Genomic DNA, 72089 nt, shown 5'->3' with positions numbered 1-72089 from the left:
TTTGGAGACAATCTGATGTATCGGGCAAACTTACTTGGGTTTCAATAGCCATCAGGTAGTTGCTAGCCCGGGGGAAACTGTTAAGAGCATTTGATTATACAGTTCTCAGATACTGAAGTCTCTGAAGCTTCTTACTCACAGGTTTTACACTTAGATTTATTAAGTAGTATTCTACTCTTTCACTTATTCATCTTCCCTCTTTCTTCAATATATGGGAAGAGGTGTCTTTCTCTCCCCATATTTTTGCCGACTGAGTTTTATTTCTATTTGCAGCAAGTTTTGGGTTTTTTCTTATATCTTGATTTATGATGTACATTGATATGTTCAGGTTACATTTTTCTTGTGTGTTGCTAATTTATTTGTATGACAATTTTTACTAGTAATGCAGTTTTATTTATTCATAATGCAGTTTATTTATGCAGTCTGTATTTATTCCAGTGGGTCCACTTTATGCTGATTTTTATTTCCATTGTTACATAATTATAAATTTCTTAGTTTTAACACTATCTATAATAATGGTCATGCACAAATGTCTTATGGTATTTTTCTTTTTCTTTATATTTTAACTATTAGTGTGTTTAGAGCTCTGCATTTTCACCATATCTATTCATTTTAATGGATGGGTACACTTCAATGTATTTTTCTGATTTGACTTAATTTGCTTCTTACATGTATTCTTGGCATGTTAGTATTGATGGATATAACTAAACAAATATGCATTATCACACAATTTTATACACAAAGAGGAGCGGAGAGCAGAGCAGGATAGAGCTGAGGAGGAGACAGATAGCAAAGAAGAGCTGAGCAGGGCAGAGCTGAGGAGACAGATAGCAAAGAAGAGCCGAGAGCGGAGCGGAGGAGACAGAGAGAGATAGCAGACCGAGCACAGTCGAGGGGAAGAGGAGAGATAACTCCGCCTACCCCCCCCATCACCAGCCGAACTCCCTCATATAAGGGGAGGAGCCAATGGCGTGCAGCCATGTGGCACACGGCAAAGGCACTCACCTTAGCGAGAGTGCCTTTACGAAGGGCCTCAAGGAAGGCCGAATCTTTATCTTTAAGGACTCTAGAAAACCGCCAAGGTAAGGACACGATAAACAAGGCGGAGTAGAACCACCAGGCACATACAAATAACTAATTAACTTTCAAGCTATCTTTTAAACTTTCCATCTATCTTTCAAAACTTTCAAACAGGCAGATCTTTCTACCTCACTAATCTTTCAAACTATCTAACAGGCAGACTTTTCTAACAAGCAGGCAGACCTAAACAACAAGCAGGCTGACTAACTAACAGGCAGTCCTCTCCAACTAACTGACAGGCAGACCTTACCAGACACTCTAGTAGGAGGAAGAAAAAAAAAAATTGAAAATGGCAGGGAAAACTAGAAGCACCAAGACTACAATCAAGATCGGCATTCCAGTCACCGAAGGGATCCAGGGGATGGCCACGGCCTATGTACAGGCGGAGGATGACCCAGGACGGTGTAGAGAGGTCTCTGTGCAGACCAAGGCCATCCCCCAGCAGTACACTACAGTATCCACACAGACAGAAGAGGTGGGCCAGCTAGACGGAGACATCTTACAGGAACTGAGGAGCCTAAGGGAGGAGGTGAAGCGCTTGTGAAGCATCTGGAAGACGAGGCCTTCCATCGATGGAGTCATCCAGGAGCTGTCCCAAATCGCCGAGAAGGCGCAAGACGCCCAAACCGACCAAACCTACAGCTTTGAAACCTACGATTGGGGTACAGGAAGAGGCTGGAGACGCTGACTCCTGGCAGAGCTGGTAACCTCCTCCACAGGCAAGCACAGAAGACCTTCCCCTTTTTCAGTTTCTTTTTCTTGCAAAGTTTTAGATCAACCCCACAAATCACCTTGAGGAACAGATTCCAGCTTCTACAGGAAGGAACTGCCGATGAGGTACAGGAAGATGTCCAACAGATGGCTCCGGTTCCAGGGACAACAGATCAGTTCCCCCCGAAGAAGCGCAGAGTGGTAGTAATTGGGGACTCCATGCTGAGGGGCACTGAGGGACCAATTTGCAGACTAGATATGCAATAGAGAATGACACGGGGAGCGATCCCCGCAGGGAGCTGCGGCGTGGCTGCGGTTTGGCTGCGGGTTATGGAGACTCCAAAGCCAAATCGCCGCAGACACGGGGACAAAAGTTTTCACCGCCCGCAAAAACGGTGAAAAGATTTGTCCCCGCAGGCCAATGTACCCCCTTCTAGGAACTGCTATTTACCTGTGTTTCACCGTGCTCCTCATTTGTCAGATCAACCCTTCCTGCCAATAGAACCCCCCCCCCCCGACGATCGCCGGCAGGAAGGTGCTCAGCCCTTCATGCCGACAGAACCAGCCCTCCCCAACGATCGCGGCAGGAGGGTACCCATCCCCTCCTGCCTACCCCAACAGCCCCCCCGACGATCGCAGCAGGAGGATATCCAACCCCTCCTGCCAGCTCCCCAACAGCCCCCCTATGATCACTGGTAGAAGGGTGCCCAACCCCTCCTGCCGGCCCCCCCAACGGCCCCCTATATCGCCAATAGGAGGGTGCCCAACCCCTCCTGCCGGACCCTCCCCCAACAAACCCCGCCATCCCGAAACACCACCCTTAGTCTTACTTTCCAAGTTGGACCGGACAGCTCCTCGCTCGTCTGGCCAGCAGGCCTGCCTCCGTCCAAATGAGGCGGGCCCGCCCCTCCCCTCCCCTGCCTAACCCACAGGATCCTAGGGCCTGATTGGCCCAAGCACCTAAGGCCCCTCCTATAGCGGGAGTGGCTTTAGGTGCCTAGACCAATCAGGCCCTAGGATCCTGTGGGTTGGGCAGGGTAGGGGCGGGCCCGCCTCATTTGGACGGAGGCAAGCCTGCTGGCCATACGTGTGAGGAGCCGTCCGGTCCAACTTGGAAAGTAAGACTAAGGGGGTTCCGGGGTGGGAGGGAGATCTTTGCCGCGATTAGGTACAGCGGCCGCGTCTACTTACCATGTAGGCTAACATTGTAAGCATTAAAAGTACATGTCGTGTTTGTTTTTGTATAGTTATTAACTAATATTTAACTAAGTTTTAAAGTTTTAAAGAATGTTTCCTTTATACGTAAATAAAGAAAAGTATATAAAATCGTACCCGTTTGAGGCTTTTATGTATGCAGCGGTGACGGGGCGGTGAATGGGGTTGCAGTGGCGGTGATGGGGTGGTGAATGGGGTGGCAGTGGCGGTGACGGGGCGGTGAAGGGAATGGCGGTGACGGGGCGGTGCAGAGGATGGTGAGACGGGGACGGGGCGGTGACGGGGACCAATTTTTTCACCGTGTCATTCTCTAATATGCAAATAAGAGAGGTTTGCTGTCTACCAGGAGCCGGGATCTGAGATGTCACCGCCTGCCTTGATAGACTTATGCCCCAAGACCACTTCCCCATGCTTCTCATCCATGTCGGAACGAACGACACTGCCAGGAACACCCCGGAGAATATACCTAAAGACTTTGGAGCCCTGGGTGAGAAGCTGAGGCGGATGGGAGTGCAGGTGGTCTTCTCTTTGATCCTCCCGGTAAGAGGTAAGGGAAGAGCCAGGGAAGAACATATCCAGAGGACAAACGAGTGGCTACAAGGATGGTGCAAGGAGATGAATTTCGGATTCCTAAACCATGGAGAGGCACTGCAGGGACCAGACGGACTCCACCAGACGGTAAGAGCATCTTTGGACACTGACTAGCCTGTCTACTTCGTAGGGCTTTAAACTAGGTAAGTTGGGGGAGGGTAAGGAACCATCCTGGTGAGGTAAGTTGCAACTCCATTTCTGAGTCTGAGGTAAGTACACACATTGAAAACAAAACTATAGGAATCACACTTAGGTGGGAAATTCTCCACAGGGACTTAGCAAACATAAGGTATGGAGGGCTATGTACGTTAATGCACACAGTTTAGGCAATAAACTTCTGGAATTGGAGATGGAAATAAGGAATGCCGACCTAGATGTGGTGGCGATATCCGAGACTTGGTTCACGGATTCACATTGGTGGGATATGGCTATACCGGGGTTACAACTTACTTCGTTGAGACAGAGAGGGCAAATTAGGAGGAGAGGTAGCACTATACACTAAAGGACAAAGTTACCAGAATCACAGATGTCAAGTACACCGGGGAATCCCTCTGGGTGAACCTGGCCAGAGGAAATGACAAATGCCTATATCTTGGTGTAGTATACAGACCTCCAAGACAACAGGAAGACAAGGATATAGAATTAATCGAAGACAGATCACCACTTTGCGTGGAGACACAGTATTGTTAGGGGACTTCAATATGCCTGATGCAGATTGGAATACACTTTCTGCTATGACCAGCGGCAGCAGAAGGCTATTAACTCCATAAAGGGAGCACGACTCAAACAAATGGTACTGGAGCCTACTAGGGATCAGGCGATTCTGGACCTGGTACTCACCAACGGAGAAAGCATCTCAGAGGTTTCGGTAGGTGATATGCTGGCCTCTAGTGACTACAACATGGTATGGTTCAACCTCAGGAAAGGTTTCACTAGATCAAACACAGCAATAAAGGTTCTCAACTTTCGAGGCACTGACTTCAAAAGCATGGGAGATTTCGTCCATCAGGCGCTGCAAAACCAAGCTGAAACTGATAATGTAGAGGCTATGTGGTCAACTCTGAAATCTACCCTACACGAAGCAACTAACAGCTATGTAAGAACAGTAAGCAAACGGCGGAGAAACAATAAACCTCAGTGGTTCACTGCGGAGATCTTGGACCTCGTTAAAAAGAAAAAAGCATTCATCTCCTGCAAACAATCAGGAAAAAGGGAGACAAAAGAAGACTATCTGGCCAAGTCTAAAGCTGTCAAAACAGCAGTCAGAGACCAAACTCCAAATAGAAGAGAATCTAGCAAAGAACATTAAGTCAGCCTAACCTCTTTACAGTTTCTATGATTTTTCACTTATTTTTTCACTTGTTTAATTTGAGCACGTTTGTGGACTAGTAAACTTAGTTTGGAAACCCAGGGATGTTTCACAAGTAATACCCTTATTGGGTTTTGATTGTGGCAGCTGGTGCTTTAGGGACTCGTTCCCATAGCAGCTGTGAGACTGAGGGATTCCATTCACATCACTAATTAGTTTTGGGCTGTTTTGAGGTTCCGAGTCTATCTTTCTCCCTATTTTTTGGGTTAGGGGAGACTTTTTGTGTTCGGTTACTGTAGACAAGACCAGATTGCCGAAATTTTATTAAACATAAAATGCTGGATGGCTAGATTTAAACTTAAACTGAATTCAGACAAAACAAAATTTTCTCTTGCTAGCCCTAATGCTTCTATATCAGACAAATACATTTTAATCAATGATCAAACTTTTGAAATTGTTCCTTTAATCAGGATTTTGGGGGTTACACTAGACCGATAGCTGGCGTTCGAGGATCATACAGATCTTATGATAAAAAGATGTTGTGTGATCCTCTAGAAACTTAGAATCATCAAAAGATATTTCAACTTTGTTTCTTTTAGACTCTTGGTACAGTCTTTGATTTTATCTGTCTATGATTATTGCAATATTATCTATCTTGCATCTTATGAAAAATCTACGACGTATCCATTTAAAACAAAATACAGCAGTGCACCTAATTTTTGGTTGAAAGAAATATCATATCAGTCCATAACAGACCTGATGAGAGCTAGTCAACATGGCTTCAGGAAGGGGAAGTCATGTTTGACGAATTTACTTCAATTTTTTGAGAAGGTGAACAAACTAATCGACAGAGGAGACCCGATGGATATAATTTATTTGGACTTCCAGAAAGCGTTCGACAAGGTCCCGCACGCAAGGCTTATGAGGAAACTACAAAGTCACGGAATAGAGGGGGACGTGCTCAGATGGATAGACAAATAGCTAGAGAACAGATTGCAGAGGGTAAGCATAAATGGGAAATTCTCGGACTGGGAGAAGGTGACTAGCATCATGTCCCAGGGCTCGGTTCTTGGGTCCATCTTATTCAATATCTTCATAAATGACCTGGAGGATGAATCAAGCAGCAACATAATCAAGTTTGCAGATGACACAAAAATATGTCGGGCAGTTGGGTCACAAAAGGACATAGAAGATCTCCAGAAGGATCTAAACCAGCTGGAGGAATGGGCGGAAAAGTTGCAGATGAAGTTTAACAGACAAATGCAAGGTGATGCACCTGGGTAAGAAAAATAGGGAACATGAATATAAAATGTTAGGTGTAACATTGGGCACAAGCAAACAAGAAAGGGACCTGGGGGTGCTGATAGACAGGAACCTGAAGCAATTGGCTCAATGCGCAGCAGCGGCAAAGAAAGCCAACAGAATGTTGGGCATGATAAAGAAGGGGATCACGAGTAGATCGGCGGCCGTTTTAATGCCACTTTACAGAGCGATGGTCAGACCACACTTGGAATACTGTGTCCAATACTGGTCTCCATACCTAAAAAAAAGGATATAATCCTGCTGGAAAGGGTGCAGAGGTGAGCCACGAAGCTTGTTAAAGGTATGGAAAATTTGAGCTACAAATAACGCCTCGGAAAACTGGGATTGTTCACCCTCGAAAAGATGAGACTGCAAGAGGATATGATAGAGACTTTTAAAATACTAAAAGGATTTGACAGAGCAAGAAACATCGTTATTCACTTTGTCAAATGTGACACGAACAAGAGGTCATGGACTGAAACTGAGGGGCAGCAGGTTCAGGACAAATGTCAGGAAGTTCTGTTTCACACAGCAAATGGTGGACGTTTGGAATGCTCTCCTGGAGGAGGTTGTGGCAGAGACTACCATTCTGGGTTTCAAGCGCAAGTTGGATGCACACCTCCTTGCAAAACACATTGAGGGATACGGGTAATCAGGTTCTCCATCTGGGAGTACCTGACTTGGCCTCCGTGTGTGCGGGTCGCCGGACTAGATGGATCCGGTGAAGGCATTCTTATGTCTGTCTAATTGCATTGGTTGCCTTTTGATGCATGTATTCTTTAAGTTTGGCTGTGCTTTAAAGCTTTTTTTTGGTTTAGCCCCGTGTTATCTAACTTCCCAATTTAATTTATAGATCATCTAGAAATACCTGTAACAATTTCATGTTTATGTATCCTGTCATTATAAGATTTTTGAATAGGACACTTGCATTTCTGTTAGGGAAAAATAAACTCTTGGTCAAGCCCTCTGATCTTTCAAATGGATTCCTATTATGTTTTTAGAAAACTTAAACCTATTTGTTTTGATTAGTTTGTTAAATAATTCTGCATTTTTATATTATAATGTTCTACTTTTTCTATGTATGCGTCACTGATTGTACAGTTCCTCTTCTCTGTTAACTGCTTGAAACCTTACAGATGGGGGGGTATACAAGAATAAAATTATATTATCTACTTCTGGTTTTGTATCCGGATTGTATTGTATGCCATTCTAGCTTAAATTGGTTATCTTTTCCTAATATTAAGATACATACCCCCCAAAATTAATACAATCAAGGGGAATAGTTGATGCTACTGAATTTTGGAACCATTATGAATCAAGACATGACACATAAGCCCCTACTATCAAAAACTCCATTGGCTGCCCCTAGAGGCGCAAATCCTGTTTAAGTTATAAATCAATATTTTGTTTGGCCCCTCTTACCTGGTTTCCCACTTCAACCTGGCAAGTTGTCTTAGGCCCACACGAAGAATACATCTGTTCACCTACCCGACAATAAGCCTGCCACTACAAAAGATTCTTGGACAGAACTCTTGCCTTCCAGGCAGGCAAATGGAACGATTGGCTTAGTAACGTCTTCATGCTCTCATCATCCTACTCCAATTTTAGAAAACTGGTAAAAATGAATTTGTTCAATCGATTTGTAAACTAAGAATCAACTCAGCTCTGCCTATTCAACCAGTAACCCTAAGAACGATATAGCTCTCATATTCTTTCATTTATGTAAAATTGTATTGCTGACTTTGATTGTAATCTCTTCGCTGATTGTCTAGTGCTTCTTGCTGTAAACCGCCTCGAACTTCTATGGCTTTGGCGGTATATAAGAATAAAATTATTAACTTGACCAAAAATTATCTCAATCAATGGGATAATATAAAAGTTTATATATTTTGGATGAAATAGCTCCAATCCAGTCTATTACTAAAGAAAAAAAAATAAAAAAAATAAAAATACGAACCCTGGTAATATCTTGAATTAAATTATAAATGTTCGCTAAGACAACTAGAGGGTTTGTTGGCAAAAAACTAAATCAGTGGAGGACAAACTATCTTAGAGTAAGAGTTTAAAGGAGTGTAAAATGAAAATAAAGAGAAAAAAAACATAAGCAATTATATTCAAAGGTTAATCCAACTAATCTGGATACTAACAAACTTTTTCAAATTAGTTGCTTCCATCTTTGATGTTTCCAACTTGTCACAAGGACCTCAAGCTTCGGCTCCTTCAGCTATAGAGATTGCATTTCATTTCAAGCAGAAAATATCTAGAGATTCCTGCTCTATTACTCATGATCCTTTTGATCACCATTTCTGATGTTCCTGTATCAGCATGTTTTGCAGACTTACATTGGGGTTCTTTTAAAGTACTGGATTGGTTTCAGTTTAAATATTTATATGCAAAATACTCCAAATCTTGTTCATTTGATTCTTGCTCTTCTTTGGTTACGAGAGCCTCTAGCCTTACTTTTCAAAAATATATTTTCAATTGGTTAAACTATAGTCTGGCAACAGGTAGCTTCCCAAAAGTAAAGGGCATATTGTGATCACTCCACTTGTTAAAAATTCCCTTTTCAGAGAAGATACCAGGGCAGCCGGGAATAGCCGAGAGGCAGGAGAAGGAGGAGAATCAGCTGAGGAGGGAGACAGAACGGAGTGAGACGGAGCAGGGCAGGAGAAGGCAGGCGAGAGAGGCAGTGGCGAGAGGTAGATCCGCCCACCCCTTTGATGTCAGCAAAACTTGGATCTGGAGATCCCCTAAAAGGGGAGGGGCCAACGGCGCTCAGCCATTAGGCGCACGAAGCAAGCGTTAAAGGCGCTCGCCTTAGCGAGAGTGCCTTTGCGAAGGGCTGAGCTATCGCTGAAGGAGAGCAGAGAGGGACCACAGCAGACACATAACCAAGCAGACAGCAGTCAGAGGACAGCCACAGCAGACCAGCAAGCGAGCAACAATGGAAGCAGCAGACATAAGCAGGATGTTGAGCTACCCAGTTTTCTGCACCATCTGCCATATGTATGACTACCTCCCCTCTTAATGAGGGTTTTACTTATATACTCAATGCGGAGAACTGGAGAGCCTGAAGAAACTAAGACAAAAAAAAAGTTGAATATTTAACTGTTATGTTAAGTTCTCCTGTAACTTTTAGGTTTCCATGAAAAGAGATTTTTTTTTTTTACATATTAAGAGGACAACACCGAATAAGGTTAAGCGGTGTAGAAATTTTTAAAATAAAAATAAACTGCTGGTGTGAACATTTGTTTGTTGAGGGTTTCTTTTGGGCCAATGTAGTGTGGCAAGTTGTTTAGGCATGTCTGAGGTATTTCTCCACAATTTAAATATGCTGCAGTAATCTTACCATAGGGGTCGTTACTATATACACTTCTCCCTCTGTATTTGTTGTTGTTTCCATATCTGCGGTTTTGCTTATGTGCGATTTTTCAGCCGCTGACTCCGCCCCCCCAAATTATCACTAAGGTTTTCCTTTTACTGTACAAATTAGGTTGCAAATTAGTTAAAGTCCAATGGCAAGGTCATTTAGTCTTTACTATTGGGCAACAGAATACTCCGGAGTAATAGGGTTAGCTGGTTCCTAACACCACCCAGTTTATCCCTTACCATTACTGTAACTCTGAAAATCACTGCTTCCATGCTTTCTCCCACAAATTCACAGCTTCCATGTTTCCCGATGTGCACTGAGAAAAACGGTAGAGAAAGGCTTCTTCCCAGCATGCATGAAATCGCTGGTTGGCTGCTGTCACGATCCTGGCACCGCCTGCCCGAAGTGCTAGGCCCAGTGTTCACCCACTGCCTACCAAAGCGTAGGCCAAGTGTCCCTTGTCACGATCCTGGAAGGAGCAGTACTCTGGGCAGAGCGCTATCTGGAAGCTGAGGAGGGTTGGAGGGAAAAGGAGGAACCCTCTCTGAGCTTAAGAGCTCCAGTGAACTGACACACCCAGGAGCTCCTGTTTCCAGGAACTCTATGCTCCTTTCTGCTGGAAGTCCATTAATGACCCCCCCTCCCCCCCCCCGTTAAGGGCGAGGTCCCTCTTAACCCCTCAAATGTCAGCCCAAGGATTGAGGGGTCCAAGCCAGAGCTCCTCTCCCTACCAGGAGTTAAGTTTAAGGTTCTAGGAGTTTCTTTTCTTTACAAATCACCACTTTTCTCTGCCACTTGATTCTTTTGCAAATTAGGTTGCAAATTAGTTAAAGTCCAATGGCAAGGTCATTTAGTCTTTACTATTGGGCAACAGAATACTCCGGAGTAATAGGGGTAGCTGGTTCCTAACACCACCCACCTAGTCTACCACTATGACTAGAACCACCCCATTAGGAACTAGTTGAACCCAGCTATTACCTGTTTAACCCTGGGTACTCTGGGGAGAGGTCAACTCTGATGTAGCCTTCCCTCGGGGTGGCACTCACATGAGTGGACTGGTTTCCGTCATTGTCACTCTACAGAACTTTCTTTACTAGGACTTACTACCAAAATACTATATCATCTTGATCACCATCAATCTGTACTGCTTATTTCCCTAGATTTTTCCTCTGCTTTTGATACCATAGATCATAGCCTGCTTCTAACGCAACTTCACGAAATCGGCTTGTCCAACCAGGTCATGGACTGGTTTGTTTCCTATTATACAGATAGATCATCAAAAGTTATCTTTAATGGCACATCATCTCAATCCTTTTCCACAAAACATGGAATACCGCAGGGATCTATCCTATCACCATTACTCTTTAATATCTTATCGCCCCTTTTGACGGTTGGCCAATCCATTGGCTTTACCACATTCGTTTACGCGGATGATGTGCAACTAATTTATCCCATCGATTCTCATACGGAAGAGCCATCCTTAATCATAAATTAGGAAAAATCAAAGCTTGGTTAGGCTCAAATAAACTGTCTCTTAATATCAATAAATCAAAACTCAGGATTTTTCCCTTTAAAGATGGAGCAACACTTCAGGCTCCTCTGAAGCTTGAATCACTCCCCATCAAAGTTGTTCCCACATTAACTGTTCAGAGTCACATTTGATAGCAAATTCTCTTATCATTCTTACATTAGTACAGTCGTTCAAAAATGTTTATCGACTCAGGATACGTTCCCTAGCTAGGTTACTTGAACCATCCTCTCTAAACACACTAATTCACTCTTTAATAATCTCCTGCATAGACTATTGCAACGCCCTGTATAAGGGCATTACAAAAAAAGGAAATTAGACGGCTTCAAATCATTCAAAACAGCTGTCAAGATCATTTGTGGCGCAAAAAAATACGACCACGTCTCACCCCTTTTATTTAATGCACATTGGCTTCCAGTTGAACATAGAATCGGTTATAAAATCTTACTTCTAACATTCAATACAAAATCAAACAATCAGATTTCATCAACAGGCTTCTAATTCCTTATAACTCATTAAAATATCTCCAGTCAATATCTCAGAATCTCCTAATTATTCCTTCATTGAAACCAATACGTTGCGCTCCAATAATTTTGCTGTTACCGCCCCTACTTTATGGAATTCATTACCAACTAACCAAGTCCGATTTAAAACAATTTAAAGCGCAGTTAAAAACATTCCTGTTCCAAGACGCATTTGGATAACAACTGTCCTTTTAAGGACAGAACTAAGAAAATTACTACCATCCCATTCCTACTGTTTTCCCCTTTTATGTTACACCTTTTCTATAATAATTGTAGTTCTTCCCCACTACCCTATTGTTTGAAGTACATTTTATCAGAGTTTTTACTTAGAGTCTGATGTTATTTAGTATCCCATATTCCTATGTGTTTTTACGTAATTTTATATTGTAAACCGCTTAGAAACCTGAATAAGCAGTTTAAAAAATTTTAATAAACTTGAAACTTGACATATATCCCCATCACAGCTGCCCTGAAATCGCTGCTTGCTTGCACTTTGTTTGCCCTGGAAATATGACTGTACAGGTATTGTTGTATACAGTAACAAAGATTTTGAGAATTTCAATAGTAATAGTGGCAGATAAATTCAAACACCATGAACAGTTGAAGTTATTTGCGGTTTCAATAGTAAAAAAACGATGGCGCTTTCCCAAAACTGCGAACAAGAGTTCTTTGCGGTTTTTCAATATTTGCATCTATTGGCAGCCTGCATCCACCGCGAATACGGAGGAAGAAGTGTAGCTTCTTTTTTGGGTTACTCGATGTCTCCCTGTGCAAAATCTAGATGTACACTGAAAGGAAAGGATAGGTTTTCTGTCTCTGTCTATGAAAGGACACATTTTAATGGATAAGTTTTCTGTCTCTGTCCATGCTGGAAGTAATCAAATGTAGAATGTTTTTGTTTACTCTCTTAATGGTTTGGGAAGAGGTCATTTAATTTATGTTAACTAAGTTAGCTCTCAGACAATGAAGGCTCGACCCCCCCACTGCTATGTACCGGTTGAGATAGATAAAGGAAGCTTTTTACACCTTTTAGCTTTAAACAATGAAGTACATATCCTACTCCTTTTTGATTACTTCTTTGAAGCCTATGTATCCTGTCACTAGATATGGTCTGTACTTACATCATCTGCTAATACCACTGAAGATATATAATGAATGCAGACTAATAATAACAGGCTATCCCTTTAGAACTCTGTCTGGCATCTTTCTTTCTAAGGGGAATTGCCTCCTGACGTCTGTAATAGATGATAGAATGTTTGCAGGACGATTTTGGGACCAAGAAATGGATCCTGTTCGTTTCATACACCTTCTATAATCAAGTATAATTAAGTTTGGTAAGCCAATCTGAAATATTCTGCACCATCTATGTTTCTAGGCAGTTTACAAAACAGTCAGAGAGTCCAAAGGCAGTTCTTGAGAGAGTCCAAAGGAGGGCAACGAAACTGGTAAGAGGGCTGGAAAACTTCCCATATGCTGAGGCTGGATAAACTGGGGCTCTTCTCTCTGGAAAAGAGGAGGCTCAGGGGGGATATGATAGAGACCTTCAAAATACTTAGGGGCATAGAGAGGGTGGACAGGGACAGGTTCTTCAGACTAAAAGGGATGACAGGTACGAGGGGGCACTCAGAGAAACTGAAGGGAGATAGGTTCAAATCAAATGCAAGGAAGTTTTTCTTCATCCAAAGGGTCGTGGACAAATGGAATGCGCTCCCGGAGGAAGTGATCCGGCAGAGTACAGTACAGGGATTCAAACAGGGATTGGACAGATTCCTGAGGGAAAAGGGGATCGTGGGGTACTGAGGGAGGTGCTGGGGTGTTGCATAAGTATAGACAGCTCACCAGGTCGTGCAGGTGCAAGGCCGGAGGGTTAGGACATTGATGGGAAGATAGGACTTCCATGAGAAACCTAGGGGGCAAGGGGGCCCCTTCTGGTGATTAAGGCAGGTCATGACCTGTTGGGCCGCCGCGGGGGCGGACTGCTGGGCGGGATGGACCTCTGGTCTGACCCGGCAGAGGCACTGCTTATGTTCTTATTCACAAAATAGGGGAAAAAAACCCTCCAGACAGTTTACAATTCAAAAACCCATGAAAGAAATGGGTTCAAATTGTTAGCTAAAGGAGTATACAGATTATTTTCCAAATCAAACTCACAACTGGCAAGCCAAAGTAGAAAGGGGGATCTCTTAGAGAGAAAGAGATAATGGTTACTGCGGATGGGCAGACTAGATGGGCCATTTGGCCTTTATCTGCCATCATGTTTCTATGCTCCGGAGTAATTAACGAAATACTTTTTTTTACAGAAAGGGTGGCAGATGCATGGAACAGTCTCCCATAAGAGGTGTATACAGTGGAGACAGTGCGTCAATTCAAAAGGGCTTGGGATAGGCACGTGGGACCTCTCGGAGATAGAGATAATGATTACTATGGATGGACAGACTAGATGGGCCATTTGGCCTTTATCTGCCATCATGTTTCTATGTATATTTTAAATAATTATCAATCTTCATAAAGTTCACCCAAGTGATAAGCCAGAGTAGTTGAAATATGGGTGCGATACAAGAGACACAAGTTCATAACTGGCCTTGGGTCAATTTTACCTTCCCTACTCCTTAAATATCTCCAGATTGCATTTTTAAGATGCACTAGGCAGTCTAGTAGGGAGGTGCTTGTATGTATTGCCTGGAATTGAAAGTATGGTTTTATCATTTAAAGTATTTAAAATATTGTGGTGAACACACCATGCCACCTATTTTCCATAAGACAACCCACTCTTTGACACGGCTGGGCTACTATCAAGTTGCATTATATTGAACCAACAGGTTACCCTCCATATCCTAACACTCAAGGCTTTAGTTATCCTGGATACTTAACAAAACCTGTTGGGCAACAAAAACCCGATTAAGCGCAGAGCTTGGGGAGGATACAGCTAACCCACGTCGACATTGTTGAGGAATCCTCCATGGGAAGGTTATGTTCCCTGGCTCACTGATGTGATGGCTCCTAGGATAGGGTTACCAGATATCTGGGAAAGTCCAGACATGTCCTCTTTAGAGGACCGTCTGGGTACCTGGAGGGGGATTTTCAAAACCCAGCAGTTTGTCCCAAGTTGTGGAAGGGCCAGAGCACATACAGATGTCAATAGCCAAGACTGTAGATTTGATAATTGAGCCTAAAGCCGAGTAAAATTGAAATTCTTCTAAGGAATTCTACAGATGAATGATGGAAAGCTGTGGCCGAGTCAACGTAAAATCCAGATCATCCGCAAAGGCCAACACTTTAACCACCGGGTTGGAAAAAGCCACTCCCGCTATGTCTGGGTCGCTGGATATTGTGTGTAAAAATGGCTCCAAATAAAGCAGAAAAAAGTGGGTATAAGGGACACCCCTGTCGGGTTCCTCTGTCAATGGGAAAAGCATTGCCTGCATGCGTATAACTATGTCTATGCAATATGTGTAGGTCCTCCAGATGCAGCTTGGGGAAGGACATGAGGGTCATATACTGACTGTTCTTAAGAAACATGTTGTACTTTTACTATTTGTATTCTGTAATTAGCTGATTGTCCCGTTCTCTTCAGTGTAAACCGCCTAGAAGTCATAAGATTGTGGCGGTATAGAAGAATAAAGTTATGTTATGTATGGGGGCAGGTCTTAAGAGGAAATCTGGTAGCCCTAACCCAGGAACATGTTCCAGCTACATTATCCAGGTGAAAACCAAGACAGTTTCATGTAGAACAAGGTCCTGTCCTGAGTAAAGGTTAAGGTCAGATTTTTAAAATGCTTCGGTTATTCATGGCAGTGTGGGAAGTCACTAATGAAGCTCCACTGAATGGGGTGGTGCTGCTCAAAGCTTTTTGTGTTTAAATGAAATATTTTGTGGCCTGTATTTGAAGAAAGAAAGATGCCATCCCAAGAAAATGGCTGACAAGCCCCAGTACATGACTAGGAAACATAAGCTCTGAAATTTCAGATGTAGGACTTTAGTTGGAGTGAATGTTTTAAGAGCAGTGTACCTGGCTTTCAAGGAAAAATGCTTGCAACTTAAAGTACCAAGTAATGCCAACTCCCTGTTTAAATGCCAGATGTTTGGTTTTGAGCTGAAAATAAAAGCAGAATAGATCACTAGCGTTATGGGCCGAGCGCAAAAGGGAAGCAGGTTTGAGGAAACCCAAGATGCTCCAGTCTACGGTTCCTGCAAATATGTACTAAAGTTTCCTATGCTTCCCTTAAATAAGCAGCTAATTTAAGCCAAGTGATGTCCTCAAGGTAACTGCTGTAAACCTGATGATTGCAGGTGTTATAGAAGACCAACAGGCCTATGTTCTCAATCTAACACTGGCGCTAGTGTGCTCAGGGTGTTGAGGGCACTGAACGGACACGTATCAGAACTTTAGTAAGTGTCCTTAGGCATATGTTGTTTAAAGATGCAAAGGTAGGCCCTGTTTATCTTTCCCTTCCTTGAAGAGAATACAAGGACAGGTAATGTTTAAACAGAGATAATGTGAAGTGAATTCAATTGTTTTGTTAAGCCGTATTTACAGACAGATTTAGTTAAGAAGCTCTGCTGGTTAAGGCTTTTTCTGACCCTCTGTGGACTTCAATCTCTAGCTAGGAAAAATGCTGATGTGTTTAAAGTTTCATGTGACCTGTGTCCATATATGATTTGCATTTACGTCACATGCTGACATATGCTGGCAAACCTGATTCGTATAAATATGTGAAACTCATAATAAAAGACGGACATATTTGAAAGATGGTTTCTGGTCTTTAAGATGTGTCCCCAGGTACCTGACTTACATATGACAAAGACAGAGAAAGTATGGGGCAGGAATTGGGACCTGAATCCTTTTCAGGCACTACTTGTAGCATAGGGAACAGCATGGGAACTGAAGGTTATTGAAAACAGCATGCCAATGCTATCTAAAGAGCATACGATACTCCCTTCTAATGCTCAGAAGCAGGACACTACCCAGACCTGCCCTTACTGCTGAAAAGCAAAGGCCAGCTCAGAGCTGGCGTTAAGGTGTCAGAGGGTAACTAAGAAGCATGACGGTCGAGAGACTGTGGAGCGTAAGGCAGACTTCTGCAGAGTCCCATTATAGAATGTGGAGCAGCCCTTACAGCAGCAGAAGTGACCTCCTGCACGTTTCTCTGGAGATCTGTTTGCAACCCACATCTCCCTTGTATTTCCCTCCCTTTCCAGCCAGCTCTACTCAGGTTCCTTTCATCTTTATTTTCCTCCCTCCCTTCCACATAGCCAAACCCAGCACTAGGGGGAAGCATGCCTTCAAGCAGGCAGCCAGACCATCTCTTCCTTCCCAGGCAGGAATGTACAGTAAAGTGCACCAGGCAAAAGAAAAAAGTGACTTCCTAACGCTCAACACTGTACATATAATTTGTTTGTTAGTGTTGAACATTAAGAAGTTGTTTTTTGTGCTGTTTGAGACATTTTGTTGTGCTGTTCTTTACAGGAGTTCTGAGCATCAATCTGCTAGGATTATAATGAATGCTCTATTATATGTCTGGGATTAAGGCTAAAGTCAGAGTACTCACTCCACACCATATTCAGTCCATGGTCTTATGACTATTCAGTGCCCGGATCTGGATACCTGCCAGCATCAAGCTAGATATTAAATAAAATTTAGTTAATTCTATACATTTAGGCAGCAGTGAAAACTAAAGGTCTCTAGGGAGTTTTGATATCTAGTGATTGAATAGACCAATAGTTCAGCACTGTTTATAAAAAAAAATAAGTTTTGCTTGCCTTGTTTTGGGTACAATGTCATTGAAGCATACTCATAGCATACACAAGTGCAACATCACAGGCAAAGGGCATAATGTCATGTTTCCAAGGAGGATAGCATGCTGTCAGTTCATGCAAATTTTCCTATTCTTAGGAGTATCCAAGAATTTTATTCAGCATGAAGCTGATGTGGCGTTTCATTGAATCGTCTGAATTCCTGCTGCAGTACAGGCAAAAATATAGCATACCAAGATTCAGGAGTTGGGCATGTTGAGTCTCCTAGCTCCAAAGAGACATCATGCAAAAGTGGTCTTCATAGGCTTCTGTATAGGCAGCTTAAAGTATGCTTAGAAGTTTGATGAGCTTGTGCCACCCAGGATTTAAAAAAAAAAAAAAAAAAAGACTGAATTTGTTCAGTTTAGAGGGGAAAAAAAAAATAAAAAAAAAAGTTGCTTCCTTCCCAGCATGGCGTTTTGTAAGAATACCTGTTCAAACTCGAGCCAGTCTTCCAATTTTCTACATCTGCCTGGAGACCAAGACATTCTTCCTTCTACTAGTTGACGTATGTTCAGCACACATTGTGAACTAGATAAAAATCACACAGCAATCTATGGGCCAATTTAAGCTTGATGGCTTGCAAGTTGTACTGTTAAGACAGTACAATAATTTCTTGCTTATCTAGTTTTTATGCTGAATTACTGCTTCCTCTGTTCCTAGACCTGCCTGCTTAAAGTTCCTTTAGGGCTGCTTTCAGTTTAAGGCAACTTCTTGAAGGGAACACATTTGTTGGAAGCTTGTTATCCAAGCAGCTTTTTACCACCAAGTTCTGCTGTAAAATTTCAAAACAAAATTGGTATTACCCAACCACCCATATTCAGGTCAAGACTAAATCAATGGCTAGAGTCGTCAAGTAGTCCTTGAATTTAGTGATGGGGTAGGTGGTCATCTCCCTGACAATTCCTTACTGATCTTGGTAGGATAAGCTGGCTTTCATACTTCATGTGATCCTCTTTATCTGCTTTGGTATTTGGCATATTGTGGGAGTCATTTCAATTCTATTCTAGTAAATTAAGGCGGCAAAATTGAAGTGGGGCCATTGGGGTGTCGTGGTGTTTTGTTTTACAAGCAGCAGCAGATAAGAACAGACAAAAGAAACTGCCAAGACACTTTTAGCTGTCAAGTGTATTCGTTCCTCAGCCAACATAATTCCAGAAAATCCCACATTAAAAAAAAAAAAGACATTAGGGTAGATCTCACAAATCTGTTCCTTGTTGTATCAAAATCTTTCTAGACTTGCAAAATGGGCAGTTTCTCTAGGTATGTCCCATATTGTTCTTCAAAAATTGAAGACATCTAAACAGTATTCACTGCCACATTTTCCTGTTAAGTGCTCCCCATGTGGCACATGTTTTGCATTCATCACTATGAGTTTTACCAGTTATAAAAAAAAGTCCATGATTTTACTTTTTTTGTAGTTGCCAGTAGAGCAGATTGTAGAAACAAGCATCAAAAGCGAGTTTCAAACAGCATTTCCGATTCCTAATGTCATGTTAATGCAGGATAGAAAGACCCAATGATCTAGCACTGGGAACTTTTTGTTACCTTGCACCCAGACAACAAAGTCCACATATGTAACGAGGAATCTCCACATACTCTAGGTTCTCGTAGCAAATTCTGCCTTTGCTGTTATGAATGATGCAGGCTCAGTTTCAAGTCTTTAGAATGGATTTGCCACATGTAGTGAGCTTGTGGTAGTTTATGAGCATTTGGCAATGCCAATTAAAAATCAACTTCTAGACTTTAGTAGCTTTGTGGTAGATGCATTAACTGCTGGTCAAGAGCTTTTGCCAGAAGAGGTGTTATGAAGTCAATAATTCATGAATGAGCATAAAGAATATTTATGAAGTCAACTAAGACTACACATCAGGAATAACAATGAAATGCTCTGGTCTTATGCTTTTTACCATATTCCATGTTTTTATATGGTCACTCAGCTACATCCTTGGTATACTGACTGGTCAAGTGATCTTAGAACACTTAAGAGTTTAGATTAGCATATGTAAAACAGCTCTAATTGCTAAGCAACTGCACTGCCAAAAGCTTCTTCTGAGTTCAAGATGCATAGGTGTGCTTCATTGCTCTTCCCATCAAGATGGGGACTACTACAAAAGATTCAGAAAGTCAACATTAGTCTAAGTGCTTTTTTTGATGGTTTCTCTCTGTACAGACTAATAAAATGTGCTTCTTTTTAAAGAAAAACAAAAAGAAAATAACTTGTCAAGATTAAGACTTCAGTTTCAAGCTCCAAGTTATGCTCTACTGGTGGGGGGGGGGGGGGAAGTATAGTCACAGGTACAATATAGTTAGACATTTTAAACTGCATTTGGAAGTAGTTATGCCTTATGTTTAGGACCAATTTTTTTTTAAGTGTTGCAGTCCACGGTTTTAGGGGGACTGGTCCAACATTCAGGTTTGCCAACCATTGCTGTGCATACTTTGAAGGTTAAAAAAAAAAAAAAGCAGTTCGCAGTTATTTGGATTAGGAATGGACGATCATGTTTCCAGATTTATAAAAAAGTTAACTAGTTGTCAGTGATTTATTGTATTAAATAAAGTTCATTTCATTACATCAATTGTGTAGACATTTTTTAAGATGAACCATGTTCCTTTGCACTCTTTGAAGGCCTGTGAAACTTGTTCCATTGTATGAGTGCATTTGGATTATATTAGGAAATGGGCCTTTACAGTTGGCTTAAGTGGAATAGGCTGCATGCATATGACAATAAGATCATTTAAAATTCAGCTGCAAAAGTATTACAGATTGCTTTTGAATTGGCCTCGATTTATATTCTTTGCTAGGATTAATAGCTTGACAATGCACTTTTGCTTAAACTGCTAGGTAGTTCTGGTTCAGATTATGTGGATGTTATCTGTCTTGGATAAAGGTAGACTATGAATTTCCAATAAAAAGTCCTTTGCCATGTCAGCTTTTGCTGGTGCTATTGCTGAAGTAATGATTTCCTGCTATGTTTTAAAACAAATTTGTTTGCAGAGTAACAATATCACTTCATGTATAGATCACTCAGTATCTGAATGTGCACCCCCAAAGCATAAGGTGGGGCAGTTTCGGATGCTGGCATTTACTGGCTGAGGCCCATGTTAACCCTATACATCAAGTTTACCACTTGGTTTCAGGTCATCCTGTATATAGGCTGCATACACCAATGTTGATTCTCCTCAGGACCACATTATGTAGCCATTTCCAATGCAAGTACAGGAATGAAGCTTCAGACTTCATCTTAAGATGTGGGCATTAACTCATTGGCCAATGATATAGCCTTAAACCCTGGAAGATACCAGGGAGTACTTCGTGAATTAAGTCTCAGATGGGAAACATGTCATGCCCATTGACATCTTCATAGATATAATGGAATATAGTTTGACGTGTACTTTATCCAGAGATGGAACAATCCACATATTACAATTGTATTTGTTATTAAAAATTTGTTCTATATAAGGTCCTTGTGTTCCGTTTGCCTTCCTAGAAGATGTATATTCTTTAGAGACATACAGTTTGGTACTTCACTATTTGCCAGTTCAGTGCCTATATCAAGTATTACTCCTGGTGGAATTCTGCATGAAATTTTTTTGAAGCTTCTGCAAAGTTTGTTTGTAGTGTTGTGTAGAATTCTCCTCAGGTTCTAGCCAGTTCTCCCTCATGCCAACTCCTCTAAATCTCACCCTTCACTCGCAACAAATCCCCTCCTTTCCCCTATACTCTGGCTTCTCTACTGGTTAAGAATCTTCTTCTTTCCTATCCCCTTTCTGGTCTTGTCACTGTTCCACTACCATCCTCTCCCCACTACCACTTCCCACTTGTAACTTGAATCCCTTCCCTACCCCACCATTGTCTGGCATCTCACTCTATTTCAGGGATCTCAAAGTCCCTCCTTGAGGGCTGCAATCCAGTTGGGTTTTCAGGATTTCCCCAATGAATATGCATTGAAAGCAGTATATGCACATAGATCTCATGCATATTCATTGGGGAAATCCTGAAAACCCAACTGGATTGCGGCCCTCAAGGAGGGACTTTAAGACCCCTGCTCTATTCAGACAAGCATCTCTTCCTTCCCATCCCCTGTCCCCTCTACTTGCAGGTCCAGCATCCATGTTCCCTCCCCTCTCTTCCCACTGCAGGTCTAGCATCCATGTCCCCTCCCCTCCACCCCCCCCAACCGCAGGGCTAGTATCCATGTTCCCTCTCCTCTCTTCCCCCTGCAGGTCTAGCATCCATGTCCCGTCCCCTCCACCCCACCCCTCCCCCACCACAGGGCTAGCATCCATGTTCCCTCCCCTCTCTTCCCCCTGCAGGTCTAGCATCCATGTCCCGTCCCCTCCACCCCACCCCTCCCCCACCACAGGGCTAGCATCCATGTTCCCTCCCCTCTCTTCCCCCTGCAGGTCTAGCATCCATGTCCCCTCCCCTCCACCCCACCCCTCCCCCACCACAGGGCTAGCATCCATGTTCCCTCCCCTCTCTTCCCCCTGCAGGTCTAGCATCCATGTCCCGTCCCCTCCACCCCACCCCTCCCCCACCACAGGGCTAGCATCCATGTTCCCTCCCCTCTCTTCCCCCTGCAGGTCTAGCATCCATGTCCCCTCCCCTCCACCCCACCCCTCCCCCACCACAGGGCTAGCATCCATGTTCCATCCCCTCTCTTCCCCCTGCAGGTCTAGCATCCATGTCCCGTCCCCTCCACCCCACCCCTCCCCCACCACAGGGCTAGCATCCATGTTCCCTCCCCTCTCTTCCCCCTGCAGGTCTAGCATCCATGTCCCGTCCCCTCCACCCCACCCCTCCCCCACCACAGGGCTAGCATCCATGTTCCCTCCCCTCTCTTCCCCCTGCAGGTCTAGCATCCATGTCCCGTCCCCTCCACCCCCCCCCTCCCCCACCACAGGGCTAGCATCCATGTTCCCTCCCCTCTCTTCCCCCTGCAGGTCTAGCATCCATGTCCCCTCCCCTCCACCCCACCCCTCCCCCACCACAGGGCTAGCATCCATGTTCCCTCCCCTCTCTTCCCCCTGCAGGTCTAGCATCCATGTCCCGTCCCCTCCACCCCACCCCTCCCCCACCACAGGGCTAGCATCCATGTTCCCTCCCCTCTCTTCCCCCTGCAGGTCTAGCATCCATGTACCCTCCCCTCCACCCCACCCCTCCCCCACCACAGGGCTAGCATCCATGTTCCCTCCCCTCTCTTCCCCCTGCAGGTCTAGCATCCATGTACCCTCCCCTCCACCCCTCCCCCACCACAGGGCTAGTATCCATGTTCCCTCTCCTCTCTTCCCCCTGCAGGTCTAGCATCCATGTCCCATCCCCTCCACCCCACCCCTCCCCCACCACAGGGCTAGCATCCATGGTCCCTCCCCTCTTCCCCCTGCAGTCTAGCATCCATGCCGCCACCCCCCCCCCATGGATACCGGGCTAGTATCCATGTTACCTTCTTCCCCCCCCTTCTCCAAATTGTGGTCTAGCACCCATGACTCCATTTGCCACATGGCTCTGACCTCTCTCCCTCCCCATTCCCCCTTGAGATCAGACGTACCTGTGGGCCTCCCAGAGATGTTGCAGCCCAGGCCACCTGCAAGCAGCCCGTAGGCATGTCTGATGTCACTGAGAAGGGGTGGTCAGTTGGAGGGCAATAGGCCAGAGCAGACCCATGTGGAGGAGGATGGGATGGGGGATAAGAGTAGACCAGAAGGTATGCACAAAATTCTGCACAAATTGTGCTGCGTCGAATACCACCAAGTGTAAAGCACATAAGTGGTACACCGATTTACAGTTCCTGCAGAAAAAGTTTCTGCTTTAGCATAAATTTAAACTCCACCGTCTTTCAGCTCCAAAAGAATTTTGATATTTTCTAAAAGTTTTTGGTTGCGTTCCTGCCATTGAATGCACTCTTATAAGCAGATATCACCACTGCCATATTTTAGCGCATCCGATCTTGACCCTTAATTGTCGAGACCTTTGCATAGTGATTTCCCCATCAAAATGTCTCCTTTTCCGGTCTTGCCGTTGGTAGTAAGGCCGATGCATACGGGACCTGTTTCTGCGATTATCTGTAGATGTTGATTTATTGCAAGTTTTATGTTCTTGATAGCTTTCCTTCTATATGGGGTGTGCAGCTGAAAACTGGAGCGGATTCTCACGCCGGTAAAATCTGGGGCCAGGTGGCGCATTGGAGCAGTTGCTCCCTTTGGGACTGTGCTCCTGGAGGATTCACAACACTAATTACATATTGCTTTGGTTATATAGTGTTCCTCAAACACAACCTCCTGTTGATATTTGCACTTTATGCATTGGTTGTGTGCCTGGAAGTACCCAAGGCAGTTACTTTAGGGTGGTTTTTGTTGTTGTTTTGTTATTCCTTCTAGATCCCAGAATACATCAAAGCTGTAACTTGTTCATGAGTGCGATTCCGAGTTTCCACGGCTTATCGCGTTACAGGGCGTCAAAGAAGGTTTGGATAGGTTCCTAGAGGACAAAGGGATTGAGGGGAACAGATAGGAGTAGAGGTAGGTCATAGGGATAGTCAGGGACCACTGCTCAGGCAATAGACCCGATGGGCCGCCGCGGGAGCGGACTGCTGGGCGAGATGGACCTCTGGTCTGCCTCAGCGGAGGCAACTTCTTATGTTCTTGCTCAAGCTATTCACAGCACCTGGAAAGCAGCTTTTAGATTTGTCTTTTCAAAAGCGTGTCCCGCCATTTAAGTGTATTTCTCCCCAATGTGTTTATAGAGAGTTTAAAGATCAAAGTCCCTTTTCCATCTTCAGGTACAAGTAGTGTAGGGCTTTTGTCAAAAAGCTTTGTCTTCTGTGGTATTTTCTCCACTGATTTAGACAATCCTGTTACGTTTCTGCCATCTGCTCTGGATGAGTGCAAGAAGTGTTGCTGTTTTCCCCCCAAGTTCAATCTGTGAAACTGAAATAAAGAATGTTAAAAAGCATTAAGGTTATAACGAAGACCTAGGATTCACATACCAGAAATATTATGGATATAGTCACATGGCTATTTTTAAACTAAGCTACATAAAACTAACCAACCACACAAAAACCAGGGCTGTGGAGTCCCAAGTCAATTTTGAGTACCTGGAGTCGCAGTTGTGGGTACCAGAAACTGAGTCGGAGTCGAAGGATTTATCTACCAACTCCACAGCCCTGACAAAAAAGGTATTTTAATGTTTTGTGACCAAACTTGAAGCTGATTTTTTTGGCTTGAATGGCTAGCTCAGTAGCCACCTTTACTGGGGCTATTGCACTGAAAACTTCAGAGCAGCTATCTAGTTATTTCCCCATGTCCCTCAAACTCTAGCCATAACCTACAAGCTCCTCTGAACTTGGCCATCACGGAGTTAAGACTGTTTTGCTGAATGACGGCAACATCAACAGAATGAATGTTCTATGGAATCTAGCGCATAAATCATTTAATCAGTTTCCATGCAAATTCTGTGCTTTGATGCGTGAACTGGTAATTTCATAGAAGCCAACATGGAATGACTAGTTTGTATTCTAAGACCATAGAATGAGAACTAGTTTGGGATCCTGGCCTCATAGTTAAGGCAAATATTTAAAGATTGCATCCAAGTGACCTCTTCCCTTTGTTTCAAGTGTTATGCTTAGAATGTAGTCATATCTTGGGCAACTATTAATTATTATCACAGCTCTTTATGTACAAATTAAATTAAACTAAATTAGTATTAGTGAAGTGTTCAGACCAATACCCATATATTCTGTGATCTCACTGAACTGGGTACATTTGGGACCATCATAACACTTCTATTGTCCCTTTGCCAGCCTCCATCATCTATATAACGAGTAAAACTCTTTAGATTTCTTTATATATATTAGTGAATAGATATTTTTAAAAATTCACACTTATCTTGATGGTTGTTCCAATAGGCTTGGCTTTATTTCTCTGTAACTTCCAGCTGCAGTGAGGTAAAGTGCTTAAATCATAAAGTGCTTGTGCTTATAGTGTTTACTATTGACTTCCGTGTTTGCTAAAATTTGATCTTATTTGACAATTATTTTCAATTCGAAGATACAGTATACCATCAAATTAAAGGGGTGGCTATGGGGGCTACAGTAGCCCCCACCATAGCTTGTCTATATATGACAGAGTTTGAGGAGACGTTCGTGTACAGATCAAACCACTTTCGCTATGTAAGATGCTGGAGGAGATTCATCGACGATGTGTTTTTTGTGTGGACTGGGGATCAGATAAAGTTAAATGAGTTTTTAAAAGAAATAAATCAACAAGATCAGAATATTAAATTTACATATAATATAGACGAATATCAGATGTCATTTTTGGACATAAATTTATATTCAACAAAATAAGATATCCACCAGTCTACACAAAAAGCCATCTGATCGTAATAATCTCCTCTAGTATCAGAGTTACCATCCACGGGTGCTAAAGAACAGTATACCAATAGGGCAGTTCTTGCGATTAAAACGAATATGTTCAAATTCGCAAGACTTTGACAAACAAGCCGAGATCATGTATAAAAAATTTAAAGATCGAGGATACCCTAGCAAAATAATTAAGAGAGCCTGGAAAAGGGCTAAGTTTTGTCAGAGATCATGGCTAATGAAATCAAAAGCTAAAACAAAAGAACATCATACAGTTTGTGTACTTCCATATTCTAACAACAGCAATGCAATTAAACAAATTATATTAAAACACTGGCCCATAGTCCAATATTATCCAGCTTTATCTGAAAAACCGAAATTTGCTTTTTCTAGGTCACAGAACCTGGGGGAGATGTTGAAATACAAGAAAAATATTAGGGAATTCAAAAATAACTCTTTACCTCCACATAAACCATGTGGACACTGCCGTTTATGTAGTCACGTGATGCAGCAAGCTTTCGTGATATTTCCAGGTCTAAGAGATAAAAAATTTAGGTTTATCTACGGGTACAAATTGTGAATCGCAGGGAGTGGTGTATTGTATAATATGCCCATGTGGTCTTCCTTATATAGGTCAGACCAGTCGTAAGATTAAAATAAGAATAACAGAACATCTTAGCAACATATGTAAAGAAAGAGTCACAGCTCCCCTGGTAGCTCATTGGCTACAAAATACCCACTCCCTGGAAGATCTAAAATATACGGTTTTAATTCATGTAAATTTACAAGAAGGAGATATCGCGAAAATCTTGCTGCAGAAAGAACAACGGCTTATATTCAATAAAAATACTATGTATCCATATGGACTAAATTCTGAAATAGAATGGTTAAACTTGTAAGTCATAGATTGAGTCCGATACGTCAGATCCGGGTAGAATTCAGAGACCATAAGGGGCGGGATTAGAAGTAAGATAATGAGTATAAATAAGACGCGTTAGGAGGTCGATCCACAGCGTGTTCATTTTGAGGTGGGAACCTAACAGAAGTAAGCCTTATAGGTATGTAAAAATAGATTATCGAAATATGAAGGTCTAACAGATAATATGTATGAGAATAAATAGTTCATAGAGATTCAGTACCGTATATATATTTAAGTTTTAACAAGGTTTTAATTAAAATTATGTTTTTAACAGGGACCCCTCCTGACGAAGGACCCGAAACTCGAGTCGGGGGGCCAGGCTTAAGATCAAATTTTAGCAAACACGGAAGTCAATAGTAAACACTATAAGCACAAGCACTTTATGATTTAAGCACTTTACCTCACTGCAGCTGGAAGTTACAGAGAAATAAAGCCAAGCCTATTGGAACAACCATCAAGATAAGTGTGAATTTTTAAAAATATCTATTCACTAATATATATAAAGAAATCTAAAGAGTTTTACTCGTTATATAGATCAGTGATTCCCAACCCTGTCCTGGAGGAACACCAGGCCAATCGGGTTTTCAGGCTAGCCCTAATGAATATGCATGAGAGAGATTTGCATATGATGGAAGTGATAGGCATGCAAATTTGCTTCATGCATATTCATTAGGGCTAGCCTGAAAACCCAATTGGCCTGGTGTTCCTCCAGGACAGGGTTGGGAACCACTGATATAGATGATGGAGGCTGGCAAAGGGACAATAGAAGTGTTATGATGGTCCCAAATGTACCCAGTTCAGTGAGATCACAGAATATATGGGTATTGGTCTGAACACTTCACTAATACTAATTTAGTTTAATTTAATTTGTACATAAAGAGCCGTGATAATAATTAATAGTTAGTTAATAAACATCACAGAATAATATTGTATATCTCCCCATAAGGTGGTATGTCATATCTTGGGCAACATAAGCTAAGCAGCTTTCTTTCAAGAGTATATATACACAACACCAAGTTTACACCATGCATTTTTTTTTTTGAATGAGCACAAAGGAAATCCTGTATGGAAGACATGGAACCAAACAAGCTTAGCACTTAAGATGGGTAACACTAGTAACCGAAAAGCAAAGCTAGTGCTGGGCAGACCTCTATAGTCTGTGCCCTGAACATGGCAAGGACAAATCAAGTATGCCCATGTAAACATCATACCAATGTTATTAGTATCTTATTGGGTGGGTGGATGAAGCATACAGGTCTATCTGCCTTCATCTACTATGTTGTCATGGCGCTACATCATAACTTAGTGTATAAAACAGACAAGTTCAGTCTCATACTGTATATGCAATTAATTCTGGCTCACAACGTACATTGGACATCCTGCTGACCAGAAATTTGCACAAACTAGTGGGCTACACAGTGTGAATCGTCTACATCATATGTAAACACACTCCTACCAAGTCTTACTTAAAATGTACAAGAGGCAGAATTTACATTTGTCTTCAACATGAAAATATTCTGCCATACTCCTACTGCAAGAGGGTCAAATGCACACCATACCACAGTATCACAAACTCCCCCCAGGATGCTGGTGAGGTGCAGGCTGACTGCTTACATGGATGAGACATATGCTCTAAGCTGGCACCTGTCTCCTCACCAGTTAGAGAATGACACGGGGACAAATTTGTCCCTATCCCCTCCTCCCCAAACAGGAACTCAATTTCCCCATTCCTGCAAGTTTTTTTTTTGTTTGTTTTTTTTTTTGCTGTCGGTGCCCATTTCCATAAGCTCTGCCTTAACCGCACCAGCTTCGAACACTATCAATTCCAAAATCAGCTTTTTATAGCCAGACTGGCCATTGATTTAAAACAGTAGCTGTGCTAGCAGATAAATCAACTTACCGGCACCTGGAGAGGGAGATGAGGACTGTCGGGCCTGAAGATGATGCAACACGGATGTAGCTACACTCGGCCTTCAGAGGAAAGTTGCAATAGAGGGGAGTTCTTACACATGGCGGGATCCTTTAATCCTCAGCAGCTTTCAAGCCTATACGTGCATGTATAATAGGTCTATAGCAATTTATGGTGCCCAAGTAGAAAAAACATTAACACACATCGACAATTTATTTTCTCAGTCACAGCGCCCCCTGGTTTCTCTCTTAATTAATTCATTTATATATATTTAGTTTTAATTCAAATAATTTTAATTTAATTTACTTTACCCACTTTATTATTGCTGGGATGTACACTTGCTTCAAAAGAATATGGCCGTAATGAGATCAATGTTTTCTATGTATTCTTGTTAGGATGCTTTATATCTCATTTACTCTATTCTTTATTTTTCCTTTCTATTATTTGCTAATTTGTTTGTCCTTAGGTACTTTAGTTAGATTGTGAGCCTTCGGGACAGTAAGGGAATTTCAAAGTACCAATTTTTTATTCATTTATCTTATTTTATTATACTCTTCAATGTATATTTCTCTGTAAACCGCTTAGAACTTAATGGATTTAGCGGTATATAAGAAATAAATTACATTATAAATTACATTACAAACATGGAATTCCCTCCCCATTTAAGGGAATAGTGCCTTCTTGACAGATTCAATTGCAAGTGAAAATGCTTTATTTTTAAAGATGCATTTGACTGTTAGTAAGCTAGATTAGGGTCCTTCAATGAATTTTATTTTCTGATTTATCTTAAGTCTTCTGCTTTTACCCTCCCTTTTGTTTTTTCCTTGTCTCACAAACAATTGTATTTTCTCCCTTTTTTGTTTTGTATATTCTGTGTGTTTAGTCCAAGTTGTTTTATTTTGTCCCCCTGAAATTTTTTTAATTTTTGTGCATCGCTTAGAATTTTGAATAAGCGATTAATCAAATTAAGAAACTTGAAACAGCACTAGGATTAACCTGTACTTATGTACATCAGCATGCAAATAGCTCATTCCAAAAAAACTTTTAGAGAACATGGGTCCTGCTTTGAGTGTACCTGCTGATACGAAATACTCCCTTACCTTTACCATAGCAAAGTGAGAAAAAAAAGCGAGAAAGCGAAAGATTTTAGCAGCCATTATAAGAAGTTTAGGGAGAACTTTCCTTGGGCATCAAACCCTGTGCTCAGTTTGAGCCTTTGGCTACCTGACCTGCTTGAGAGGGGAATCCATCTAGCCCATGAAAGTATAGGAAGTCAAGATACCCAGCTACACTAGTTGGGATGATCTATAAGGGAGACTAGGAGTGTTTGCAACTAGAGGTCTGCATGGGAACGGAGATCGTGGGAATCCCCCCTAATCCATGTGACTCCCACGGGGACCCTCCCTGACCCACAGGACTCCCATGGGAATGAAGGCTTTGGAAGCAGGGTTTGTCCATATAATATAATGGACACGTCAGCCTTACTAAAAGAGGGAGTTTAAGTTAATTACCTGAACAGAAAAAAAAAAAGGTTCCAAAGAGATTCCACAAGGAAAACAGCAGCGCAAACACAAAAGAAACTGTGGAATTGATGATCCTGTCAGAAGTAATTGCTGCTTTTTATGGGGATGGGTGAGGACGGAGAGGATCCTGGCGGGGACGGGTGGGATTTCTGTCTCCGTGCAATTCTATTTGCAACCAGAGCAGCTGCTTCTACTACAATGTGATGTAACTATTATACCCCATAATGCTACATGGGCCTCATCTTGTGCTGGATGAATGCGATTAAGAAATCCTGATTAAACTGCTGTAATGGACATCAGGAAATGCAGCAGATTCTAAATTTTATGGTCCTGGGCCAGCTAGCACAGGGTCTCCCCCCCTTTTCCTTGCTGCAACTGCCAAGTGCCTAGTTCTCACACAATAAAGCTATGCAACTTATTTATACAAGCACACCTACATCTAGTGTAAAGGGTTAACAAGAGCATTAATGGTAATTATGATTTCAGCAGATTTTCATAATTAATATTCCCCCATGTTCTTGAGAAACCACTGGATTGTACAAGTAGCTGCCTCCCTCCCCCCCCCAAAAAAAAAAAAGACCTTTGGGCCCTTTAGCCAGGGTCTAGAAGTGCTCTGTCCTTAGCTGTACCCCCCATAAGACAAGCCAAACTTCTTCAGTAATATTTCTGGTAGGGCAAACTATGGCAAGCTACCTACCAACAGCCCATCTTGGAGACCACACTTAAAAAAAAAAAACTAAAAAAAAAACAAAACACACAACCACACCTTCAGCATCCAACATGTGACCATTTTGAAAGACTTATCTGGTACCCTGAAGGATCAAGGGTATTCGCGTTACAAGAGACTTGCTGTTTCATCATTCCCTTTAGCTCTTAAAAGCAACTGGGTCAATACAAAGTTCAACCACTAGTATTGAAATAGTTTTTGACTTGACAGTGCAGTGTCTACCCCTTAATACCCAGGCATGAACAAGGGGATTATCCTTTACATTTTAGCAACTCATTCCAAGCATCCACAAGGCAGTTAATAAGCATTTGTCACAAGTGTGCTGAAAGTCATGTGTGAAAATGCAGGACATGTTTGCATGCTTTCCATATCTGCATTTAATCACATCGGTGTATTGTTTACCATTTGCAGAAAAGTTGTGTCTACACTGGTGATGAGCCACCACTGCTGAGCAGTGGCTGCACTAAATCAGTACACAAGTGTGCCCGAGACAAGTGCCATGGGGCTAACCAAAGTGTAGACACCAATTTGGATTTGATATTTAAATTGAAAGGTAGATGTGCACTGCCAACTTCACATTGAAACGTACATACTAAGATTTACACCTTTAAAATGCAATAAGAAGATGCCATAGCAGCATTCGTATTCCATGGAGGTATTCACATCAATGCAGTCATACTGACCAGAACAAAAACTAGAACTTCAAACACATCCAAGTCTATATAGTTCAATCTATATTAGTGTCATTAGCTTGTCTAATAAAGCTCATACATTTTAGTAAGATCATTCCCAAGTTTGATTTGATATAGGGGACATCTGTTAGACGGGAATTCAGACATTAAGTTAAAGAGCCAGTTAGATATTTCTATGATAAAGCAAAAGTCTAATTATGTTTTAGTCTTAAACTCATCTTTTTCCAAAAAAAAAAAAAAAAAAAAAAAAAAAAAAAAAGACACTGCTCTAGCTGAAGTGCAGATAGAAAGTACATCAAGTGTGTCAAAATACAACCCACTTACCACAGAAACTTATCTTTAGGAAGGACTCCAGACAAGGTCTTCCATTTAGTAGTTTGTAGAGGACAGCATCAAGTGTCTACCACAGCACATGACAATCCAGTACCATCTCCACAGTACCAGGAATGTTTTGCGTTAAACTAGCCTTTTTTTCCCTCAAGATGAACAGCAAATCCTGTTTCAGTCCCCAATGATCAAAGTGATTCCTACAGAAAAAAAAAAGTTGATTCAGAGCCAGGATTCAGTTGCACAGTACTACACAGAAAACCTTGGGGGAAAAGTTCAAAAGGTCAAAATGCTCAATATATGAAATTGCTGAAATCCGTTCAGGGATAATGAGTATATGAACTCGAGGTCAAGGCATCGGAACAAGAAAAATTAATTGGACTGTTTGGAATTTTTGAACAACGTTTTATATACAGCCTTTGGAGTCGGTGATCAAAGATTCTTTATGAAACAACAATGACTGGAAGGTAAACTCTTTACCCAAGGGAGGTTTTTCAGCCTCCCTTCAGAGTTTCGTATCTCTGAGTATTTTTATAAACATCTGTTTGATCACCCTCCACAGGCTTGTTGTCATAGGTCAGTTGTTTTCAGATACCAATATATGAAGTTAGCAAATTTTAGAGGCTTTTTTGGATAAGTCACATAATACCTAAGATTTATTTAAAGAACAGTTTTGGTAGGATGAGCATCCCTGTATAAAGTTCTGCTCATGGCCAGTTTGAAAAAGCAACTTCCTCCAAGTAAGACCTGACATTATTCCTAATTTAATAAAGATTCACTTTGAGGTAAAGTAGAGAATGACAGTGACAAAATTCATCACCATCCCCACGGATAACTGCGGGAAACCATCTTCATGTCATTCTTTAAGGAGAGAGGGAAGAATCAGAGTATAATTGGGCACAACTACTGACCCGCAAGCTTTGCTTTGAAGAATGCTGGTGTAGAAGGATTGAAGTTGAGATAGACACTCCAGAATGACAGTCTCTGGTATCCAGAGCAGATATTGTGATGTCATAATGCCTCATTCCACCAGTGCCTAAGAGCCAATCACATCAGTGATGTCACAATGGCTTCATTATCCTTGGCTCACATAAGCACAGCCACTGACCCGCAAGCTGTGCTTTGAAGAACGCTGGTGTAGAAGGACTGAGGTTGAAATACACTATAAAATGACATGGGATTATTTCCCGCGGTTATCCGCGGGGACGGGAACGGTGATGAATTTTGTCACCGTGTCATTCTCTAAGGTAAAGTACCTCAGCAACAATCTGAATGAGGCAAGATCATATGGTACATCCTTAGATGGTTAGTACCAAAGTGCTTCACGCAATTGACTGCAATTAAGACTTCCCTTTTGTGTTATGTGGGAGGGATTTTCAGATATCAGTTACAAGATATACTAGATCAGGGGTAGGCAATTCTGGTCCTCGAGAGCCACAGGCAGGTCAGGTTTTCAGACTATCCACAATGAATATGTACGAGATGGATTTGCATGCACTGCCTCCTTGAGATGCAAATCTATCTCATGCATATTTATTGTGGATATCCTGAAAACCTGACCTGCCTGTGGCTCGCGAGGACCGGAATTGCCTACCCCTGTACTAGAGTAACTCACTGACAAAAAAAGTGATAGCTGATATGTGCATTAGAGAATGACAGGGATACATGTCTCCCATCCCTGCAGGAACTCAATTTTTCCTGTTCCCACGAGTTTTTGTCACCGTCTGTCCCATTCCTGTAAGCTCTGCCTTAACCACACAAGCCTCAAACACTTATGATTTTAAAGTGTTTGAGGTTTGGGCAGATAAGAATGGAGCTTGCAGGGACAGAAAAATAACTCACGGGATGGGGAAAAAATTTGACACCCCACCCCCACCATGTCATTCTCTAATGTGCATGTAAGACAATAAAATGCTCTATTTGTGTTATGGAAGTTGTTTCATCAGCTTGTTAATTTGATATACTATTTTGGACAAGTCTGACTTGTAATGACTACAGGACGGTCTGCTTATTTCAGGGTCCCTTCCTTAACCTTCAGGATAGCTTATGAATTTGCAAGGAGGACTGACCAGTGATATGAGCTTTTCATTGTTACAGACCTGAAAGCTAGCGAAGGACTATGGGCTGGATTCACTAAGGCCAAGTATCTGATCCATTGCCGGGGGGGAGGGGGGAGGGCTGATTCACGAAGGGTCCTCATGCAAATGAGAGTGATGATAATAATGATAATAATAATAACAGCTTATATACCGCAATACCGTGAAGTTCTATGCGGTTTACAAAGATTAAGCAAAGGTACAAATTGATTGACTTTAAGACGGGAGGAAGAAAGAGGGTTAATAGGGCAGGAAATCCATTTTTGAGGAGAGAGTGATCAAAGGAACAAGTTAATCGCTATAGAGGGGAGAAAGAATTTAACATTGCATTTTAAACACGGACCTTTAAAGAATTTCTAGAAGACCATTCGAATCAAAACGATGCTTTGTACAACAGTATTGTAGTTGCTATGTTCTAGGGCAGGGTGGGGCAACCCCTTAGACAACCACAGTGTCAGTACTTCTAGAGAGCTGCATAAGACTTGCCGCTGCTGGGTCAGACTAGTGGCCCATTGTGCCCAGCAGTCCGCTCACACGGCGGCCCCCCAGGTCAAAGACCAGTGCTCTAAATGAGTCCAGCCTCACATGCGAACGTTCCAGTTTAGCAGGAACTTGTCCAACTTTGTCTTGAATCTCTGGAGGGCGTTTTCCCCTATAACAGACTCCGGAAGAGCGTTCCGGTTTTCCACCACTCTCTGGGTGAAGAACTTCCTTACGTTTGTACGGAATTATCCCTTTCAACTTTAGTGCGCCCTCTCGTTCTCCCTACCTTGGAGAGGGTGAACAATCTGTCTTAGGCAATGTCAGAAATGGAAATACAGAGCTCTAGACCTCCCATAAGAAAAAAAATAAATAAATAAAAACCAATAGAACAGCTATTTTTAAAAAATTTAAAAAAATAAAGACACCAAAGTTCTAGATAACGCTCCTTATGTACTCCACATGGTCTCAGAGGCCACAGGTCGTCTACCCTGTGGAGGCTTAATATCCTAATGAGTGTTATGGGGGGAGGGGAGATCAGCCAACCCTGAAGCCTTCAGAGGTTTGTTTGGGGTTTTTTTTGGGTGGGGGGGCATTAACTGAAACCCTGCTTGCTGCTACCCTGTGATTAATCAGGCACCAACCAGTATCCCTTTATCACCTTAACTAAGACAACAAAAAGGCTGTTATAACCTTGATTTTAGACGCTTAATTTGGGAATACCTGAATACCACTAAATTTGTTAAGCATTAGCTCTCCTCTCCCACCCCCCACCGGCTCTACCAACAGCCCACTAGGGCAGTAACTGGACAGTGCAGGGGGCTCAAGATAATCAGCAGCCGTGTTGTCATATTTATAAAACGGAAAAAACATTAGCTCTTCAGAAAGGGAATTTTAATAGGATTTCAAGATGTGTGGGGGCCATTAACAAATTACAATGAATAAACATCATTTTCCTGGTTACTACAAATGAAATAATGGGGAGGGGGTAATTTTTTGAATTTTCACTAGGTGCTTTGAATGAAAGGAAAGTCTTTATTATATGATATACGTGTTATGATATATTGAAGAGTTGGGAGGGCATGGGATAAAATATTGAGTATGATTAATTATAGAATTTCAAGCGATATATTTAAGTTAAAATGATGTTACTTTTTGTTACACTTGATGCAAGTTATAAAAATGAATAAATAATTTGAGATATTCAGCAGCATTTTTAAGTGCCACATGTATTTTAGCCAAGCGAAAATTCTGCTACCCAGCCGAGTCACTGAATCCTGGAGCAGTACCCTTTCTACAAGGGTCAGTCACTAGCATTACCACACATATGCAGCACTGAACGAAGTCCGGAAGGAGACAGTTCCTGCTGGAATAAGCTCCAGTCTAATCAAGACAAATAGGATGCCAGAGTAGGGGTTGGTGAGAACAGGGCAGTAGGAACTAGGAGTAGGGATAAGAGTCTAAGGCTGTCTCTTGACTACTGAAGAGTTACGTATTCCCCCACAATTTGCTTGTTGTAGTGACAGTTTACTCCAAGGCTTTTTGTAGCCACAGGTACCCGAGACCACCTTTATCTGCTAACACTATTGTTATACATCAGGGGTGTCCAACCTTTTGGCTTCCCTGGGCCGCATTGGCCGAAAAAAATGTTTCTGGGGCCAAACGCGCAAATGCTGCAGCAAGACAGGAGGGAGCCAGCAAGATGGTAAACACCCGTGGGTAGCAGAAGAAAAACACTGCATCGCCCTTGACAGGGGCCGCACAAAATACTTCACAGGGCCACAGGTTGGACACCCCTGTTGTTCTAAATCTAAAATACCTTCACCTCCCATCACCAGTACCACTCCAACCTAAGAAAGCCTTTCATAGGTTACAAGATACTGCCCAAGGAGCCAGACCAAAATTTTTTTTCCTCAATTCTTTATTCATTTTCACTTCAATTAACAAGTATACAATATGATATCTTATACTATACAAAATCATTTTTACATTCTTAACCATAAATCTTAAATACTTTAAATTACCTCCCCCAACCCATCCTCCCAGCCCTCCCTATATCAATAAAATTCATTCCAAAATTCAGACCAAAATTAAAATAAGAACAGCCCTATATGAACTCCTAGGACATTCTAAAGCAACAGGTCATCAGATCATGCAATACAACATTGCAAAGTTGTTGCTATAAGTAATGCAGGTAGAGCATTTTCTACATGGGTGTGGGGGTAGGGAGAAGAGGATTTAAGTTCAAAAGCTTTCCTCGTTTAGGTGCTTAATTAGTGAGCGTGGGCTTGGTTCACAGGTGGTATTACACCTTCCCGTTTATTAATAATAAACATAGTTAATTTTCTTGTATACCGCCCTGCCAGTAGTTCTAGGCAGTTCACAACGGTATAATTAAAAAACACATCAATTAATAAATACAATCACATATACAGTTCCAATGCTGAAATTTATACATCAGTTAAAAATAGATTTCAAACATACAGCTATTGATATCTCAATTAAAAACAACCTAGTTAGGGGGAAAAGGTTACTAAAACACCACCTGATAAAAAAAAAAACCTTCTTCAACTGGGAGAATATAAGAGAAGGGATAAGGTTACTACTACCACTAGTAGTAAGCATAGCCAAAAAAAAAAAAAACAAAAACACACCAAGTTATAACCACAGAACGTTCTAGCATCACAAACATCCAGAGCTTCCTTTCTAGGCTTTCCCCTATAAGGGATTAAGAAAAACACGAGACGTGGATATTTAGTCCGTAATGCTCTTTAGTTCTAGGTTAGTCATAGGCAAAAACCAGTTCAAGCAAAAAAAAAAAAAAAAAAAGTATATTTTAAGCTAGAACACAAACGCCAACTTTGTAACAGCGCCAGCAAATTAAATACCTTCGTGGAAACACGGAATTAAGAGTGGCCAGAAAATGAAATACTGTCCCGGGATAAAAATGCCTACAAACGTTCATCCTGCTTCCATCTGCCCCAGATTGTAAGCCGAAGCACCCATCAAAAAAAAAAAGAAAGTCTCCACACACTTTAGAAGGCAGCCAACCAAGCCCTTAATAACAGAGTACACATAGGACTGCAGAAGTTAAAAACAAAAAAAAAAGCCCTCAGAAATACATAATATAGTCAATAAAAAGGCTGAAGGAAGTCGCACACCTACCTTCCCGTTTCCAAAAGCTTTTTTTCCAGCGACTTTGCGGGGAGGGCTGAGAAGCGCCAATATCGGGCAATAACTTTGCACTGCGGCCCGGAAGGAGCCACTTCTGTTCAGCGACACCTCCGACCCCAATCAGCTTTTTGGAACGTTGGCGCCTGTGTCTCAGCGCGCGGACACCCTGTTTCTAGTACAGGTGCTTCTCAGGCAGTCTTGCTTTTTTTTTTTTAACGTTCCCTCATGGCTCCACCTAGCTGGAGCTGATCAGCCTGATTGGCTGCAGCTGCTAAGGCCTTGGCCATCCCGAAATAAAACCTAGGGTTTGTAGGAGTTGAAAAGTTCAAGGCTTTAACAGAGAAATTGATGAGAGGTTCCATTTTTTTTTAAGATACAATGCCCACGTCTTTATAGAAAAGCAAGCACCGATAGCCCAATTAGTGTGTTAGAATTAACTAAAATAACTACTGCAAAGAAATGTTCCTTGAATCCTTACTAAACTTTTAAACTCTCTGTTAACCTTTGCCTTCTGCATATATGCAAACGCTGAGATCACTCTATATCACCCTGCTACAGAGAGAGCTGAAGGAGTTTGGTGGATCATACCACCTCCATTTATAATGGTTTTAACAGGAACAGTGACGAGTTTGTAGTGGTAACAGATAGTGATTCCCCATACTACCGTGTTTCCCCGAAAATAAGGCAATCTCTTATCTCTTAGGCACTAGGTTTTATTTTCGGGGTATGCACATGACCATCTCACCCTTCCTCTCCTTCACCTCAATTCAGTGGCTTACCTAGGGTATGTGGCACCCGGGGCCCATCATTTTTTGACACCCCCCCCCCCTCATGTAAAAAAATATTTTTTGTAATAACCATGAAAAATAAATGGTCATAATAGAAACAGGCACCGAAAATTTTCTTTTATTGAACCTCATATATGTAACCATTATTCCAAACATAACATAAATTATGTCTGAATTGTCATGACATCAGAAGTACATATGGAGTAGTTGCAGGTGATGCTTGGGACAGTTCTGATTGTGTTAGTTTGGTTTTATGTGTTTTTTGAATAGAAGGGTTTTTATTTCTTTTTTGAAGGTTTTGTAGTTTGTGGTAGAGGTCAATAAGTTGTAGAGTTGGGGGTCGAGTGTTAGGAGGTTGTCGAACAGTTTTTTTCTTTTGACGATTTTAGATGGAGGGTGTGCGAATGGTGCGTGAGTTCTCCTATGTCTGGTTGAGGTGGATTGAATTATTTAGCTGAAGAAATTAGTAACCCCCCCCCCCCATTCCACACACATTAATTCTCTTCCATTTTTGTTCCCATTCTAAAAAACACTTATAAGTTTCCAGAAAAAAAAACATTAAAATAAGAAGTGAAAACAAAGGCCCCTACAGACGAGAACATAACATAAGAATAGCCTAACTGGGTCAGACCAATGGTCCATCATGCCCAGTAGCCCATTCTCATGGTAACCAATCCAGGTCACTAGTACCTGGTCAAAACCCAAAGAGTAGCAACATTCCATGCTACCGATCCAGGGCAAGCAGACACTTCCCCCATGTCTTAATAACAGACTATGGACTTTTCCTCCAGGAATTTGTCCAAACCTTTCTTAAAATCAGCAACGCTATCTGCTTTTACCATAACTTCTGGCCACTTCATTTTTAAGCTTAGATCTTTCCTTCCAAACAGAGACCTTGCTAGATGTCAAATACAGAAAGAACAAGGTAACTTCACAAGGACTTAGCTGTGCAGGAAATGTGAATCTCCTCATACACCCACCATATAGTGCAAAAATGTGCAAAGGTCTGGTTTTTTCTTTCGATCACTACATAGCCTAATGCCACACAAGCAGCGCTGTTACAAACATATTCTGAAGGTCAATGCTAAGGTTAACAAAGATTCCTTCCTTGGACCACAAGGAGATACTGACAAACCACTGGAAGAGATCCCAAAACAACTACCCAGGCACAATACCTAAAAACCCACTCAGTGTGTGAACCAGTTGAGTGGAGTGGACTAACTGGGGGGTGGAAATGGGCCCGGAGTTTGCTCAGCAGAATTTCCCAGACCACCTCTTCCTCTCAACACATTGACACGCTGCCGCCACTACCACCACCATTAGGAACACCTCACCGGGTAGGCCAGCAATGCTTATAAACTTTATAAAACACAAGATTCCGGAACTTGGAGGCAAGGAGGATGGCAGTTTGAGTGCAGAGCTCCTCTCCCTGGACAATCTGCCTGCTTTTAAATATCAGCAGCAGTGGGAGATCAATTGCTTTTACACCCAGCAGCAACGGGACCAACCCACCAAAAGCCCACAGTCCCGATCCTGCAAAAGTGTGAGCTCCACCCTCCCTGCAGTCCGCTAGGAAAATCAACTGCTTTTACACCTAAGCAGCAGCAGGACCAGCCACCACTACCAAGAGCCCTTTGCCCTGATCCAGCCAGGCATGTGAGCTCCTCCCTCTGCAGTCCATTGGAGAGATCAATCTACCTGCTTTTAAATATCAGCAACAGTGGGAAATCAACTGCTTTTACACCTCAGCAGCAGCGGAACTATCCGCAACTACCAAGAGCCCACAGACCCGATCCAACCAAGAGTGTGAGCTCCACCTCCCTCTGCAGTCCACTAGGAAGATCAACTGTTTTTTACACCTAAGCAGCAACAGGACCAGCCACCATTACCGAGAGCCCTTTGCCCTGATCCAGCCAGACAAGTAAGCTCTTCCCCCAGCATTCCGTTGGAAAAATCAATCTGCTTACTTTTAAATATCATCAGAAGTAAGAGATCAACTGCTTTTACACCTAAGCAGCACCAAGACCAGCCGCCACTATCGAGAGCCTTTGTCCCAATCCTGCCAGGCGTGTGTGCTCTTCACCATACAATTCGTTGGAGAGATCAATCTGCCTGCTTTTAAATATCAGCAGCATTGGGAGATCAACTGCTTTTACACCTAAACAGCACCAAGACCAGCCGCCACTATCGAGAGCTCCTCCCCTTATATCCCGTTTAAGAGATCAATCTACCTGCTTTAAATATCAGCAGCAGTAGAAAAACAACTGCTTTTACATACAAGCAGCAGCGAGACCTACCGCAACCACCAAGAGCCCACAGACCCGATCCTGCCAGGATTGTGAACTCCTCCCCCTGCAGTCCATTGGAGAGATCAATCTGCCTGCTTTTAAATATCAGCAGCAGTGGAGATCAACTGCTTTTACACCTAAGCAGCAACGAGACCAGCCACAACCACCGAGAGAACACAGACCCGATCCTACCAAGAGTGTGAACTCTTCCCCCCCTGCAATCCGCTATGAAGATCGACTGTCGGCCCCGGGCGGCTTTCCCGCAGAGGAGAGAATCCTGCATTCATCGTGGGCCTCATCTGGGGCAGCCTCCTTGGAGCGGCTGGGGCACGGGCAGTGTGTCTGGGAGGGAATGCATGGATGGGAGAACATCGCAGGGGAGGAGACATAGACATCCTGGGACTGTCGGCCAAGTCTCTTCCCTGAAGAAGCCCTTTTTCTGGAAACTAAAATCCTGTTAAAATGTTTATTTTATTTTTATTTTTCCTCTAACTCTACTTTTCACTTCTCTATTACCCTCCAGGTACTTTAGTTAGATTGTGAGCCTTCGGGACAGTAAGGGAATTTTTCAAGTACCTTTCCTATTTCTAATCTTAATGTATATTTTCTGTAAACCGCTTAGAACCTAACGGATGTAGCGGTATATAAGAAATAAATTACATTACATTACATTATTATATTTTCTTATAAAGCACATATTTTAACTGAACTCTCTGACATCCTCAGCCTTGCCATTTACAAAAATAGAAGGAAGAAAAGTTCCCGTTTCCTGATGCCTCATGTCCCCGGCCTATACAATATTTTTCTTCTGCAGATCCTTCAAAAGTCTGACCAAATCCTCGTTTCACTTGCATTATAAAGTACTGAGGATGCCATCTCTCTCCAATCCCAGGTCCTAAAGTCTAAGATAGTAGCGCAAACTAGTGCTGCCCGATTCAAGAAAAAAAAATAAATTTTGATTCGATTCAGCCTATTGAATTGGTTTTTCGATTCAGCTTTCCTGCCCAATTGGGTTTTTGTTGTTTGTTTGTTTGTTTTTTGGTTGTTTTTTTTTCAAACATCCTGGTGGGTTTATTTTATAGCTTTTTCACCCCCCTTTGGCTTCTCCTAACCACACTGATGCTGTGGTGTAAATAAAATAAAGAAACAAAAATGACTTTTCCTCTCTGTTAAATCCTAGCTCACGTTTGCGGTCTAACACCAGCTCTGGCAGGATACACATTTCAAATCTGACACATTGTAATCACAAAACAGAAAATAAAATTAGTTTTTCTACCTTTAGTTATCTGGTTATTTTTCAAATCTTGTTGGTCCAAGGCTCTGGTTGTCTTCTGATAACTTGCTTACCAGGATCTCCTTCTTCCTTCTTTCTGCATGCTAACCATCCATCTGCCATCTCTGTCCTCCCCATTTCCCTTCCCTCCCCAGGAGATCTGGCATCTATCCTTTTTTCGTCTCCCTCCACCGATCCATCTTTTCTTAACTACCCTTTCATCCAGCATCTCTCTCTCCTTCCCCACCACCCCAGGGTCCACCATCTCTCCCTTTCTTTTCCCAACTACCCTCCTATCCAGTATCTCTATCCCCCCTCCACACCATCCCTTGTGTCCAACTTCTCTCCCTTTCTGTTCCTTCCCTCTCTAAAAACCATGGTCCATCATCTCTCTCCCTCTTCTCTATTTTCAGACCCATTATTTCTTCCCACCCAAAGTCCGGCATATGCGCGTCTCTTTGAACCCCCCCATTCCCTCCGTGTATTTCTACACCAGGGTCCCCCTCCCTGAAGGCCTGTCCCCCCCTTAAAGGTCTGCATCCCACCCCTGAAGGCCTGCACTCCCCCCCCCAAGGCCTGCACCCTCCCCCCGAAGGCCTGCACCCCCCTTGAAGTCCTGCCTGCCTGCCTGTCCCCCCCCTTTGAAGGCCTGCCTGATCCCCTTGAAGGCCTATCCCCCCTTGAAGGCCTGCACCCCCAAAGGCCTTTCCCCCCCTTGAAGGCTTGCCTGTCCCCCCCCTTGAAGGCCTGTCCCTCCCTTGAAAGCCTGCCTGCCTGTCCCCCCTTTGAAGGCCTGCCTGCCTGTCTCCCCTTTGAAGGCCTGCCTGTCCCCCCCCTTGAAGGCCTGCCTGCCTGTCTGTCACCCCCCCTCCCCCTTGAAGGCCTGCCTGCCCGCCCCACCCCAAAGGACCGCTCGCCCCCCTGGCCTCCCTGCACCACCTATGAAGCAGCCCGCAGCGGGATCGCGATGTCAGCGATCCCTGCGCTGCTTCGGAGCTGCTTCCTCTGCCGCGGTCCTGCCCCCTCCTCTGACGTCAAAGGAGGGGCAGGACCGCGGCGCAGGAAGCAGCGCCGAAGCAGCTCAGGGATCGCTGACATCGCGATACCGCTGCGGGCTGCTTCATAGGTGGTGCAGGGAGGCCAGGGGGGCGAGCGATCCTTCGGGGGTGGGGGGGACTGAACGGCAAAGCCGGGAGCACCCCCTCAGGGCTTGCACCCGGGGCGGACCACCCCCTCCGCCCCCCCCCTTAGTACGCTACTGCTTCCTACTGGTTGGGCCACTTGGTTTACTTCTCTAAGGTTTCTCTCTTGTGAAAGCAGTGATCAAGATACGTGCACTGCTACTGATGCTCCGATGAGTGAGACAGAGAAAGTTTTCAAATAAATGAGTCAAGGCCTCTCCTAATGAGTGAGATGGCAAAAACTCCATGAAACTAGACTTTATTATTTCTTCTAATTTTTTATTATTATTATTATTATTACTTCTGTAGTACACAGTGCTATACAGTTAGTCCCTGCTCTGCAGAGCTTACACTCTACTCAGGACATGCAGGCAAAAAAAAAAATATTGACTGCAAACTTACAACAGTAAATATGGTAATTACCTAAATATCACCCCCTCCTTTACTAACACATAGCAACGGATATTAGCGCCGGTAAGTACTCCGACGCTCACAGGAATTCTATGAGCATTGGAGCAGTTACCGCCGCTGCCGGTGCTAAAACCCACTCTACGTGTTAGTAAAGGAGGGGTATATGAGGGTTCTTCAAAAAGGTTTCCACACGTTCATATTTTCATGGCTCAACCAAAAACATTCTTTTCTGATGGCATTAAGAAGTTAGTAGGACACAGGGGAAAATGTATTGGGTGATTATGTGGAAAAGTGATGCGATTTGCTTTTGAGATATTTAATAAATAAGTGTTAAAAAAAATAAAAGTGCGGAAACCTTTTGAAGATCCCTTGTAGAACAGAGGAGAAGGAGGAGAAAAAAAGAATATAACAAGACATCTAAAACATATCAATGGAATGAATACTGTGTGTATAAGTAATAACCCCTTTTGTCTTCAAAGGAAGTTCTAGAATGAGAACCTTTGATAAGTGGCTCCAAGAAAATGGAATCAGGAGTATCACCACAGAACATTTCTAATATGAAAGGGTATAAAAAGCTACATCAGCCTTCCAGGGGAACCAGTGGAGGCAAAAATAACAATGAAATTTAAGAACAGTAGTATCAAAACCAAGTAAACCTGAGATCAATTAGGATCTATAGCCTTTAAAAAAAAAAAAAAGAATTAGATAAGTCAGGTGGGTTCTCCAGTCCCTATCTGCCATCACATCCTACATCTCTATTCTGCATGTGTCTTATCCTGATATGCACAGATTATATACAAACGCCATCTAGTATTTTGATTTGAGTTTAACATATATGACATAGAATACATTCTACATGTGAAGTTCTATGAAAGTTCACCTACTAGAAGCATGATCAAAGGTTTTCAGAAGTTTCAAGGCTAAAAAGTATAAGATGCATTTCTGAAACACAAAATTCTACTATCTATGTATCCTATAGAACAGTGGTCTCAAACTCAAACCCTTTGCAGGGCCACATTTGGGATTTGTAGGTTCATGGAGGGCCTCAGAAAAAAATAGTTAATGTCTTATTAAAGAAATGACAATTTTGCATGAGGTAAAACTCTTTATAGTTTATAAATCTTTCCTTTTGGCTGTCTTAATAATAATATTGTAATTTATAGCTGAAGAGACATATGATCAAGAAACTGTTTTATTTTACTTTTGTGATTATGATAAACATACCGGGGGCCTCAAAATAGTACCTGGCGGGCCGCGAGTTTGAGACCACTGCTATAGAAGGACAAGAATTGAAAACTTAAAAATAGAGAAATCTAGGACTAATTATTTCAGAGAACCTAAAGGGTGCTTTAATAGTTTCTTTATTCCACTAATTGATTACCAATAGGCTCAGGGGTCTAAGTGGTGATGCCAGCAGCACTCTGGTTAGTCTAGGACTGAACCTTTGAAACAGGACGGAAGCAGTTCAGGAAAAGGCCACAGGGCCTGCAATACTAATCACTATGTAGACAGGCTCAACAGACTCACAATTAGAGAATGACACTGTGACAAAATTCATCACCGTTCCTGTCCCCACGGATAACCGCGGGAAACCATCTTCATGTCATTCTTTAAGGAGAGAGGGAAGAATCGGAGTACGAATGGCCACAACTACTGACCCTCAAGAAGAATGCTGTGAAGAATGCTGGTGTAGAAGGACTGAGGTTGAGACAGACACTAGAAAATGGCAAGGGATTATTTCCCGCAGTTATCCGCGGGGACAGGAACGGTGATGAATTTTGCCACCGTGTCATTCTCTACTCATAATGTATTCACGTGATGAACGAAAAGGAGATATGATAGAATCAGGTTTCAAAACTGGACATTACAGCAGGTGAAATTTTCTATAGAAAAGGAATTTCAAGGGCAAATCGGGTCATCGTATGCACATGAAAAAGAAAACACGGGAAACCGCTACTTATGAATGCTGGCTGTGATTCTGGTAGGAACTTTACCTAGGCCAGCAGAACCGAGTGGCCACTTCCTTTGATTGGATCCTGTGCTTGAGATTCAAATATCCACAGCATCTGACCAATCGTGACGCTGCCTTCACGTTCCAAAAGAAAAGTGACAAAAGATTTCACGGACATTCTCAGAAAGGAAAAAGTAAAACAAAAAAAATGGGCTTTCCCTTTTGCCATTACTCTCCATGTCAACGGGAAGATTTACCCCCTCTTCTACGAAACTGCGCTAGCGGTTTCTAGCGCGGGAAGCCACGCTGAATCGCCTGTGCTGCTCCCGACGCTCATAGGAACTCTATGAGCATTGGGAACAGCGTGGGCCATTCAGCTCGGCTCTCTGCACGTTCTCTGCGCTAAAAACCGCTAGCGCGGTTTCGTAGACGAGGGGGGTTAGGCCTCCTTTTATGAAACTGTCTGCAATAGCAGTTTCTAGCGCGGGGAGCCGCGCTGAATGGCCCACACTGCTACCGATGCTCACTGAGTTCCTCTGAGCGTCGGGAGCAGCGCGGGCCATTCAGCGCAGCTCCCCACGCTAGAAACTGCTATTGCAGTTAGGTAAAAGAGGGGGTCGATTCCTGCTGTGGTCAATGCACAATGTCCTGAAGATCCAGGAGAGGATCAACCAAGAAGAGAAGTTAATAGCACTTTGCACCCTATGGAGGTAGGTACCAGAGGAGGGGGAAAAGGTTGGCAAGGATCACCTATGTAAATAAGAGTAATACTGTGCCAGAAGAAAGCTGGCAGGAAGAAACTAAGCAATATTGCAGAATATGGTTAATCTGTAGCCTGATCAAGTGAATAGAGTGGAAGGCAGACTATATTTTCTTCACCGTGCTGAATTATGTATATAATCTGTAGATTGATCCCAGGGATTCCAGCAATGAGTGGTTGGAGCATGCAAGCCCTAAGGAGGAGCAAGACAAGGCATTGTTTCAGTTAGTTGCATTATCAGTGCAACTACAGATGGGAACTGAGTTATAAAAGGCTAGGTGGATGGGGTTGACAATTAGGCCTAAATAAACTGTACAGGGATCAGACAACTACTCCTGGGGAGGGTTATCTAAGAGAGAAAAAGTTGTAAAGGGAACAGAAGTGTGGAAGGGGAGGGAGGGCGTGAGGGAAGGTCCAGATCATCCAGGAGAGAGGAATAAGAAAGAAAGTTGGTCTCTTTATGGAGAATAAGTTAGATTTATTTACTTGATATACCACTTAGCACAAAATAGTTTTGAAGCAGTTTACAACAGAATGAGTGTGCTAAAAATCGAGTTCATGGAATGTCAAGGGACCGAATGTGACAATAAAAAAACACTTAGCCGTGGCGGTAACAGCTCCAACACTCATAGGAATTCCATGAGCGTTGGAGCTGTTACTGCCACAGCTGCTGCTAAAAATCACACTACGGTTTTGTAAAAAGGGGGTGGGGTATGAGATTAAGACCCCGATGCTCTAAAATTGCCATTAAAATCCCTTGGGTCGCTGTAGTGCTGGTAAATTTAAATGATTTCAAAACGACAAACAATGCCCAAAACACCTCACATGCAAATGAAGTGCGCAGAGGTCCACAGAAATCTCATCCGATCAGTCGTTGGAGAAAGTGACCGACACATGCGCAGAATAGTCCACGGAAACAGGATTGTGGGGTCAAGAAATGCTACGTCATAGGCATGCATGTGTCAATCATAGGTGCGCCTATGCTATTGGATGGAGGGGAAGGGAGGGGGGCGGAGAACTACCAATAAACTATGCAGTCGGCAGCTTTCAATGAACGTGCATAAGCACGTCTTTAATCAGTGATCTCAAACTTGCGGCCTGCCAGGTACTGTTTTGACGCCCTCAGTATGTTTATCATAATCACAAAAGTAAAATGAAACAGTTTCTTGATCATATGTCTCTTTAGCTATAAATGACAATATTATTATTAAGATTTGGCCAGAAGGAAAGATTTATAAACTATAAAGAGTTTTACCTCATGCAAAATTGTAATTTCTTTAATAAGACATTAACTATTTTCTATGAGGCCCTCCAAGTACCTACAAATCCCAAATGTGGCCCTGCAAAGGGTTTGAGTTTGAGACCGCTGCCTTTAATACATGCACTCAAGATGCAGTTTTAACACGCACATGCTTTTTCATTTGCTATTTTGAGATTTTTTTTTTCCCCCCCATTGGTCAATATAGGATAAATTTACTGAGAAATATGATGATAGTGACATCTACCAAGTTTTGGAGTGGGGTGTTGTTGTTTTTTTAAGATTTCCATGTCATGCAATCATCAGCCCCAGCCCCAACACATGCACCTCGAGACGTGCTTTTTACCGTGCCAGCACTCCAGGACCAGCTGGTAATTTGGGGGCATTAAAAATTGGCACTTCTGTGTTTCCAGACTTTGGTTTTGATTTTTGTAGGAAGGTGGGAGAGGGTCGGGGTGGGTTTTTAATATTGTAAACCGCCCAGATGCATGTGATGGTCAGTATATCAAGCCATGAATAAACTTGCTGTTTCTTGACACATAATTGCTATCATATCATCTTGGTGTGTATTTCCTTGCTACCTTTGTGTTGCTGGGCTTAGTGCAGGGGTCTCAAAGTCCCTCCTTGAGGGCCGCAATCCAGTCGGGTTTTCAGGATTTCCCCAATGAATATGCATGAGATCTATTTGCATGCATTGCTTTCAATGCATATTATTGGGGAAATCCTGAAAACCCGACTGGATTGCGGCCCTCAAGGAGGGACTTTGAGATCCCTGACTTAGTGGGATGAGGGGGGGATTGTTTACCTTTATTGCTTATTGGAAATTCTACCTTTCATATCCTGTACTGTTCATTGATATTTCCTCTTTAATAAAAAGATTTATTTCTAAAAATCGGCACTTCAGTTTGTGCATCACGAGGCAATGTCAAAGCATCAGCCAAAGTCCTTTGTTTTAATATTAATGATCTCTTTGTACTACATTTGCATAGCAGAGTCAGAGGCTGACTCAAAGCATGGATAAGACCGCGTTAAGCCGTTATGTGCATCGGTAAGTAAAACACTTCAATGTAAAACCGGTTAGAACTGGTTTAGCATCGATCGTTAAATGCATGCTAGGTTTAGAACATCGGGTGGAGGTGATGATGCAAGAGTTGCAAAAGAAGGACAATGAGAGAATATTGATAGATACATTTTTGAGGCAAAAGTGTGTGTGTCTTGAATAGGGTTACCAGATGTCTGCGAAAACCCAGACATGTCCTCTTTTTTTAAGAGGGTGCCCGGACGGACTTTCAAAACCCAGAAGTTTGTCCGGGTTTTGGAAGGCCTCTGAGGCCAGCATTTGGGGAAAAAGAGATGAGGTTTGTGCGGAGGCGAGCCTGGGGGCAGAATAGATATAACTGAAAAAAGTCACTCAAAAAATAATATAGAAAAAGAGTTTTAACTCAAAATGTTGCCATAGAACTCTGCTCAGAAACATGAAGGCTGATTGCTCCGCCTCACCCACCAATCATTGCAGTGTTCAATATCTATCTTTTTAGTCACTCAACAATTACATCATAGTTGAGTCAATTACCACTGTAGCGTTTTTTGACTGGGGGCAGAATAGGGCAGGGCCACATGTCCTCTTTTTTTCCCCAAGAAGAAATCTCGTAACCCTAGGCTTGGAGGGAGTGAGAATAGTAATCCTAATCAAAAAGGATTTGCCGTTTCAAATGAAATATGTCTACAATGTCTCCTTGCGAGGGGAAAAAAAATATGATAGGGAATGAACCTTGGTGAACCTAGGTCTTTTTTTTTTTTTCAGGTTTAATGCAATATACAGTGAAAAAGGTAAGGGGAACAGTAATTGGTGAGGGTGACTTTGATACAGCTATCAACCTGAAGCACGATAAATCGAAGGGAAGTAATGATTTTGGAAAGAAGCGTAAGGTTCATTTGAAAAGACCGACAGAAACTTTTGACTCGATTGATATATGCAGTTTGTCTGTGGCCTAAGCTAACTGTCGCCATCCTAGTAACAGATCAATTCGGCTTTACAACTCGTATGGACGAGACTAAAAAAAAAAAAAATCATACAAAATTAAAGTTTTATTCTCACCCAAACGAGCAGTACAGTCAAAGATGACAGGCCACAAACAACTTTGGACTTAGAAACTACTGTCATATCTAACCGTGCTCCAGTACGGATAGGTCTGCCCGGAGAAAAACCAGCAACGGGTGGAAGTTTTGGAGCTTAAATAAGTCATTACTGTGCAATCACAAAGCAAAAGAGGATGTTTAGAGGACAACTGAGGAATATCTAGAGTTAAATGATGACAGGGAGATAGAATTTCTTTCTAGGGCAGTATATTAGATTTTAATAAACCTGAAACCTGATTTTATGAGATGTGCTGAAGGTGCTAATACAAGGCACATTAATAATGGGACAAATATCTGGATGTCCGAAGGGGTGGTCCTGGTCCGTGGAGGAAATTTAAGAGACTATGGGCTCCTGTTTGGGAGGGACTGTCCCATAGAGCCAGAAGTTCACTTTTGACACTGGAGTGAGGTGGGGTGGGGGGGGGTAGGGGGTATGTTGGCGAGGGGTTTGGATCCTTTAGGTCTTCTTCATCAAGGATTAACACAGAAGACCTTACTGGTTCTGCTATTGTCTCATTGTTTGCTGTTCTGTTGTATGTGTTTCAAGAAAAATTAATAAAAATTATATTAAAAAAAAAATAATAATAATGGGGACAAGAAAGTTACAAAGGAATAGGACGGTTTAAATAGGATTAGTAAACTGGAGTGGGAACCATAGGGAAGGGCCAAGGAGACCTCAAGCAGGCACTGGAAAGAGAGAAGACCAAATTCAACGAGATGCTGATTGAGGGTATTAATGGCAGAATGATTTTCAGTGAAACATTATGAATATGCTAATAACATGAATCTAATCATCTATAATCCAAAAACTTAGAACAGAGGAAGGTGCCTTGATTTATGAAGACTCTCAGCTGCGTAGAAGAGGAATTTGAAGTGGGTGCAAGATTATTTGGAACCGATACAATGACCCATAATAACTATAATTAAAACACAGCTACTGAATGAACTATCTGTGGAGAAAAACAACAGGCCTCAATGATTTTACTATGTGCACCAAGGGGTCCTTTTGCGAAGGCGTTAAACGCCAGCACGTCCATAGACTATAATGGACGCATTAGCACGCACTAAAACAGCCAGCGTGCCTTCGTAAAAGGATCCCCAAGTGATGGGATGGCATGGAAAGGCTATTTAACAATTCTGTTAACAGGTATCATCACAGCCTCCCTGGGAGAAAGGGGGAAATTAGGAATTGGGAGTCATCGAATGCTTCTGTCCCAGGCTTTCTTTCTCTAACAGAAATGAGACGGCCTGAGCCCTCTCCCCATACAAAACCAATGAAAAAAGAGCTCTTCTGTTGGAATTTGCCCCTCTTGTGTGGTAAAGAGGGATCTGAAGGGGAACGTGTGGACTCCTCCCCCATGAAGTCTTCTGGTTCCTCGTCAGAATCTGAGCGACACTCAAGCATCACAAGGAATATCCAGGTGTGTGTGTGGCACCCAGATGTTATGCAGGTACAGCCAATTCAGTGCCGTACCCATAAACATAACTTGAGCAAAATTAGGACTGCTTTTTCTGAGGTCCAAATTTGCCTGGGCAAGTATGCAGGCACCAGCACTGAAAATCACCAGTGCCTGCATAATTTCCAGTTCTGCCCTCATTCCACCCCCCAATCTGTCCCAGTATTGCCCACTCTATGCTCGGGAAATAAGGGTCAATAGGCAGCTTCATTGCCTTAGTGGCTGGCCAGTTTAGTGTTAAGTGAGCACAAGCCTTTCCTGCCCACTTAAATCATGCTGCTTATCAACCCCATAATATTTAAACACCACAGGCAGTGTGGTTATTTGGGCCTATTTTCACAAGAAAAAAAAGCCTTTATCCTCACGGGTTTTTTATATCAATTTGATACTCTGTACGAATCTGCATCACAACAGTTCATTAATGCCAAATAAAAATGATTCTTCATGCAAAGGTTTCCTAATGGACTTTGGAATTTTTCAAAATTCACGTCTATTATGTATAGCCTGTCTTGTGCTGGTATTATCAATCTTTCATCTTTCGATATAAAAGCTTCAGTTGAGAATATAGCAGAAAATATAGCATGAAAGTGATAATTCACTCATGCACTCAGAAAATTATAGCACACACAGTACATAATCAATAGCTTCTCTCAGAGGCAGTATATCCAAACCGGTTAGCTTTCCACATACTATGACAGGAATGAATCAGCTAAAATAAGTTGGAGGTGGTCTCTAGCTCTCAAAATTTGCTGCCAGTTCTCTTCTTAAGAGCTTGCAATGTACCAAAAAGAGCCTCCAGGATATAGAGTATAATAAGAGTGTACAGGCAACATATCATGATGTACTTCTGGGGTCTTTTTAGCTAGGCCAGTGACACCTAAGAAAACCTGAGACCATTTCTGTACCTTTTTGACACATTTTATTGGTTGCAGATTGCATCTGTTGATACTTAGAAGCTTCTGTCTTACCCATGAAGTACAGAATAGTTCTTGGTGCCGATGTTTCTTCCTACCTCAGATTGCCAGATTTCAGAAGCTAAGCAGATTTAGACCTGGATAGGGTACTAACTAGGAGGACTGGCTGCTGTGGGCTGCAAAATAACAGCAAATCACTACAGTATCCTTCCAAGACTGTCAGCTATATCCAAGTGGCTATAATCACCAAAGACTGAAAGCCAGAGACACTGCTTACCATACCAATTAATACTTCTACGGGCAATACTGTACATGTATCTATTCATGCAGATGGGTGGATGTTTTCAAGATGCAATGTCAAGATCCCTAGAGCCTTCATTATACACAAAGTAGAGAATGACATGGTAACAAAATTCATCACTGTTTCCATCCCCGTGGATAACCGTGAGAAACAATCCCATGTCATTTTTTAGTGTCTATCTCAACCTCAGTCCTTCTACACCAGCATTCTTCAATGCAAGGCTTGAGGGTCAGTGGCTTTGCACATTCATACTCTGATTCTTATGTGAGCCAAGTACAGGACAATCAAGCCATTGTGACATCACTGAAGAGATTGGCACTTAGGCATTGGTGGAATGAGGCATTATGACATCATAATATCTGCTCTGGATACCAGAGACTGTCATTCTTTAGTGTCTATCTCAACCTCAGTCCTTCGACACCAGAAATCTTCAATGCAAGGCTTGAGAGTCAATGGTTGTGCCCATACTCTGATTCCTCCCTCTCTCCTTAAAGAATGACATGGAGAGATGGTTTCCCACGGGGACGAGAACAGTGATGAATTTTGTCACCATGTCATTCTCTAACACAAAGTTCATCACTTGGAGGGCAATTCTATAAGACAACATCTACATATAAGTGCTTAAAGGGTGTTTGATATGCTATAAAGAACAATGATGCCTACTTTCTTTTATAGAATATTAGCATAACTAGCTACAAACATACATATGTGGTCAGGTATGAACAGTTAGGTCAACCACAGAGCTGGTATAAACACTCATACCCAAGTACTGAAGATAATGTATATGGCATCGTATTTGGTAAGTTACAAGCAGAAGTCATGCCCAGACTCCACCTCTGTGTAAGCTCACCTGTCAAATACATACAATGTAAGGTATGTGCATATTTACAGAACAGCAATTAAGCAGATTTTGGTATTTATGTGTGTATGGGCCATGGCCATGTATGCTGGCATTCTACAGTACATATTTAACACACAAATGTTAGCACCTTTCTTATAGAATTAGCCCCTTTGTATGCATTTTTTGGTGCATTTTGAAATCTAATTTCCACCTGAAGCATTCACCACACTCAGTACAGTGAAACGGTTTATCTGCCGTGTGAATCTTTTGATGTGTTAGCATGTGGGTTTTCTGACTGAAGTTTTTATCACACTCAGTACATTTAAATGGCTTCTCTCCGGTATGTACCCTCTGATGTGTCGTGAGGTGTGATTTATGACTAAATTTTTTATCACACTCTGCACACGTAAATGGTTTCTCTCCTGTGTGGATCCTCAGATGAATCCTTAAATCAGATTTCCAACGAAAGCTTTTACCACATTCAACACAAGTAAATGGTTTTTCCTCCATGTGCATCCTGTGGTGTATTCGCAGCTGTGATTCCCAAGTGAACAGCCTATTACACTTAGTACACACAAATGGTTTCTCACCTAGGTGCATTCTCTTGTGTATTCTCAACTCTGACTTCCAAATGAATTTTTTATCACATTCTGAACAATTAAACGGCTTATCTACCATATGGGTGCTTTCATGTTGTCTCAGATTTGATTTCTGACAGAAGGTTTTATCACAGTCAGGACATGAGTAGGGTTTTTCTCCTGTGTGAGTCCTTTCATGTATTCTAAGATGTGATTTAAGGCTGAAACTCTTAGAACACTCAGTACACATATAAGGTTTCTCTCCGGTGTGAATCCTGTAGTGTATTCGCAGTTGGGATTTTTGAATAAAACCTTTATTACATTCACTACATGTAAATGGTTTCTCACCACTGTGGATCTTCATGTGAATCTTTAGATCAGCTTTCCGAGCAAAGGATTTATTGCAGTTGTTATTGTTACACAGGAATGGTTTCTCCCCAGCAGGTCTCACATGGTTTGATTTAAACATTTCTCTTCTTTTGATGGTTTTCCCTACATCAGTGCAGGTGTTTAATCTCTGTTTTTCTGGGTCTGTTTGGAATCCGGTGGACTCCGTCTTTCTGTTTGTTACATTTCCTTCCTTTTTGCTTTCTTCGGTGTTTTGTCTTTCCTCTCCTGATGCAAATTCTTCCTTACAGCTTTGAAGAAACGATTCATTGGTTTTCTCTGGAAGTATCTTGCGAGATTCTCTGTTTCCAGCACTTTCCTCACAATCGTTCTTGGTCTCCATTTTGAACTCACTGCCTCCTGGAAAAGAAAGTTGACACAACAGGTTGGACGTGGATAGCAAAGGAAATTTCTAGAATCACACATAGTGCAAGTCCAAAATTCCAGATGCCAGAAATCTGGGCTGCCTGAAGAATCTGGACCCTTTAAAATTGCAATCCAGACCACCTGAGAATCTGGACTTTTTTGGGAGGGGGGGCGCAAGAGAGAGAGACGATGAACTGGAGTTTTTATAGTAAATGTTACAAACTGAAAAAAATGAACATTCGAAAAATTTTTACACTATAATACCTATGTTTTCTATGATTCTCCTTATATGGTCTTATTCATGTGACATAACAGTCTTATTATATGGTCTTATTATATGTGACATAACAGTTTCTTTGCATGTTTTCTTTTAATATGCCCATTTTGAGAAAGCATTCTTTATTTGTTAGTGAATGCATCAACAAAACTGGCTTGTTCATTTTTTCTTTATATCTAAATCTGAATTTTAAAAGTGCTGTCTGAGAATTTGGAAAATCTGGATTGACCCCCAATACCTAAGCAGTCTGGATTTTTGGACTTATATATATATACACTTCCCCCTCCAAATCCACAGTTTCAGCATCCGTGGATTCAGTTATTCGCAATTTTTAAATAAAACAAACAAAAAAAAACATTTTAATTTTGTAAGCTCTCCCTTAAGCCTTACCTGGTGGTCTAGCGGGTTTTTGGGGCAGGAGCAATCTTCCCATACTCCTGCCCTGTGCAGATCACTCATAGGAAACGGCTGCCTTGAGCTCCCATAGTCTCTTGATCTGCACGGGGCAGGAGCGTGGGAAGATTGCTCCTGCCCTGAAAACCTGCTAAACCACCAGGTAAGGCTTAAGGGGAGGGGGGGGCTTACAGGGCTTAAAACAGTTGGGGGAAGCGGGGGTTAGGGGCAGAACCGGCCCAAATATTATTTGCGTTTTTTTTAATATTCGCGGACCGGCTCTGCCCCTAACCCCCGTGGAAACGGAGGGAGAAGTGTATTCAAAAACTTCATTCTATGAATGAATAAGAGAGCTGGGATGGTACTCGGTGTAACGTCAGTAGGATTATTTTAATTTACAGCAGGAAATGATGGTCAAATAAAAATTCTAGATCAGCATTCGAGTTACCATATACAACAAGAGGCAAGTACATGGGAAAATGGTTGATACCCTAGTGGTCATGGCACTTAGTAGGATGGTGAGGCAGTTGCAGAATGGCGAGGTGGTTGTAGTTTGTAGTTTATGGGAGTCAGGCAGCTGATGAAGTGGTGGGGCAGTTGCAGAGAATGTACTTTTTGGTGGGGGGGTTAACTTGACAGTTTACAGGGTGGAAAGTCAGTTGAGGGGGGTAGTTTTTAGGGATAGGTCAGTTTGCAGGAGTAGTTTTAGAGGGTGGGTCAGTTTGTGGTTTCTGTGGCCATTGAAGAGGATATTTTGTGGGTGTGGGAGTAGTATGCAGGGTAGGGAGGCAGTTGAAAGTGGTAGTTTTTGGCCTGTGGGGGCAGTTTGTTGGTTTGAAAAAGTAGAAAATGGGCAAGGAAGTTTGAACGGTAGAGTTCTCTTAACTTCTCTGTTTCACACTATATACCGTATTTTCACGCATATAACGCGCATGCATGTATAACATGCATACGTGTATAGTGCGCGGGTCCAAAGCATGTCTGTAAAAAAAATTTTATATAGCACACACACGCGCATGCTGCTATAACCTCCTCCCACTCCCGCTTACTCTTCTGGCCTGCGAACCGGCATCCTCCCCCCCGCTCGCGTCACCCCCCCTCCCCCGCGATCCTACAACCCCCCCAGCACCGCAAAACATCTCTTACCTGATTGGGCACCGGCACCAGCACCAATGCACAGGACGTGCCAGTGCCAGTGCCCGAAGATCCTCCCTCGTTGGGCTGGGCTGGGCGGTGCGAGGGAAATCCTCCCTCTTCCCTGTGCCGGGCTGGACTGGGCTTTGAGCATTTGCGCATGCTCAAAGCCTTCTGGTCTCGCTCTCTCTGAGATTCTCAGATTGAGAATCTCGGAGAGAGCGAGACCAGAAGGCTTTGAGCATGCGCAAATGCTCAAAGCCCAGTCCAGCCCGGCACAGGGAAGAAGGAGGATCTCCCTCGCACCGCACAGCCCAGCCCAACGAGTGAGGATCTTCGGGCACTGGCACGTCCTGTGCATTGCTGCTGGTGCCAGTGCCCAATCGGGTAAGAGATGTTTTGCGGTGCTGGGAGGGATGTAGGATCGCGGGGGAGGGGGGGTGATGCGAGCAGGGGGGAGGATGCCGGATCGGAATGAAAAAAAAAAGTTGTAAAACGCGCTCACACGTATAACGTGCACGGTTATGCACGGTTTGTAAAATTGTGTATAACGCGCGCGTTATATGCGTGAAAATACGGTAAGTGTTTATGCTTTGGAAGCTAGAACTCTTTTTCCCACAAAAATGCATCCGTCATTTTTATTGTGGAGGGGCTTATTTCTCTAGAATTGCAGCCTGGAAATCTAAAAAAAAAAAGGTCCAATTTGGGCCATTTTTTAATCAGATGTGTCTTTGTACCAGTTTTCCCCATATGCCAGCTTTCATCCCATTCTGTTAAATTTTCTGTGCTGCAGAGGAAAGAAAGTAGGAAAGAGCATTAGATCACGTTCACTTTGAAGAATCTTACGTGTGGGTTCTTTGAGGAATCCTGGTCTTGGCGAAACGCGGCAGAACCTGGAATATTTGGACACCCAAGATGAGCATACAATAGTTTTTTGAATTATTTAAGCCTTGAAGTAGTTGGAGTTATCGCAACCAGTAACAGTGATCAAAGTGCAATGACTGAACATTAAAGGCACATTTTTCGGGGTTTTACCCTGTTGTGATCTTTAAATACCCTTCAATTGGTTCGGAGCGCTATTGACATTGTTAACCTTTTCCTATCGTAATAAATTTTACGTTACGCTGGCTCCAATCGTAATTATTTTAGCAAAGTTTTGTATTACTCACCGTTATCATTTACAGCTATTGTAAACATAATGTAAATAAGTCATAAGTCTGTAAATTCAAATATTTTGTGTTCCTGGCTCTTTATTAGTCCATACAGACTGTTTATCCACTGTCTATGTCATTTTTGGAATGTCCCGTCATCCATGATAGGAAAAGGTTAAGGTGTTCTTATACAAGTATATGTGTGGGTGTTTTTTGTATTAGCATTTGCTCCACGTATCACCCACGTGGTTATATCTTATCCCAAGTTTTTTTGTTTGGGTAATGACAAACTGATGCCAATTCAATGTGTCTTTTTTCAGAGAGTTATTTTGGACCCAGACAGAAAGACAGTTGGACATTCTTGACCCGCTGAGTTGGAAAGAATAAAAGAGCTTCACTAATTAAAGAAAAACCCAGAAAATATTTAGATTTCTTTTTACCACTGAAAAGGACGCAGACAGAGTGTAGAGAGTAGTCAGTTTTTTAAAAGAATTTTCTCAGGTAACTGGATTAGATTTATTAATTTGATATAACGCCTTGTACCAAAGTATTAAGACAGTTCACAATAAAATAAAAATAAGAACAGAAAAGTAAGATAACTAAATTATACAATAAAAAGCAACCTACACACAATTCCACAGTAATTATTAAATGATAATCCATATAAGATAAACAAGCTCGTTAAAAGGCATTTTGAAAGATCCAGTCTTCAGAAGTTTATGAAAAACATCAAGCTACTGGCATTGCCTGGTAAGGAGTTCCGCAAGGATGGGCCCGTATAGCGAAAAGCTCTATTTTTAGTGGAAATTAATTTAATTTCCTGCTATGGGGGAAGCTGTAAAAGACAGCATTGTGAATTCCTCGATGTTCTTATTATCGTTTTAGATCAGGGATCTCAAAGTCCCTCCTTGAGGGCCGCAATCCAGTCGGGTTTTCAGGATTTCCCCAATGAATATGCACTGAAAGCAGTGCATGCACATAGATCTCATGCATATTCATTGGGGAAATCCTGAAAACCCGACTGGATTGCGGCCCTCAAGGAGGGACTTCGAGACCCCTGTTTTAGATCAACATCTCACGATGAAAAGTCAGATAGAAGCCGTTGTACGCAAAAGTTATTTTACTTTATGGAACAATTAGACCTTACTTTGAATTTTTTGCTTTTAAGCTACTGGTTCAATCACTTTTACTGAGTCTCCTTGATTACTGTATTATCGTTTACTTATCAGTCACTAAGAAAGAGCTATCAAGACTATCATTAATTCAAAATACAGCAGTTAGACTGATTTACGGATTGAAAAAAATATGACCCATGTTACGCCGTTTTATTATGAACTTCATTGTTTGCCTATGGAAGCTCGGATTTTGTTTAAGCCGGGCTGTTTTTGTCAGCCCCAATCTATCTGACTGATTGCTTCATTATAGCCTCATTATAGCCATACATAAAAATAGTAGAAAAACACATACTTTGTTTAATTTCCCATAAAAGGTTGTAAAAGTAAGAAATTCCTTAATCATGTTCTAGCGTTCCAGGCAGTTTCTCATGAAAAGGAATTTCATTCATTGCTGCTTTCCGCCGATTCTTACAACCATTTCAGGAAAAAATTGAAAACCTATTTTTTTCCTTAAATATTTGACTAATTAATCCATTCTTTCTATGTAATATGTTATAATTAATTTTTTTTTTTTTGTAAACCGCATAGAACTTTTGGTAATGCGGTTAACAAGTACATTGTAATGTAATGTATCTGAGTATATTCCCCAGACTGAAAGCTTCCTTGGACTTAATACGTACATGAGTACATTTTTAGAAGACTTTTCCAGCACAAATTTTTAAAGGAAAACTACTCATAGATGCTGAAAACCCAGAAAAAAAAAAAAGGACTTGAACATTAAGAACATAAGCATCGCCTCTACTGAGTCAGACCACAGGTCCATCATGCCCAGCAGTCCGCTCCCGCGGCGGCCCCCCAGGTCAAATGACCTGTAAGTCATCTATTACTCTAAAGCAGGGGTCTCAAAGTCCCTCCTTGAGGGCCGCAATCCAGTCGGGTTTTCAGGATTTCCCCAATGAATATGCATGAGATCTATTTGCACGCACTGCTTTCATTGTATGCTAATAGATCTCATTCATATTCATTGGGGGAATCCTGAAAACCCGACTGGATTGCGGCCCTCCAGGAGGGACTTTGAGATCCCTGCTCTAAAGCATTCCGTTCTTCACACGCACTCACTTCTGCTGTCATGTTGCCCTCAGACGGACAAAAAGAATTATTCCTAAGGGTCAAAAATTTCTAACTTCCATTGGGGGAAAAAGAATAGCAAAGGCAGGAAATGCTTGCCTGCATGCAGATCACAAAAAGTACTCATTTGCATCCAGTTTTAGAACACTATTTCCGCAGGTAATCTGTGTTTTCGAAGCGGAATACAGTTTGTCAAGTTGCATCTGGATTTCGGTTATAGGCACGTTCTGTATTTTTACAGGACTGTTCTGGGGGTGGGCGCCATGACTGCTGAGTTTGTTTGGTTTTTACTCAATTGTTTTTAGTCATTTATAACCCGCTTTTTACAGAACGGTTCACAATAGTTAAAGACATCAACGTACATAGTACAAATCTACCTCAACAATTCAGCGACCAGCGCTTACATCATCACTCTGAAACTCGGGAGCCCGAATTGGTTCAGTGCTTGTGCTTCTGCTCCTAAGGATGCCAGCTGGGATACGTCTTTCGTAAAGCAGAGTGGAACAACTGGGCAGAATGCCGGTTGGTCTTTTTGGCCCCGATTCTATAAACTGCGTCTAAAACAGGTACTGAGGAACATGGCGCGCATCGTATGTCAATCTTAAGTTAAGCACTGTTTATAGAATCACACCTAGATGGACCTAGGCGCCAGTAAGGCATCCAAACCTTAGGCATCCCCTGTTTATGCCAGTGTTTTCTTGGCCTAAATACTGGCACCTAAGTTAGGTGCCTACACGCAAAACATGCCCATGCTCTGCCCCCTAACTACGCCCGCCTTTCTGGTAGGCATCTTGGACTAGGCGCCTACCTGAAAGTAAAAGATGCCTGACAAATCATGTCAATTACGAGGTGCTAATTGCTTATCAGCACCGATTAATTAAGCTTTTTAAATAATTAAGTTAGGCACCTAGTTTGGCTAGGCAATTCCGGACCTGGAGAGCCGGAGCCAGGTCAGGTTTTCAGGATCTCCACCAGGAATATGTACGAGATGGATTTGCGTGCACCGACTCCTTGAGATGCAAATCTATCTCATGCATACTTATTGTGGAGATCCTGAAAACCTGACCTGGCTCCGGCTCTCGAGCACCGGAATTGCCTACCCCTGGGCCAGGCACACCGATCTAGGCCCTAACTTTATTTTATTTTCTCCATTTCTATTCTGCGCTATCCAAAGTTCTAGGCGGATTATAACAGGCCTACACAGCATTAAGTGGAACGATAGTTAAATGGAACTTTAGACTTCTTTTATAGAATCTGGGCCTTTGTGCTTTCATCACAGTAGCAAATGACAGCAGATGAAGAAGGGAAGATTTGAATCAGCCGCCTAATCCCTTTGCTCAGCCCTGGCTGTCAAATAAGATAGAACAATTCATAAATAAATAAACTTACTCACCACTTGGGAAGCTATCAATCGTTTCTTCTGGCTCCAAGTCAGGATGTTGAGAGAAAAAGGGCTCTTCTTCCTTTTTAACACTGAGTGTAAATACCGATGTGATAACTGGGAAGCCAATGCCAGGATTGCTATCTTCCTTTCCCTCAGACGCAGAGTGATCACTGCAGGGCGGCTCGTCCTCTTCTTTAATCCTCGATAAAACCTCGGGATTGGCAGCGGCAGAATCTGAAATGTACAGACACCCATAACTACAAATAGACAAATGATCTGCTCTTTACTTCACTAGAAATGACGATTGTGCTTCCATTGTTACCCCCTTTTAAATCTTTTTTAAGCCGCCTTACTCTTAACAACCCGAGAAATGTCAAAAGATCTACTATTTACCTCTCTAGTAAATCAATCGTTCTCCCATTGTAACCCCCGTTTTATTAATCTTTTGTAAGCCGCCTTGAACCGCAAGGTAATGGCGGACTAGAAATCCCTAATGTAATGTAATGTAATTCTCCCAAGTATTCATGCTCGCTTTAAACTGTGCTAAAAATTAACGTTAAAAGCCAGTTCCAGAAAGGAGTGTGCTGGTGAGGGTCCTGTTTTGTATCAAATACTATTTTGATTTGTAGACCTGACCTGGAATCAAACCTGACTTTCTTAACATGTGCTGAGTGCAGATGCAAACATTTTATTTTTAATTTATTTTCATCTTATATCCCATGCTATCTACAATTCTAGGAACATACATAATTACATAATATATAAAACATAAATACTGCAAGTAAAAATATTAACCCCCCCCCCCTTTTACAAAACCGTAGCACGGTTTTTAGCTCCGGCCATGGTGGCAACAGCTCTGATGCTCATAGGAATTACCCCACGCCATGGTTTTGTAAAAAATAGGGGGGGGGGTAAAAATATTAAGCTAAAATAAACACACACTGGTAATTAAGTGCTCACTTAATAAGTTAAATAATCAAACATATACTTACAGTTTAGTGCATAACACCACTGGAGTGACAGGTCTTATTACTGGGCCTCATATCAGATGAGATCAGTTGGGAATGATACAGTCTTTTTTTTTTTTTTTTAGAACTGCCATCTCCGGATCAGACCTTCAGTACATCAAGTCCGGCGATCCGCACACGCAGAGGCCCAGCCAGGTGTACACCTGGCGTAATTTTAGTCACCCATATCCCTCTATGCCTCTCGTAAGGAGATGTGCACCTAGTTTGCTTTTAAATCCTACAACGGTGGATTCCGCAATAACCTCCTCTGGGAGAGCATTCCAGGTGTCCGCCACTCGTTGCATGAAGCAGAACTTCCTGATATTTGTCCTGGACTTGTCCCCCCTTAGCTTCAGTCCATGTCCTCTTGTCCATGTCACATTGGACATTGTAAATAATTTTTTTTCCTGCTCTATTTTGTCGATTCCTTTCAGTATTTTGAAAGTCTCGATCATATCCCCTCAGTCTCCTTTTCTCGAGGGAGAACAATCCTAGTCTCTTAAGTGGAGAACAATCCTAGTCTCTTAAGTCATTCCTCATATTTCAAATTCTCCATACCTTTTATTAGCTTCGTTGCTCGTCTCTGCACCCTCTCCAGCAGTTTCATATCCTTCTTTAGGTTGGGAGACCAAAGTTGGACACAGTATTCCAAGTGTGGTCTGACCATTGCCCTATAAAGCGGCATTATAACTTTCTCCGATCTACTCGTGATTCCTTTCTTTATCATGCCCAACATTCTATTTGCTTTCTTTGCCGCCGCCACACATTGTGCCGACGGTTTCAGGGTCCTATCTATCAGCACACCAGGTCCTTTTCTTGTTCGCTCTTACCCAGAGTTGCACCTGACATTCTATACTCGTCCAAATTTGGGTATAAAAATCTTAGGCTCACTTGATCTTTATCAACCTGGGGAGGCCAGTTTCAAATTGGATCTTTTCAGAAACCGTTTTTTAAAGGCTTTAGTGCCTTCCTTCAAAGATGGGACTAAAACAGCCATGATTCGGATGAGGCACAAGGATGGTCTGTTATTTCCCAATACTGTATAAGTTCTCAGTTTCCGTCCCTAAGCTTAGAAGGGGCTGTCCACAGCTTACTGCCCTTTTCCTTGAATCTAAGCCAAAAGGATGAGAGATGACCAGAAACTTTGAACCAAGTAAATTGATCCACTCTGGCCCCCTTTTATCAAGCCGTGTGAGGGTTTATTTATCGCTGGCTGCAATGGTAAAAGCTCCGATGCTCATAGGAATTCTATGAGCATTGAAGCTTTTACCGCAGTGGCCGGTGATTTTTAAAAAAAACCTTAATGCAGCTTGATAAAAGGGGGCCTTTATTTATTTAAAAAAATGTCTATACCGCACCATCTACCACGCTGGGCGGCTTACAAACAACATACCTACTCTTACCACATAACACAATAATCATAGTACAATAAAAATACATTCATCACTAGTCCTTCTGAGAGCGTCAATATCTTCAACCTTCAATTCACTCATCATGAATATGGTTGTAAAAACAAAACAAAACCCGAAAAGCCTTCATTTGCTTCCAAAACGAAGTTATTGACTCAATCTAATTGTTGTGGTACAGAATATTAGAACATTGGACAACTACTTTGTTTTCCCAAAAATAAGACAGTGTCTTATATTAATTTGAGGACCAAAAAACACACTAGGGCTTATTTTCGGGAATGTCTTATTTTTTTTCATGTACAATAATCATCTCTCCCTTCTTCTTCTCCACCCCAATTCTTCCTCTTTCCTTTCTCTCCCCCCATGTGCAGCATCTTCCCTTCCCTCTCACCCATCCCCGTGCAGCATCTTTCCATCCCTCCCTCCCATCCCCCTATGCAGAACCCCATCGATGCAGCAGAGGGAAGTCCCCGGTGGGATAGTCCACAAAGCAGCCTGTTCAGTGTGCTGCTGCAGCTGCAGTTTGGAGCGGGGATATGCAGTATGGGAGGGTTCTACTCAGTGGGGAGATGGGAGGATCGGCAGGGTTCTGCTGTGCGGGGAGGATGGGAGGGAGGGATAGAAAGATGCTGCACAAGGGGATGGGTGAGAGGGGAGGAAAGATACTGCACATGGGGGGGGGATAAAGCGCTGCCACTGGCAAATCGGGCAGCAATATTGTCAGAGATGGAGTCGGGAGAGTGTCGGGGACATTCGGGAGGGACTTCGGGGGTCGATCTAACTAGCGCTTATTTTTGGGGAGCACAATTAAAAATCATTGTAGGGCATATTTTCGGGGAAACACGGTATCATACAAAACATATTGCCTTTTATTGGTGACATAAGTGCCCTTTTTGTTAGTTAAGTCTATTCAGCTAGAAAAGAAATCCTAGAAGAAAATTGAAAACTCTTCACCTAGACAGGTTAGAACTTCATAAGTATCCTTCATGGTGTCCATGTGAAGCATCTTCTGTCCTTCTTCCAACCCCTTCCACTCATCCTCTAAAGAACGGCCTGCAGCGTCATCAAAAGTCACCGATACCTGGAAGGTAAAATGGCACATCAGTTTCTGGAATTTTTTCTAAGCCTCAGTGTGGTTTCAGCGGATTCCAAATGCAAGATCTCTGTGCGGTCTTCTATGCCAGTGTTTTTCAACCTTTTTATACCTATGGACCGGCAGAAATAAAAGAATTATTCTGTGGACCAGCATCGATCCGTGGACCGTGGCAGTTGAAGAATACTGGGCTAAGTCGTGGGCTAGACCCCGGCCATCTCTACCCAATCTCCACCCCAGACCCCGCCCCCATAATAGTACTAATTGCACCTTGCACGTCCCATGCCTCATCTGGAAGCCTTCCCTCTGATGTTGCAACATCATAGAGAAGGCTTCCAGTTCAGGCGCAGGATGCCCATAGGATCCACTGCCCGTGGCTTTGTGCACTGAATTAGTTAGGAAGAGGGAGCTGGCTCAAAGATAACGCCGCATCGATCGAACCGTGGACCGACGGTTGAAGAACACTGTTTTGGGCCTGATGCACGTGCTGGCCCTGTGGACCGGCAGGAAATTTCTGTGGACCGGTGGTTGAAGAACACTGTTCTATGCTATGTTTTATCACTCACGCTTGCCTTTCCAATTTTGCCAAGTCACGTCATACTATGTTACCCATGCTTTGTAACACTAGGCTCACCATACTATGTTTGTGATATTATGTTTTCTCATGCTGCGTTGACTATGTTTTGCCATCCCTGTCAGACAATGTTTGCCATGCTATCTCCTACCATACCATGGCTAAGAGTGTGGCGCGGGGGTTGGAATTGCAGCCTCAGCACCCTGAGGTTGTGGGTTCAAGCCCACACTGCTCCTTTTGACCCTGGGCAAGTCACTTAATCCCCCCATTGCCTCAGGTACATTCGATAGATTGTGAGCCTACAGGGATAGACAGGGAAAAATGCTTGACTACCCAAATAAGAAACTGTTATGAACTCTCCAAGGGGAATAATATAGAAAACTGAATAAATAGTGTGAAAAGTTTCTGTCTCTGGTAACCAGAGCTAGTATTGTGATGTCATAATGCTTCATTCCACCAATGCCTAAGAGCCAACCTCATCAGTGATGTCACAATAGCTTGACTGACCTATACTTCGCTCACTTTTATTACATTTTGATTTCTAGAGTGGTGCAGTGGTTAAAGCTACGGCCTCAGCCCCCTGAGGTTGTGGGTTCAAACCCACGCTGCTCCTTGTGACTCTGGGCAAGTCACCTAATCCCCCCATTGCCCCAGGTACATTAGATTGTTTGTGAACCCGCTGGGACAGACAGGGAAAAATGCTCGAGTACCTGAATAAATTTATGTAAACCATTCTGATCGCCCCTAGGAGAACGGTATAGAAAACCAAATGAATGAATGAATAAGAAATGGTGCAAGAGCTCATGGTACTCGTGATTACATATATCTTTCTGTGCTCACCGTGTCCATGAAAGGAGAACAGTACAGAGAGAGAAAGTCTGAGGGTTATCAAATGCTTAGGGAGCCATGACGTAAGTGTAAATCAATCCTAGAGTACAGAAGAGCCGTAGCAGGTACAGTGAAAGTAAGGATGAGGTTTGGGTTCTTGAAGTTCTTCGTGAAAATGGATCGAGTAGGTTTTTTTTTCTCATTTTTATTCTCTGTTCCACATCCACTGAAGCTTATTGGTCTATGAATTGTAGAAACTGCTAGAGCTAGTGCAAATGGGGCTGCACGCAGTGTCCGCTCTTTCTTTGCAGCTGAAGCGAAGGGAAAGGAATTTCTGCCTCGGAATTTCACCACACAGTCCAGTCTTCGGAATCTTCGGGACGCCAGTTGGACTGACCCCGACCGAAACCCCCCCTGCCCTCGGAGCCTCGACGTGCAAACGGTGGCAGGAAAATGCAGCCCGATACTCCGCGGAGCGCGTCCAGCCTGAGCTTCAACCTCTGAAAGGCAAGCTTGCTCCCAAGGGGACGGAACCCCCAAGCTCTGAAGTGGCAAACAGCAGGCTGGCTCCACAGGTCCGCCTGAAGCTTGTCCTGTGAAGCCGCAGTCCTAGGCAGAGAACCCCTGAATAAGGGATCTCAGGGCACTGAGCCACTGAAAGGGTTGAACTTACATCGAAAATAAGAAAAAAAAATATGGTTCACTTGCAGAAAGAAAAAAACTGAAGGGGGCTCTGTGTTCCACTGCTGTGTGTGAGGAGCCGAAAGCAATATGTGCGTGTGTCTTTCTGCAGGACCCGGTGCACGGGTACAAATTGAACACCTAGCGTACAGACTCCGGAGTGGCTGGAATAGAACTTCCAGTATAATATAATGCCTATGTCCTGCCCATGCTTCTCCCCTGTGTACGCCGCCCTCCCCCCCTTGCAAATATCTACTATTAAGTTAAGCAGATATTTACAGAATTGAGTTTAGACCAAATACTGACATTAACACATGTGTTACACTTCTCCCTCGTTATTCGCGGGGGATAGGGGCAGAGCTGGACCGCGAATGGCAAAAAACTGCGAATATCAGGCTCTGACCCACCCCTGCCTCCCTTCCGCCTTCCCCTGGCATCCCGGCCTTACCTGGTGGTCTAGCTGGTTTTTGGGGCAGGAGCGATCTTCCTACGCTCAAGAGACTACGGGAACTCCTCACAGCCATTTCCTAATGGCTATCTGCACGGGGCAGGAGCGTAGGAAGATCGCTCCTGCCTCGAAAACCAGCTAGACCACCAGGTAAGGCCAGGATGCCGGAGGGAAGACAAAAATATGGGGGATTTTTCCCTCCTCCCCCCCCCCCCAAAAAAAATCGCGATTATATGAAATCGCGAGTAAGGAAACCGTGAATGGGGAGGGGGAAGTGTACATGTTCATGTGCAATGTCAATATTCTAAAATATTGCAAAAGGTGAAGTGGAGAAATGTGAATAAAGTAGTGCAAAAAAAACAAAAAACAAACTCCACTTAAAGGTGACTGAGAGTCTGCTCAAATGGAAGAAAAAGCCTCAGGTTTTATCGGCAGAGCTCAAGCTCAAACCACCCCCTCCACATCATTGGCTAAAAAAAACTTCCGTAGAGCGACAACTCGCTGTCGAGGTTTAAACTAATTGAGGACCGAGACATTTCACAACTGAAACCACCGGGAGTATTTAAAGCAGTCTGTTAAAATGCCGACGTTTCACGGCACTAAGCCGTTTCTTCAGGGCCAATATGACCTTGCTCGAATCTTCACAGAGTGACAGTGTTGTGCTCACGATCTCACCAGCGGGAGTTTTTTTTTTTTTTTTAGCCAATGATGTGGAGGGGGTGGTTTGAGCTTGAGCTCTGCCAATAAAACCTGAGGCTTTTTTCTTCCATTTGAGCAGACTCTCAGCCACCTTTAAGTGGAGTTTTGGGGGGTTTTCTGCAATAATTTATGTCAATATTCTGTACGTTTACACGTGTAACATGCACAAAAATGTAAATGCCCTTTACAGAATAGCCCTTGGTGCAGTGCTTGCAGAAAGGGAAGATGGCACCTGGCTTCTCTCCCCCTCGTAAAATGGAAGGTCTCTTAACGGCACCCCCCCACCCATACTTCTTATATCCTTCTGTTCTTCAGCAGCAGCGAGGAGGTACTCCGACCCGCTGATGTAACTTCTTAGTCCAGCAAACAGGAAGTTAGTTCAGAAGGAGGGCTCGGGGCCAATGCGAGTAGGGTTACAACCCAGGTATTATTCTAAAAGTTGTGCATGTCCATGCTCCATCTCCATTGACATACCCTGGCGGTGGAATGCCATCCCCATCATTCCATAAATGACATTTATACTTCATTTACATACACAACTTAATTGCCTGATTGGGCCTTAATTGGCACTTAAATGTCACTAATTAGCAGTTATGTGCGTTAGTGAGAGAGTGAGGAGTTACCTTCCGCTAATGTAGTGCATCGCAAACAGTGTGCCGCGAGATGCCAGGGAGGAGGAGAGGTGCCGGAGGGGGGCTGACGGCAAGAGGCACGTCCTGTAGGCCGTCAGCCCCCACCGGCACCTCTCCTCCCTGTGCATCTTCTTTTGCTGCACCCCCTACTGGCGGCTCAGGGCCCCGTCTGGAGGGCCTCCACGCATGCTCGGATGTCGATGCGACGTCTTCCAGGTGCCCTCGAGCCGCAGCCGCCGGTTTAGTGCACCGCCGCTCGCAAAGTTTGCGAGACGCTGCGCTAACGCTACCATTCTACCGCCATACACCAGGGGCTGCCAGCCCAAGACTGAGTGGACTACATGTCCCAGACTGCACTGGGCTTTACAGAAGGTAGTCCTGCTGAGTCAGGGGGCAGGATTCAGCAGGGATGTGTTTATCTGCCACGGAGGAGAATCACTGTAGGGAGGTGCCCACCAGAGAGAAAAGTCTCTGAAAAATGAAGGAGTCCAGGGGAGAGAGAGATTTTCCCCTTTCCTAGCTGTAGGTCAAGGGAGCCTGGGAAAGGTTTGGGACGTGTGCAAGAACCTCCAGGGGCAACTGGTCTCTACTGAAGCAGGGTAAGCAAAGACCATAAGGAGAATAACTGTGGACATAAGGCTATGAAAGCTAAGCAATTGTTTGTGCCTTTCCCCGAGTCTGTGAGGGGAAAGACTCAGGTCTGTAGAAAAAAATAAAGCTTTTCTTGTTGTTGCATCGACCTCCAGCACGCACACTATCTGCTGCCACGATTAACACCAGATTGGTCAACAATAAAGATATTATTCTAACAGATGCTATTACTGACAACAAGTGGGACATTCTCCTGATTACAGAAACATGGTTAAAAGATAATGATGGTGAAACGCTAGGTGTACTATTTCCCCCCCTCCCCCAAGCTACCAAGCGCTGGCCTGCTCCCGCCCTGATAAGAAAAGCGGAGGGGTGGCTGCCATCATCAAATCAAGTTTAAACCTTCAACTTACTGACTCTCTAGTTCTTCAAGCCCTAGAATATCTTATCTTTTCAGTAGGACACAACAAAAAATTATTCTTTATTCTAATCTACCGCGCACCTCATTCACCAATGAACACTCTCGAAGACCTGCTGGCTATCATCAGTAAGCTGGTGATATCTCACACAAGACTTGACAAGAACACTAACAGATTTAGGCTTCTCCCAGATGATAACCTCTCCTCACACACTCCTCAGGAAACATATTAGACCTGGTCTTCACCCTAGATATTCCTCTCCAAGGCCATAAAACAATTAACTATACTAATACCCCAGTACCATGGTCTGACCACTTCCTTGTTACATTTGACCTCCCAATAAAATACAAGCCAACCGTGCACAAGGACAAACCCAGAGTTAAAACAGTATTCAATCCTGACTCAGTAAACCCTGAAATTCCTGAATCCATCTCCCTTGACATTTCCAGTCTAAGAAAAGAATTAGAGCCTGTGAGAAACTCCCTAGAAGAGGCAGCCTCGGCATGGCACAAAGGAGTACAAACGTGCTATGAAAAGCTGGCAAAACCAACACAAATCAAAGCACCAACACACCAGAAACCATCTCCATGGTTAACTGAAAACCTCAGATTAAAGAAAAGAGAAATGGGGAAAGCGGAAAGTTCATGACGAAAATCAAGAAACCACAAAAAGAAACCCCTTTGGAAAAACTTACTAGAAGACTATAAATTAACCATCTCGAAAGAAAAACAAGCCTACTACTCAACCCTCCAAACAGATCCAGAAGTCTCTTTGCACTAACAAAAAATTTCTTCACTGCGTTCCATGGAAAGGGCAAATCCCTACTAACAAAACTAGATATTGAAACATTGTTCAATTTTTTCCACAAAAAAAATTACAAAATATCCACTCAATGCCCAAGAGAAAAAAACAAAACACCCACCTTAATTTATATTGATTTGGAGAGCCAGATTAAAAGAATGGCCCTGGGTGTTTTGTTTTTTTTCTCTTGGGCATTGAAAGAATAAAGGAGATAAAATACCCTGGAGCCTATTGACAGGGATCAGGATCACTGTTCTCTCTGGATCTCTTGTTCATGTAGTTCAGTGGTTCCCAAACCTGTCCTGAAGGACCCCCAGGCCAGTCGGGTTTTCAAGATAGTCCTAATGAATATGCATGGAGCAGATCTGCATTCCTGGCATCTCCATTATATGCAAATCTCTGTCGCATGTCATTAGGGCTATCTTGAAAACCCGACTGGCCTGGGGGTCCTCCAGGACAGGTTTGGGAACCACTGATGTAGTTTAATGCTGTAATGGCCAGACTATTTCCTCTCTCTCTCTCTTGCTTTGTTTTAAACAAAGAGGAAGTATTGGGGGGGGGGGAGCTTTACTATTCATCATTACAGCTGGGACTGCTATAGAGGTGGATACTGTGATGTTTAACTACTACAGGGGTAGGCAATTCCGGTCCTCGAGAGCCGGAGCCAGGTCAGGTTTTCAGGATATCCACAATTAATATGTACGAGATGGATTTGCATGCACTGCCTCCTTGAGATGCAAATCTATCTCATGCATATTTATTGTGGATATGCCTACCCCTGAACTACTACATCTGTTTGCCATTCTCTCTGTAGTCCCTTGCCCTACCTCATAATTCCATCTGCAATTCCATTCCTAAACGTACACAGATTCACCTGTATGTCCATCACAATTCGATTGTAAGCTCTTTCGAGCAGAGACGTCTCTTGCATGTTTAATATACAGTGCTGCGTGCGTCTGGTAGCTATAGAAATAGTACGGGGGAAGAGACAAACAGTTAATTCTGCAATTTTAAGTTCTTTCCAAGACATAAACAAAATAGGGTCAACAAGCAAGTTGTAAATGCTACTTGCATCGGGGACTAGCTTTTGAGAATTAAACTCTCTTCAGCTCAAAAAAAAAATAAAAAAATCTCCCTGCACTAATGTATTACAATTGGTCTGTGCTGTAGGGACCTTTTATTGCTACATCCGAACCTGTCTGTCGGGGAATCTGCAGCCTGTAACTGGGCTGTTCCTCCTACCTGAGCAGCAGCCTCTGCAGACACTTCCTGCTTCGCTTTCCTCGGCATTTTTGCAGCTGATCGCAAACTGAGCTCCCGGGGCTAAAATCCCGAACTGCAACCTCAGAACCCCTGAGGACACTAATTGTTTCTCACTCTCCTCATGGCTGCTGCTGCTACTGCTGCCTTCTAGGATGGGCGTCAAAGGGCATGCTGGGATTTGGAGTTCTTCCTGGAAAGAATCTCCTCCTCCCCTCAGCCACTTCAATAGGGAGCCGTCAGTCACAGCTTCAGCTTTGGAAAACTACATCTCCCGACAGCACTCGGCTCTCACCCAGCCTCCTCCTGCTTCATTTCCACGAAGCTTTTACAGTTAGAGAACCGGAATTAAGAGGGAGCTTATGTGGCACCTCCGCTGATCATTTTAATTAACTTCTCACAATAAATAAGTGGACAGAAATAAAGGTTAATATTAAAGGCTAATAAATAAAATGATATAGTTTATATTTGAAAAGATTTAGGCCCCTCTTGTGTAAGCAGCTCTATTCGCATTCGATATTTGCATAAACCTGCGCTTA

At 42.8% G+C, this 72089-nt stretch overlaps 1 protein-coding gene and 1 long non-coding RNA gene across 2 annotated transcripts; both read right to left on the bottom strand.

The window, feature by feature from the left end:
- Positions 1–22882: 22882 nt before the first annotated feature.
- On the bottom strand, positions 22883–37815 carry LOC117355900. Its single transcript, XR_004538475.1, has 4 exons — positions 37625–37815; positions 31881–32083; positions 28606–28750; positions 22883–24353 (listed from the first exon to the last, which is right to left on the bottom strand). It is a non-coding gene; the product is annotated as an uncharacterized LOC117355900 (long non-coding RNA).
- Positions 37816–52828: 15013 nt separating this feature from the next.
- On the bottom strand, positions 52829–71740 carry LOC117354456 (zinc finger protein OZF-like). The gene is made up of 4 exons (XM_033932038.1): positions 71533–71740; positions 64479–64605; positions 61118–61342; positions 52829–54520 (listed from the first exon to the last, which is right to left on the bottom strand). Exons 1-4 carry the CDS (start codon positions 71578–71580, stop codon positions 53349–53351), a joined length of 1572 nt encoding a protein of 523 aa, XP_033787929.1. The 5' UTR covers positions 71581–71740; the 3' UTR covers positions 52829–53348.
- Between the last annotated feature and the right edge of the window lie 349 nt (positions 71741–72089).

The sequence above is a fragment of the Geotrypetes seraphini genome, chromosome 2, assembly GCF_902459505.1.
Source record: "Geotrypetes seraphini chromosome 2, aGeoSer1.1, whole genome shotgun sequence".
Taxonomy (NCBI): Eukaryota; Metazoa; Chordata; class Amphibia; order Gymnophiona; family Dermophiidae; genus Geotrypetes; species Geotrypetes seraphini.
The sequence above is the reverse complement of the archived record's forward strand: the minus strand, read 5'-3'. Positions and strand labels throughout refer to the sequence as shown.

Excerpts from the sequence above, each read along its gene's own strand:
- LOC117354456 (XM_033932038.1), bottom strand. The coding sequence starts at position 71,580 with ATGCCGAGGAAAGCGAAGCAGGAAGTGTCTGCAGAGGCTGCTGCTCAG. Across the intron at positions 64,606-71,532 it reads CTGCAGAGGCTGCTGCTCAG|GTATCGGTGACTTTTGATGA; the intron begins GTAGGAGGAACA and ends TTTACCTTCCAG. Across the intron at positions 61,343-64,478 it reads TGAAGTTCTAACCTGTCTAG|ATTCTGCCGCTGCCAATCCC; the intron begins GTGAAGAGTTTT and ends TGTACATTTCAG.